Consider the following 69313-nt stretch of genomic DNA (forward strand, 5'->3'; position numbering starts at 1 on the left):
AGCACTGTGATTTTAGAAAGTGCCTGGCTAGATAGATGGGCTGGAATGGATAACATCTGACAATATATTCACTTGTTTATTGTTTTAAAAATATAGTGTCAGGTACTGTGTCAGGTACTGGGGATATACTGAGAAGCAAACCCAGACACAATCTGTGCCCACATGGAAGAATTTAACAAATTAATCAGATAAGTGTGCTAAGAAGTGTAGAGCCTGAACCACCAAGTGGTAAGTAAGTACAGGACTATAAAGTCACTTTGTAACCAGGATTTGACCTGCTTTAGGGACCAGTCAAGACTTCCCTGCTGAGAATTAGGTATCCATTTGTGAACTCTGTTTAAAAAAAAAAAAAAAAAAAGAAGACACCTACTAAGATAAGGGCTCCCGGAGGCTAACTGGACTCATTTTAAAAAGCAGAGCCTAGTAGCCATTTCTGCACAGGGGCCTCTTATGCAAACTGCACTTCAGAGAGAGGCCTGCACTGAACTGCCTGCCTGTACTGCATTTCTGCCATCCCAAGGTCATACAGTTAGAAAGCCAGCCCTCATAAACGTTTCCTAGAATCCTATTTCAACCAAAAGGATTGAGGGTTTCCCCATCCAACCAGAGCTGTGTGGCTCCCCTGAATCAGAGTAACTCTATTCTGATCAATTGGGACAGTGCCTTTTAGACCAATCAAACGTGAAAATTTGGAGCCCTCATTTGCATGAGGATGGACCAATCAGGAACCAGGGGCAGGGACTTCTGGCTATACAAGCCGGCTCCCCGCTGGCTCTAGGAGCTCAGTTTCTCCCCTCAGAAATGAAGGATGTGAATGTTCCCCTGGCTGAGCTACAATACCCACTAGACTGAGTAGATTGGGGTGACTGGAGTCAAGGAGCAGAACAGAGCCTTCTAGCCAGAGGAGGGCCAGCCCCAGGACTGTTCTACAGCTCTGCAGTTTTCACAGCCATGCTGTATTGCAGCTTAGCTGTTTTGCACTGAATAAAGTTTCCTTCTTCAATGCACCCTAAACTGGGATTCTTGTTGGTGTTGAATTGTTGTCAATGGTCATCTGTTGACACACTGACCCCAGTTCTAGGCCATACTCTGCCCCTAACTCACTGCCTCTTCGGACCTGTTTCCCCACTTACGAAAGAAGAGACTATTCATCTAATTTTCCTCTCCCATTTGGGGGGATTTTCCTTTCCACAAAGACCACACACCCCACTCCAATGCTACTAATTGACTCGTGGCGTCTGGACATTTGAGCGAAGTACTGCGGCCATTGCCTTTATCCTTTCCAAGTGGCCTCCGTTCCCTGTTGTCATGGTAACCTCCAAACCACACCTCAGGCGGAAACTTGGAGTGACACAGGAACTAGTTACTGTGATGTCTCCAGTTTGCCAGGTTAAAACATGGCCACCGCCGCAACACCTAACTTAAGCTTCTCACTAAATACCCGGGTCTGACTACCCTGGAGCCTACTCTACCGCAGGAAAGAGAGGAACAACGCCACAACAGCGAGCGAACAACGTTCCGGAACCGCCCCCATCCGACCTTTAACTCCTCCCGCCTCTCTGGGAGGCTTCCGACCACCGCCCAATGGCGTCACTTCCGTCGACCTCTGCGCCCAGGATGGACAGGCGCACCATCCAATCAAAAGTGTGGGTATGTCCCCAGGGAGCGGTTTGACACCGGAAGTCCGACCCCTCTCCGACTGGTTACGTCGGAATCGACATGGCAGGCTATCCCTACGGGCAGGTGAGTTTGTGAGGAGCGGACGAATCCAGGCAGGGGCCCCCAAACCCAGCTGTGCTTTCTCCCCTGTTTCTCCGTGCCCTTCCTATGCTGTGGTTGACTTTAGCGAGGTCTCGCGTGGATGAGAAGGGAAAAGCGATGGTCGGTTGCGCCGGTCTCACGTTACGCAGAACTGCACGTCGCGCTCGCGAGGCTTTGGGGACCTGGGCCCCCCCAACCCCCCCGCCCAGACTCAGGCTGGGCTTGGCCCGGGCCGCGCGCTTTCCCGGAGCTCCCGCTGGGTGCCGGGCGGGGTCGTGGACGCCAGCGCCGCGTTTAGAGCACTGGTCCGTCGGTATCATTTGGGGCGTGGATAAAAGCACACCCCGGACGTATTGCATCCGAATAATCAGGAGAATCTTTGGTTTTGGTTAACTCCACACGTGAGCTTGTTTGACTACTTGGTACTTGGTCCAACGCCTCCGTTTCAGACCCGGGAAAAATGAAACGCAGAGAAGACAACACACTTCCCCGAAGTCGCCAGGCAGTGGGGCAGCGGACCCTGGAGCTGCCAGCAAATGCTGCTTCTCCGCCTGCCAGCCCTTCTCGATCCAGCCACGAGCACCCGGCCAGGCGAGGCTGTGGCCGCCGCCCTTGGTGGGCTGGGAGAAGGGCTGACAGAGGGGGTACAGTTGGGAGGCAGGAAGGTTCCCCCGAGCGCGGTGTTGTGCCTGCCGGAGCCGAAGCTTCCTACTCGGTAAAAGAGGGCCAAGCAACAGGCTCTCCCCGACACTGGTAGAGCCATTCTGAAGAGGAACGAAAGGATGCTTGTAAGCCATTTGGCACCACCAAGCGTGTAACGGGTGTTACCTTTTCGTGCTTTGATTTTTACTGGGCTCCTCGAAGGCCAGTGCTGGGAGGGCCCTCAAAATAGTCCCTTCATTTTAAAAGGAGAAAACAGCCCGGAGAGGGCTCCTGAGTTACCCAAGATCACACTCATTTAGGAGATAAAACCCCTGCAGGAAAAAAATGGTTAAACTAGGCCATACGGGGTATTACAGAGTGCTCAGTGGGGTCCAGTTAACATGCCAAAAGATGGGACAAGAACCCGCCGAGGGAGTGCAGCCCGCAGCCCGTGCGGTTTTTGCACACGCTATTTGGATCTCCGTTCTCTCAGTCATGGCGACCTGGGAGGCATACTAGCAGGGAGTCTCATCCCCAGTTTATAGCCGAGGAACCAGCCCGGAATAGTTAAGCGGCTTGTCCAAGGTCATACATAGCAAGCAAGCGAGGGGATGAGGCCAGGGCTCGAACGTAAACTCCTTTCGTTGCATACGTAGCCGAGGTAGGAAAGAGAGGCCGGCATGGGCCGCAGTTAGGAGGAAGTACTATAACCTAGCAGTGTTTCCCAAGCTCCATTCTATTTTCTGAGTCTTGTGAAATGTTAATAGGTATTGCTAATGGAGGAAGATTCTGCGGTTAAATAAGTTCACAGAATACTCTGTTAAATAGAGCTGAACAGTTTCACCACAGGGCATCTCAGTATTTCTTAAGTTTACTTAACCATGGGGACCCCCCCCCCCCTTTTTTTAATGTGTAGTCTTTTTTTTTTTTTAATAGTATTCTGAAAAACCTGGTTTGGGTAAACATTGTCATGCTGCATTGTTTTTCAGTGGATGGTCTGCATCAGAATCACCTGGCAGCTTGTTAAAAAAAGCACACTTTGGGTTCCGCCATAGACCTGTTATGCAACTCGGAAGTGCCTTACGTTTTAATAAGCTTTTGGAGGTCATTTGTATGCGTCCTTGAGGAAGTGACATAGAATTTAAGAGCCTGAACTTCCAGGTTGGACAGAACGAGGCTAGAATTCTAATTCTACTACTTAATAGTTATATGCCCTTGGACAGATTTATCTAAGGGCTTGGAGCCTCCGTTTCCTACTTGTAAAAAGAGAGGACTAATACTTCATAGGACTGAAATGAGGATGAAGTATGATAAAACCTACAGAAGCTTGGCACATTGCTAACACGTAGTGTGTGCCCGCGCATGGTGGCACAGTTCTTGCTGCTGCGATTGTTGTTAATCATGTCATGCTGCCTGGGCCTATGCTCAGTGAAATATTGAAAAGGAGTACAGAGAAACATGCCTGGAATAGAAGAAGTGCTTTTGTTTCCCCATCATACCCTTGTCTACCTCTTCAGCTCCTGGTCCATGGTGCCCCAGGAAAGGAAATGGGTTGTTTTAAAGCATCCAAAAGCATAGCACCACTTCCCCTCCACCTCGTACATAACCCTGGAGGGTTCCAGCTTATTATTAGGAGTCAAAACTAATTTTCCACTTCCTCTAGCCCAGGGTCCTCAAGCATGACTATGTGTTCGAGTAGTAAAACTCAAGTACCCTTTGGACCTGTGGAGGAGCCAGCCTGATGGGTTTCAATGCTTAGAGCTTGGTCCCTGAGGCCAGAGAGATTTGGCTTCAAATCCTTGCTCTGCTTGTTGCTTGCAGAAAGTTCCTGGAAAAGTGTGAGGCTTGGTTCCCCTTCTTTAAAAGGGGGTTGTAATGAGCTAATCCATGTAAAGTGCCTGATACAGTGTTTTGGTATAGTAATTACTCCGCGTGGAAAGGGACACAGATAGATGAAGTGTACAGACAGTGTACTAAGTATTAAATGGGAGTAAGTGTAAGGTATAGGACAGCACAGCTGGGATACCTAAACTCCGTCTCCAGGGGAGGACGGTTTCCTAAAGGAGGTGGCATTTAAGCCCCACATTGAATCTCCGGCAGGAGTTAGCTGGATGAAGACATGCATGGTATTCCAGTAGAGGGAATATATGCTCCAAGGCCAGGAAGCAAGTGAGAGCCCAGTATTTTGGAGGAATTTAAGGAGATTAGTCCACGTGCTGTGACGAGGGAGAAAGGGGTAAGAAATGAAATGAGAAAGGTAAGCAAGGATCAGGTACCTTTTTGAGGCGCGTGGACTTGGTCCTAAGAGTCGTGGGGGAACTGCTGAAGCGTTTTCTCCCTTTTGTGCTTTGGAGCTATTACCATGGAGCACTGCGGGAATGGGTTGAAGCAGGAGGGCCTGGAGGCAGGGAGACCAGTTTCAAAGCTATCGAACTAATCTAGGTTAGAGAAAACAGTGAGCTGGTGAAAGTGGTTTGAGAAGCGTTTGGGAGGTAGAGCTGAAGAAACTTGGTGCCGGAGGGGAGGAAAGAGGAGGTGCCCAGGAAGGCACTAGGGTCTCCCACTCACTGAGATGGGAATACAGAGGAATAGATTTGGAGGGAAGGTCCAGGAGGTTGTTGGATACCTGCGTCTGCAGCTCAGGTGAAATGAAGCTGGAGGGAAAGGTGGAACATGTGGACTGTCAGCTCAGACATGGTAATTGAAATCTTGGGACACTTCCTGGCTCACTGTTTATTGGCTGCAGATTTCTGGGCCTTAAATATTTTAGGAGGCTCTGCTGGTGAATGTCTGAGCCACTCCTGTCTCACGATTGTTTAACCCAAGCATGTCAAACTCTCTGCCCGCGGGCCGCATGCGGCCCACAACAAATATTTTTGTGGCCCAGCCAATATAATGGTATGTAAGAAACATTTTAATAAAAGTTTTGTAACTTAATTTTTACAATATCCTGTTATACATAATTATTAATAATGAACTACAATGTTCGCTAATGACAGATTACTATAATCGTGTTGCATTCATTTCCCTTACGCACAGGCGCACCATTTCTCTCCACGGATACTAGCAGTGAATATTTTAGCAGAAGATTGACATCTCATTAATCTTGTACTGAGTTGTTTGGTGTGTGCAACAGGAAATATTTTGCTTTTGGAGAACAAGAAAAATAGGTTTATTTGCTTATTAATTTGTGCAGTTATTCAGTGTCTGGTAAGTTAATGTTCAAGAAAAAATATTAATTTTTACTAAAATATTCTATTATTTTATGTTAATGATTACTCACTTATTTCAGCCTTTTGTATTCAGCGTATCTCTATCGAAATAAACCTACATTTCTATGAAAATTGAAGCTTTTTTTTGTGGCCCACATAAACTTAAACCTTGTTTATTTGGCCCATGTTAGCCTTTGAGTTTGATATGCTTGGTTTAACCCCTTAGAATAGGCTCTAGCCTCCTCCAGCAGGCACTTGAGAGATAGCTCTGGAGAACAGACTTGCCTTGGCAATGCAGCCTACTCTCTTCCCCGTCAGGACTCAGCATGGATTAACCTTTGACCCTTCCAAGCTTCACAAGAATCTTGGATGTAGAAGCATGAGCCTTCAGAGCCAAAAGGAAATAGAGGACTTTCTGAGTGGATTATTTGGGGTGTGAGCTCCCACCACTTGCAGGAATACAGACAGATTCCAAGATTCCAAGATTGACTGAAAGGTTGGACTGTAGGGTCTTTGGGATTTCTTACAATACTGTGGCTCTCAAATTAGGTCTAGGAACTGGGGTGCAAAAAGAATAAGATTCTTCTGCATCTCCCTGATTCCTGCGCTTGAAACCTCTGAAAGAGCACTAATCCAACCCTTCCCCCTAAACCCCTTTCTACAGTAGAAACCCATCATATTTGACAGATGCATTTAGGACAGTCCCTGGCATCGGCACATGGTAGATGCCCACTCATTTATTGAAGAGAGTAGTGTAGTGGAGTCATGCAGATCCTGATGAGAATCCCAAATCACCTGTTTTAGCTGCATCATCACAGGCACAGTATTAAACTCTCTGCACCTTGATTTTCTCATCTGTAAAATGGAGATAATGCTGCTTTCTTAGGGAATAAAACTACTCTTACAGGACTGAGGGTCAGTGAGAGCCAATTGAACTGGAAGCATTTAGCAGAGCCTCAATAAAATGTTAATTGCCCCCCTCCCACCCATTTCTGTGATGCTTTGGAAACCATGGTTACTGAACTGTCTCCTGTCCGCCCCCCACCTTTCATGATCTTGTGTTTATCAGCATGAAATGCTCTTGGGAAAACTCTTAAAAAGGTTGACGGCATGGAGTAGTATAAAAGAACCTGGAGTCAGGGATTCTGGTTTTCATTTCTGATTCAGACCTTTACTGACAACTTGATGGCCCTGGGAACCTCTTTTCCAGCCTGGATTCTGCCTCATTGGTGGCGCCACTTCATATTTTTGTGCAGCTAGAAATCTGTGTCATTCCAAGCATTTTCCTTTCCTCTCTCCTCCCTCCAGCTCTTCCCTAAACTAATTAGTTACCAAGTCATGTCTAGTCTGTCTCTGAAATAGCTTCAGAATTCATCCTGTTCTCTCGGTCTCCAAGCCTGCTATCTGGCTCAAGCCCTGCCAGCCTGGGGCTTAGCCTACTGCCTCCCCCTCTCTTAGCTACTGCCTTCCCCGCTAGCTCATCCTCCACACCGCCGCTGGTTAATTCTCTAAACAAGGCTCTGATCTTGTTCCTTCCCACTGGAAACCCTTCTATGGTGCTCTGTTTCCTCCAGCATAAAGCCCAAACTCTTCAGAGTGGTAGTCATTTGTTTAGATTTTTATGGAGGCTTGCAGGTGCCAGGCACTGTGCTGGACCCTGAGGCACCGTGATGAATGAGTTCCACTGTCTGCCCCTGGGGAGCTCCCTGTTGCATGGAGGAGACAGAAACAGAAAATACTCTTAAGATACCAGTAACTCATCCGCTAACTGGAGTGCCGCAGGAGAGGTGTATAAAGAGCCCACCTCTCAGTTCTTGCCTCTGCCCCCTGCTTTTTAGCCTGTTCCTTGACCACTCCATGCTTGCTCATAGATCTGTACCTGTGCCTTTGTCTCTCTTCTCCCTTCTGTCTGGAATGTCCTTTTCTGCCTTCCTTTTGGAGAAGGCCTATGCATCCTTCACTGCCAGCTTCAATATTACACCTGCCTCCTCCAGGAAGACTTCCTTGAACCACTTCATGAATTTTTCATCTTATTGCCCATTTATCGTTTGACAAACAGAACAGAATTCCTCAGCTCATGCCTTGGTAGCGTTTAAGTAGATTTTTCTGGTGGTATTGATCAGACTATCATAGTTATCTGTGGGCTCCTTGAGGACAGACCCTATATAGTTTTGTGCCCCCAGGCCTAGCATAATGTCATCATTCTGTAAATGTTTGCTAAATGAAGTCTTTCAACAGTTGTGCACTTGAGTTTCTTCATCTAAAAATGAGTCTACTAGTTTCTTCCTTCTTTCTGTTAGAGGATTTGCCGAAGACCACCGCATAGCAGCATTGGCATGAAAGTGCAACAAGGAATTTGGAAGCCCATAAGCCTTGGGTGTCAGCAGGGCTGATGCCAGCACAGATTGCTCTTGCTGAGATTGTGGTGTCTGGAAGCATTTCCTGACCTGATAATCTTGGAGTAAATGTTTACTGGCCTCTACCGACCTTCGATACTATCTGCTTACTATGTGCTCTGCCTACATGCTTTACCAAAAGCAATTGTATGACCAAGCTGAATAAGAAGAGTCAAGACTAGGACTCATTGTTCCTCTCCCAAAAGAAGTTCCACCTGGCCCCCCTGGTTAAAACTTATTTCTTGAGTAGTATCTTCATTGTGCATTGGCCCTCCTGCAGTCCCTCCTAAACCCACTGTGCAGGTCATGGCAAGTGGCGCCTGAACAGGTACTTGAGAAGGTTCGCCTGAGGGGAACGAAGTGAAGTGGAAGCTCACTGAACGCACAAGCCTGTGCCAGCTGTGGAGTCACAACCGTAAGTGAACGGGGGCTTTTCTGAAATTAGCCAGGCCATTATGGGGCAGAATTCGAGTAAAGGGGAAAAACATTATTTTAGACTGTTGGCTTGCATGCTCAAGGAAAAGGGAATTAAGGTGTCAGAAGGTACTCTATTAGTTTTTGCATATCATCATAGAGCATAATCCCTGGTGTCCTGATGAGGGCACGGTAGATGTAGAGTGTTGCGAAAGAGTAGGACAGAACTTGGAGAGAGCTCATCAGCAGGGGAAAAACTTGCCCCCAAATTGTTTCTCCTTGTGGAGCATGGTATTGCACTTGCTGGAACCGTTTAGAGAGGCAAAGGAGGCTGGACCTCTCCCCTTACACCCTCCGCTCCTACAGAGGAGCAGAACGAAAAATTGGAGGAATGGCTTTCATGTCTTCCTCCACCTCTGTGTCCTGATCCTGAAATATTGATTCACCGCTAATAGAATCAGCTGTTCAAAAAGCTATCCGAGAGGGATTAAGCGACATGACGGTGGAGGAGAGACTTGCTTTTCTTGTTATAGAGGTAGCTAACCCACATAATTCAAATTAAATACTAAGACAGCATGACAAATTTGACTTTAAAATGATAAAGGCTTTGCGTGAAAGCATAGTACAAAATGGTCCTGCAGCTCCTTTTACTGGAGAAATCGTGACTAACGTTCCTGATGCATTCCTGCCTCCTTTCGATTGGTACGCTTTGGCTCATGCAGCCCAAGATGGAGGAGACTACTTGCTATGGAAGGGAGGATTTTTAGAGAGATGTCAAGAGCAGGCTCGTACCAATCGAGGGCAGAATGTCCAAATAACTTTTGAAATGTTAGCAGGACCAGGACAATACAGTGACTTGCAAAATCAGCGAGGGTATGTGCAGCAAGCTTAAGAGCAGATTAAACTTTGTGGAAGAAAGGCCTGGTGGGCTTTACCAGCTACAGGGGATCCTGAGGGAGCTTTTATTAAGTATATGCAGGGACCACAGAATCATTTTCTGATTTTGTGGCTCACCTTACTCTGAGTAGTGAGCCGGCAAATACAGCATGTAATAGGAGACATCTTGATTCGGCAATTAGCATATGAAAATGCCAATGCTGATTGTAAAAAATGTCTGACACCTCTAAGAAAAAGTGGTACCATTACAGAAATGATTCAAGCATGTCAGGATGTAGAATCAAGCACTTTTCATGCAAACTTACTAGCTGCTGCTGTAACAGTGAGGAGTAAAAAATGTTTTAATCATGGGAAGCCAGGACACTTCCAAAAGGAACGTAGGCAGCCAGAAAGGACGCAGGGTGGCGGACAACAGAGGAGAGGCGTGCGCATTCCACCTCCCGCTTGGAACAACGCAGCTGCACCCTCCTTGTGTCCTAACGTCAGAAAGAAAATCACTGGGCTAATCGATGTAGATCTAAATTCCATAGAAATGGGCAGCCCTTACATCAAGGCATAGGGCGTGGCCAGCAGGGAAATGGCCAAAGGGGCTTTCCCCAGCCCCGGCAACAACAGGTGGTTTTATGCCCTGCAAGGCCCACAGTGAATTCCTTCATCCAAGCCACTCGGGGGAATGCAGGCCTTAATCTCACCAACACAGTAGCAGTCACTCGGACCCCTGACATAGCTCGGCAAGCTGTTCCTATGGGAATTGGGGGCCTTTACCACCAGGAGCGTTAGGATTAGTCTTAGGAAGAAATGGAAACACTGAAAGGACTGTTTTGCCTGGAGTCATAAATTCAAATTATAAGGGAAAAATCAAGGTAATACTAGAATGCAAACAGATTATGCAAGTTACCCCAAGACAAAGAATTGCTCAGCTCCTACTCATACCTTATATTCAGCAAGCTAAGGCTATAAATAGAAAAAGAGGAACACAAAATTTGGAAGCTCAAATATCTATTAAATACATGAAATTAGTAAAACCCATCCTATAATTAATTTAAAAATAAAAGAAAAACTAAGAGTTTAGTAGACACTGGAGCTAATGTCAGTGTTATTAGTAAAGAATTCTGGCTTCCAAATTGGTCTATAGTAGAAACTATGGGGTCTATTACAGGGGTCATAATTCCTGATAATACTCAATGTAGTACTGCAGTGTTAAAATGGCAAAATAAAAAAGGATAAACAGAATGGTTTCAGCCCTATATAGTCTCTGGAATTTCAGTCAACTTACGGGGCCGGATGTTTTGGAGGGTTTATAAGTGTGTATTGTTACCGGCAAGGGATAGCAGTTAACTCAGATGGAATATCAAGCTGGTCAAGGTTTAGGAAAAAATAATCAGGGGATTAGAAAACCCATTCAAGCCAAAGGGAACCCAGGAAGACAAGAAGTAGAATATCAACCTTTTTAGGAATGGCCATTAATCAATCTCCTCACCCTCATGCTAATCCTATACAATGAAAAGATAATAAACCTATATGAATAGATCAATGGCCACTAACCAAGAAAAAATCAGGGCATATTCATGAATTAATACAGGAACAACTGAAGGTTGGCCACATAGAGCCTACCAATAGTCCTTGGAATACTCCTATATTGACAATACCTAAGACGGTGACGGGAAAGTGGCGGTTGTTCCATGTTCTTAAAGCAGTTAACACTACTATACACACCATACGAGCTTTACAGCCTGGACTCCCAGCGCCTTCACAAATACCTCTAAATTGGTCTCTTATATAGTAGTAAATCTCAAGAATTATTTTTTCACCATTCCTTTGGCACCTCAAGATAAACAAAAATACGCCTTTTCCGTACCATCATTAACAATGTAAAGCCTATGAAAAAATATCAATGGAAAGTTTTGCCTCAAGGCATGGCCAATAGCCCCACCTTGTGTCAAAAATACATTGCTCAAGCTATTCAGCCATTAAAAGGCAAATATCCCCAGCATTACATTATCCATTACATGGACGACTTGCTCTTGGCAAGCCCACAGGAAAAGCAGACTTTAGCAATGTTTACCCAATTTAAGCAGCAGTCACCAACCAGTCCTTTGTGAGGTCCGAAAGGTTGGCGACCACTGAAATAAAGAAAAAAACTCTCTAAATAGGGCTTAAAAATTGCTCCAGAAAAGGTACAAAGAGAAACGCCCTTCAAATACTTAGGAACCATAATTAAAAACCAATGTAATAAGCCTCAAAAGGTAGAAATACAAAAAAATTGCCTTAAAACCCTGAATGACTTTCAGAAATTATTAAAGGACATTAATTGGTTAAGACCTTATCTAAGAATCTCTACAGAAACAATGACAAATTTATTCAATATACCTAGGGTTAACTGTGATCTTTCCTCGCCCCAAATGTTGGCAGATAAAGCTAGGGAGTAGTTACTAAAAATTAAACAGGCAATATCCTCAGCCCAGGTAGCACGGGTACAGCCTAAGTTGCCTGTGTTAGGACAGATTAATCCTACTATAAACAGTCCCACTTGGGTCATCTTCCAAAATAAGGACTCTCCTGCTATTATTAAGTAAATTCACCTAGGGCAGTGGTCGGCAAACTGCGGCTTGGCAAACAGCAGCTCGCGAGCCACATGCGGCTCTTTGGCCCCTTCATTGTGGCTCTTCCACAAAATACCAACTTCTGCGCATGGGCCACGAAGTTTCAATCGCACTGTATGTGCACGCCCCCACGTGGTATTTTGTGGAAGAGCCACACTGAAGGGGCCAAAGAGCCGCAGCTGGCTCGTGAGCCACGGTTTGCCAACCACGGACCTAGGGCATCAAACCTCTAAAACTGTGGTTACATATATAGAACTCATGGCTCAATTAAGACCTCAACTCCAAAAGCACTGCAGGCAGCTTAAAGAAGAAAAGCCCCAGTACATTTATCCTCCCCTTACCTGGAAGCAGTTAGAAACCTTATTTCAGACTGATTTAAATTTGCAAATTGGAATAAATGAATATTCAGGGGAACTTAGTTGTCATCTACTAAAAGACAAATTACTACAATTTTTATATTACACCCCATTATTATACCAAAAAATACTAGACAGGAACCTATTCCTGAAGCATTAACTATTTTTACTAATGGTTCCTCTAATGGTAAGGCTGCTTATCATACAAAAAAGTCAGACCAAGTCATCCACACTAGTCACACTTCTGTACAAAGAATTGAATTAAAGACTATCAAGGCTGCATTGCAAAATTTCAGAAGCCTCTCAATATTTCTAATTCGGCCTATGCTACTGGCCTAGTAAGCAAAATTGAAAATGCTCGATTAAAGTCTATACTATTTAAACAGTACAGCAAATTGTACAGCAAAGACAATATCCCTTTTATATTACTCACTAGAGGCCTGGTGCATGAAAATTCGTGCACTTGGGCGGGGGGGGGTGGGGGGGGGCGCGCAGGCGCAGGTCCCTTAGCCCGGCCTGCGCCCTTTTGCTGTCCACAACCCTTCGGGGGATGTCCACCTGCTGGCTTAGGCCCGCTCCCTGGGGGGGGGGGGGGATCAGGCCTAAGCTGGCAGTCAGACATCCCTCTGGGAGCCCAGGAGCCCTTGGGGGATGCCTGACTAATGGCTTAAGGAGCGGGCCTAAGCCATTAGTTGGACATCCTTAGGGCTGTCGAGGAGGCAGGAGATGCTGCGCTGGCCAGCCATGAGCTGGCTTCTGCCTGAGAAGCGCTCCCCCTGTGGAAGCGTACTGACCACCAGGGGGCAGCTCCTGTGTTGAGCATCTGCCCCCTGGTGGTCAATGCACATCATAGTGACTGGTCGTTCTGCCATTAGGGTCAATTTGCATATTGCCCTTTTATTAAACAGAATATCAGGGCTCATATCACCCTGCCTGGTCAATTAACAAAAGAAAATGCATATGCCAATCAGTTAGTCATTTCATTACAGCAAGCCACAGAATCTCATCAGCTTTTACATCAGCCTACCAAAATATCCTATCTAATAATAGACAAACATTGGCTAATCAGCAGGATATGCAAATTAACTGCCAACAAAGATGGCGGCCGGCAGCCACGCAACTGAAGCGAACATGAGGCTTGCTTGCTCCAGTGATGGAGGAAGCCAAGGTTCCCCGCCTGCTGCGGCCCGGCTCTGAGCTCTGAATGCAACAATGTTTCAATTATAGAAGCTAAACAAACCCCAGATACCTGCTTTCAGCCGGCAGCGGGCTCAGAGCTTAGAGCGCCAGTGATGGCAACAGAGTTTCAATTATAGAAGCTAAACAAACCCAGATACCTGCTTTTAGCGAGCCATGGCCTCAGAGCTGGAGCCAGCTCTCAGCTCCAGTGACAGCTATAGAAGGTAAATAAATCCCAGAATTAAAAAAAAAAAAAGGCTGGGAGCTTCAGTAGCCCGCCAGCCTGAAAACGGCCCTCAGCCCCTCACCCAGACTGGCCAAGCACCCCAGTGGGGACCCCCACCCTGAAGGGGGTGTGACCAGCTGCAAACAGCCATCAGCCCCTCACCCAAGCTGGCCAGGCACCCCAGTGGGGACCCCCACCCTGAAGGGGGTGTGATCAGCTGAAAACAGCCATCAGCCCCTCACCCAGGCTGGCCAGGCACCCAAGCGGGACCTCCACCCTGATCTGGGACACCCTTCAGGGCAAACCAGCCAGCCCCCATGCATGCACCAGGCCTCTGTCCTATATAGTAAAAGGGTAATATGCAAACTGACCCTAACAGTAGAAAGACTGGGAATGACTGGTCACTATGAAACACACTGACCACCAGGGGGCAGATGCTCAATGCAGGAGCTGCCCTCTGGTGGTCAGTGCACTCTCACAGGGGGGAGCTCTGCTCAGCCACAAGCCAGGCTGATGGCTGCCAGTATAGCGGTGGTGGTGGGAGCCTCTCCTGCCTCTTCAGCAGCGCTAAGGATGTCTGACTGCAGCTTAGGCCTGCTCCCCGCTGGCAAATGGACATCCCCCAAGGGCTGCCGGGCTGCGAAAGGGTACAGGCTGGGCTGAGGGACCCCCTACCCCTGAGTGCACAAATTTTTGTGCACCAGGCCTCTAGTTATCTAAATAATTCTCAATCACTCAACAGCAGGATAAACAAATTATCAAGGAATGTCCCACTTGTATGTTACATCTGCCTCAAGGGCCTAATACAGAAATTAACCCTTGAGAATTGAAGAGGGAACATATCTGACACATGAATGTAATGCATTATATTCCTTTTGGATGTCTTGGGGCATTGCATGTCTCTGTAGAAACCTTTTTTAAAGGTCCTTTGGGCCACCACATCTACAGGGAAAATGGCAAAACAAATCATTAATCATTGCCTAACTTCTTTTGCTGTCATGGGAATTCCAAAAATTATTAAAACTGACAATGGACCTGCATACACAAGCTGTCATTTCCAGCAATTTTATACAAAATGAAAAATTCAACACATTACAGAAATACCATACAACTCCCAAGAACAGGCAATTATAGAACGCCAACATCAGTGGCTAAAATCCCAACTTGAAAAAACAAAAAGGGGAAATACTAGAGAAATCTCCTGTAGGTAGACTACACCAAACCTTAATTACCTTAAATTTTTTCACTTGTAATGTTCATGGTAAGACCCCAATGAAGCTACACTGGTGTTGTGATGAGCCAAAGGAAAAAGGCTTTGTCAGGTGGAAGGATCCTGAGTCTAATTTATGGAAGGGTCCTGACCCTTTGTTAACATTTGGTCGAGAATATGCTTGTGTATTTCCAGGAAACTCCTCCAAGCCTGTGTGGATTCCTGCAAGGAACATCAAACTTCAGCATGGATCCACGGGAGGAACTGACCAAACTATTGAAGACCTTGCACCCAGAACCTCAACCTATACCTCCTCAACCTGTACCTCCTCAACCTGTACCTCCTCAACCTGTACCAACTCAACCTGTACCTGTGGCTGCAGACAATCAAACACCCTGCCCCCAAGTAGCACTAACCCCAAACCTCGTGCAGAAGATAAGGAGTGCAAGGCGAACGAAGCAGACAAGAGACAGTTTGGAAATGACATGGGGGATGGTGAAGAAGACAATTCATAAAGCTGAGCAAGTTTGTGAGGATACAAGAATCCCAAGAACACCTGAGAATGTTTTCCTTGCCACACTAGCAGTCATCAGTTGTGCGGTAAAACTAGTAGGGGTACATGGGGAATTGTATTAGACTTATGTTCCTGACCCTCCATGGATGAGACCCCTTACTTGGGCTGATCTCCCGCCTAGTATAGTCACCAATAATATCAAGCACCTTGTTCATCCCAGGGGACCACAGATAGGACAACGAAGTATCTGGGCAAACTATAACTATACGGGTGTCACCACACAGCTTCCCTTTTGTATGACAAAGAAACTACTGCACCTTTGTGTGTAGAATTAAAGAGAGGTCTTTGGTTTGCATGGACACCAAAGGAAGTGAGGGCGGGGGGGCGGGGGGGGGGGCGAAAGCCCACATACATCTACTATCCCTGGTTGCCCCAGAAGAGGTACAGAAAATGTAACATTATTAAGATATCCCCCCATTACGTAAAAATTTTTATAACTGGTACCCCGCAGGGGAAGAAATTAATTGGCAAGACTGTTATAGTGCCTACCCCACCAACAGCAATCTTAATAGTTTTTCCTTTGTGAATTGGTGTCCCCATGGGTCTGCATATAGTAGCAATCACACCTTAAAATGGAAAGGGACTGTGTCCTACCTATATGTTGAATCTAATCACTCCACCTCATGGCATGGAGGAGGATTTGTTGGATCTCAATTACAACATGATCATTGGCCCCTACAAAACACATACTGGAAATTAGCTGCTGCACTTGCACCTATAGAATGGTACAGTTATCACTCTAGCTTAAACACTCTACTCATACTTACATCTTATGGGGAACTCCCAATAAGACAGTATTTGCCACCACCTGTGTATCTCATCTTTTTGTACTCCTCTCGGGCCCCATCCAGGTGTGCCTTAATGCAAGTTAATTGTATAAGGCTGTGGTCAGCAAACCGCAGCTCGCAAGCCACATGCGGCTCTTTGGCCCCTTCAGTGTGGCTCTTCCACAAAATACCATGTGCGGGCGCACATACAGTGCAATTGAAACTTCCTGGCCCATGCGCAGAAGTTGGTATTTTGTGGAAGAGCCACACTGAAGGGGCCAAAGAACTGCATGTGGCTCGCGAGCTGCGGTTTGTCGAGCTGCAGTTTGCCGACCACTGGTATAAGGTATCATGCACAGGCTGCACACTATCCCATTGTGTTAATTCCACCTATCGAAAGGATTCCCTCATGATATTAAGACAACCCGCTTTCGCTTGGGTTCCTACTAACCTAACCGAGCCTTGGGAATCTCATCAAACCTACCAACTGTTACATGACCTAGTAAAAATCTTAAAATGACAAAAAAAAAAATTCCTTGGCATGTTAATTGCAGGACTCTTTGCTCTAGTATTGTTACTTACTTCTGTGGGAGTTGCTGCTGCATCCATGGTACAAACTGTTCAAACTTTTCAGTTCGTACAACAAGTTAAGAAAAATGTAACTAAAGACCTTGTCCAAAAAAAAGAATTGACAGTCAATTTGAAATAGAATTATCGGCACTAAAATCTACAGTTCTATGAATGAGTGATAAAATCCACAGCTAAGAGCAAAGAATGTCCCTACATAATTTTTCCCAGATTTGTGTGACCCCCTTTCCCTATAACAGCACCTTACACCCTTGGGAATCAGTGAAAAATCACCTTCTTGGTACTTAGGGTAAAGGTAACACAACCCTTGATATTTTAGAATTACAGCAACATATTGCACAATTATCCCAGGCAAACTTACAAACTAGTTCCTTAGATGCCTGGCAACAATTTAAAATGGACATGGAAAAATTCAATCCTTTTCATTGGATCTCCCTACATTTACCTTTTAGCGTAACCACTATTGTCTTCCTTTTTTTTTTTTTTTAAGAAATATAACATGAATCATATATGTACTTTTATTTAAAAAAAAATATTTTATTGATTTTTTTACAGAGAGGAAGGGAGAGGGATAGAGAGTTAGAAACATTGATGAGAGAGAAACATTGATCAGCTGCCTCCTGCACACCTCCCACTGGGGATGTGCCTGCAACCCAGGTACATGCCGTTGACCGGAATCGAACTTGGGACCCTTCAGTCCACAGGCTGATGCTCTATCCACTGAGCCAAACCGGTCAGGGCACTATTGTCTTTCTTATTCTTGGGTTTGTGTGTTTATTTTTAGGCTGCAAATGTGAATGAAAAGTCTCAAAAAGACTCAAGCCCTAAAGACGGCATACACTTTTCAAGATTTATTAAGAAAACAAAAGGGAGATGCCAGAGACCACCTCATAGCAGCATTGGCATGAAAGTGCAACAAGGAATTTGGAAGCCCATAAACCTTGGGCATCAGCAGGGCTGATGGCAGCACAGATTGCTCTTGCTGAGATTGCGGTGTCTGGAAGCATTCCCTGACCTGATAATCTTTGAGTAAATGTTTAATGACTTCTACCGACCTTCGATACTATCTGCTTACTATGTGCTTTGCCTACATGCTTTACTAAAAGCAATTGTATGACCAAGCTGAATAAAAAAGGCAAGACTAAGATTCGTGGTTCCTCTCCCAAAAGAAGTTCCACCTGGCCCCATGTTTAAAACTTATTTCTTGAATAGTGACTTCATTGTGCATTGGCCCTCCTGCAGTCCCTCCTGAACCCGCCGTGCAGGTCGTGGCAAGGATTGTTGACAGGATTCTGCCAGGAGCATTTGTGTGTATGTGAAAGTGCTTTGTAAACTGTACCCATGAGGGCTTTAATGCAGGGCGGAAAGGAAAGGGTTCAGTTGCTGCCAGGCTGCACTGGGCCCCTAGAATGTGATAGGGAAAGCCAGAAGAACTGTCTGGCAGCCCCTGCTTTGTTGGCCTCAGGGCATTTCTGAGGGTGCCCTATGCCAGATGCAGTTTATGGCTTTGTTCATAGGGCTTATTGTGGAGCAGCTACTTCCTGGCTTGGTGTCCAGCCTGAACTTTGGGTGTGCCCAGACTTTGCACAGTCCCCACCCCCTTTTCTATCCTACCCTGGAATCTTGTTCCCTATTGCTTAAGGAAAGAATGCTGTAGCAGGAGCAGTGGGAGTCTTTGGGTTTGGGTGTGGGTGGGGAGTGATCTAGCTCCGCCTCTACCTTCAACTCATCCTATATAATAAAAGCCTAATATGCAAATCGACCGAATGGTGGAACTACCGGTTGCTATGATACATGCTGACCACCAGGGGGCAGACGCTCAACAAAGGAGCTGCCCCAGCCTGCAGGCCCCAGGCCAGCTAAGGTGGGTGCCAGTGGGGGCCCTCCCCCACATCACCCCGCTGGTCATCCTGCAGAGGGAGGCGACCTGTGGCAGCGGTGGGGGGTGGAGCTGGTGAGCAGGCAACACCAGACTGGCCAAGGTCAGTGCCAACGGGCCTCCCTCCCCCCCATCGCCCTGCTGGTTGTCCTACAGGTTGGCCCTGATCACTGGCCAGGCCTAGGGAACCCTACCCGTGCATGATTTCGTGCACCGGGCCTCTAGTAGTGTGATATGAACAAGTCCCTTCCCCAGTTTTGGCTGAAGAGGTTACTAGTAAATTGGGTGACCATGCCTCTCCAACTCTCTTGGGAATCATTTTCATTTTTAAGTCTCAGTTCAAATGCTGCTTTCTTAGGGAAACCCTCCTTGATTTCACCATCTCATTTGTGTTCCGTGGCACATGACTTATGCGTCCATTTTAAACACCTATTTCCTTATGCGGGTTCATTAGGTGTTAGGTGTTACGGAGAGGATTTCCATGCCTCTCCTGCTAACTGTGAGCTTCAGAACTTGTCACTCTCCTTTATATCTCCACCTGAGTTTACTGCACAGGGCTTTTCTGATGATGATGATAATAATAAGTTAATAATGATTTATTGATCATTTTCTTTATGCCCAACACTGTTGTTTGAACTTTTTTTTCTTATGTTAGTGGTTTTCAGACTGGTACCTTGCTCTTCTTACAGGCCTCCTCAGCAGCTGGAGAACAAGCGCCTGGAGCCCTTCCGAGTAGCTGCTACCCTGGTGGAGGGCAATATGGCAGCGGGGTACCCCCTGGTGGTGGTTATGGAGGAGGTCCTGCCCCTGGAGGGCCTTATGGATACCCCAACCCTGGGGGCCTTCCCTCTGGAGCTCCAGGAGGACCCTATGGTGGTGCAGCCTCAGGGACCCCCTATGGTCAACCACCTCCAAATTCCTACGGTGCCCCGCCTCCTGCGCCTTATGGACAGGGACCTCCTCCAGGTAAGTAGGGATTTGGGGCTCCAGATGCCTCTGACCTTGTTTTCAGTTACCCAGGGCCCATTCTTGTCCTTCCTGTGGATGTGAAGGCAGCCCAGCATCTTGCTTCTAGCTTCAGCATGCATCAGCAGAATAGAAGTGTTTTAGTCAGCTTTGCTGTGGAACAACAACTCTCTGGCTACAGCAGCAAACATTGCTTTCTGTTGCTTGCTCACTCTCATTTACTCTTGCTTACATGTCAGCAGCTGTAGGCTTGGCTGCTGAGAGTCTGCCCCACGTGTCTTTTCTTTCCAGGCTCCAGGCTGGAGGAACAGCTGTTACTGGAGATTTATTCTTGTTGCAGATAAAAAAGAGCAGGAGAGTCAGCAGGAATGTGTGATACCTCTTAAAGTCTCTGCTTTCAAGTACTTTATATCTCCCACTCCGTTCTCTTGGCCAAACCACACCCCCTGGTCCAGCCTCTTACCAATAAGATGGGAGTGGATACTCCTCATGGAGGGGCTCTGCAAGCCACCAGGCAGTGGAGAGGATGGACAATGCTCTTACAGGGGAGGCGGTGGGGGCAGGGCATAGGTGAGCAAATAATTGGAGATAATACAGCCTGTCATGGGGAGAAGCCCCATTTCTGTGGGAGACTGACTACCATATGTAGAAAGGCAAGGTAGTGTAGCTGTTGAACGCTTGGGTTTTGAGATCAGACAACCTACTGACCTGACCAGATTACTTTATCTCTTTAAGCCTTAGTGTTGACATCTGTAAAATGGGCGAGTGTCCCTCAGAACATTGTTAATAAGGATAAAATAAGAATGTGCAGGTAAACATGAGCACAGTGTCTGGCATATGGGAAGGGCTTAATAAGCAATATTCTCTGAGAGGACTTGTACTGAGACATTCTTAGCAAAGAGGTGTCAGCATTTAGTGTGATAGTAGATATGGCAAGGGCCATACCACTGACAGATGCTGAGGCAGGCAGATGGTGGGATGAGTTAGGGGAGGGATAAAGAGCAGAGATACTAAAGGTGAGGTACTGGACAACATGGGGAGGGAAAGGGGCCTTGGCTATTCAGTGGAGGCAGAGAATCTTGGGTGAGGGTTTCGGGCTCAGTGAAGATTTCTGAGTGGTCTCAGGGGCCAGGAGAGGTGAATTCCCAGTCCCCGGTTTCCTCCCACACTCATAGCCTCTTCACCATATGCTCTTCCCAGGAGACCAAGGCAGCCTGGAACCCGTCTGGTGCACCTGAAGGGCCTCCTGGGAATGGCATTGCTGGGAAGCTGCAGCATCGTAACAGATGTACCCAGGCAGGAGCCTCTGAGGGGATGGTCAGACCATGGGGTTCTAAACACTGAGCTGTGGCGTTTATCTGGGCAGAGCCCAGAGCTTCTGGCCATTTGCTTTCAGCTCAGCAGCTTCATGGTGGATTTCCTCCTCCTTTCAAAATCCTGTCTCTGAGCCTACATGAGGTCATTGTAGGGAAACCTTATATTGGAGGCTTATCCCTCCAGGGCCTGAGGCCAGAGATAATCTCTGGGGCTGCAGAAGAAAGGAAAGATGTGCCTTAGGCTCTTAGCTGCTCTCTCTGCAACTCTTCACCCAGCCGGCCACCCACCATTGCCTCCTCCGCAGTGCGGTAGTGGCTCCCGGAGCAGTGCTCTAAAGTGTGATCCATATGTCACCTGCAAAAAGAATGGGACTCCACCGGAAGCCCCGCCTCAGCCCCACTGAGTCCGGGATCTCAGGTTGGAGCACCACTGCTCTGTAAGACAGGGTTGACCAGTAAAGGTGCCCCACCGCCCACTGGAAATACCCGGATGGCACTCCAAACCCAAAGGGCCTTTCCAGCCTCCTCACCTGAATTGCTTCTCCCTCCCATCAACCCAGGACCCCTGGGAGTACTCCGAACGTACTCTGTGCCTCTGTGTCTTTTCTTCTCCCTGTAACAGCTCTGTCATCCTTTCAGATCCAGTTTACTGGGTATTCCTTCCTCGTGGAAATGGGACTGCACACATTCCAGGCCTTTTGCTAAAACTTTCTGTTGCTGTTATCTGGTTTTATCATCACAACCACCTCGGGAAGTAGGTCTGAAAAAAGGAAACAGTTAGTCTGAAGTCGCACAAACTAGTAAGGGTCAGAGCTCTTTGCTTTCAGAGCCCGGGCTCTTCTATGCAAACTGCAGGAACCACCTGTTACAGAGACTGTCCCTCTGGGGGCTGTGGCCCTCACTCCCCATGGCAAAGCTGCTGTTTTAGGAAGGATGGTGGGGCTGCCTAGTTTCCCATTCAAGGAAGCTAGATAGTCCCTCCATCAGGCAAACCTGGCCTCATCTTTGGGACTGGGTGGTGGTTTCTGTGCTCCAGAAGGGCCCGTGGCTGTCTCGGATACCGCCTGTGCGAAGGGGCCCTTTTTGTGGCCAGTTAAGTCATTAGGTTTAGCAGTACTGTGTCACTCTGGCCTTTCCTAAGATAGTCTGTGCTTCTCCACTTTCATCTATCATCCTTTCCCCTACTCTCCAGCTCACTCCACATGCCTCTTCAAGTGAGTGATCCTTTCCTCCATCTACTGACAGACACACAGAGCTCCTTAGGGTGCATACTCCCAGCAGACACACACAGCACTAATAAGCTGCAGTCACATAGTGCTTAGCTTGTAGCAGGCGCTGATATAAGGGTTTTCATATAATTATATCTTCATAATTTATGAAGTAAATGCTATTGTGGCCTCATTTTACAGATAAGAAAACTGCTACACAGAGAATTTAAATAACCAGGGCCTATAAAATGGGGGCTGGGGCCTGAGACTCTGAGGGTCTTGGGTTGACGGAAGGAAGAAGCAATTCAGGTGAGGAGGTTGGAAAGGCCTTTGGGTCTGGAGTGCTGTTACATTGAGGCCTACTCGGCATGAATTGAGCACTTTACCTTTCTGTGCCTGCCTCTGTGCTAGCCCCTGGGGATTCGGATGAGTTAGGCTCCTGCCCAGAGGTTGCTCCAAGTCTCACCAGGAAGGTGGTTTAAAAACATGTACACAGTGGAGTGAGCAGGGCCATAAAAGAGAAGGAGTAGGTCCCCTTAGGTCTTTGTGGATAAGAGAACCCCTAGACAGGAAGGCACTTAGACTGGCTCTTACCAGCATTTCTGCGATTGGCCTCGAGACCTTCGTTTGACTCCCTGATTTGCACCCCTTCCTGCAGGTGGCGCCCCTCCCAATGTGGATCCTGAGGCGTACTCCTGGTTCCAGTCCGTGGACTCCGATCACAGTGGCTACATCTCTGTCAAGGAGCTGAAGCAGGCCCTGGTCAACTCCAACTGGTCCACATTCAATGATGAGACATGCCTCATGATGATAAGTGAGTACCAGCCCTTCCCTGTGGGCGCAGGCTCGGGGCAGAGCCACCCGATGTCTGACAGTAGGTGGGTGGGTGACCATTCTCGGAAAAATCGTTTAGCCCGGGGGGATTTCAGACAGAAAACTGGGTTCAAGGAGTGATCTCCTAGACTGAGAGCTCTTCCCCTGAGATCTTTTCTCGAGTCCAAGGCCCTGCTGAGTCACAGGCTCACTCCATTTCCCATTCTTCAGAATGGGATCCATGCCCTGGTAGGAGATGGCAGGGAGGGGTCATCTGCCTGCAGAGAGAATGCAGTTCTGGAAGGGCGGCCAGGGCGGGGGCTGCTGTGGCACCTGATGAAGGTAAGTCGTGGGTAGAGGCATCTGGGCCTTGGGCCTGTGGTTCTGTGGAGTCTCCTACTCCATCCAGCCTGAGGAGAAGGGCTGCCTGAGGACCCCTGGCCCTCAGCCCTGAAGCCTTCCTTCCCTTTTTCCCCATCTCCCTAAGACATGTTCGATAAGACCAAGGCAGGCCGCATTGACGTCCACGGCTTCTCAGCCCTGTGGAAGTTCATCCAACACTGGAAGAACCTCTTCCAGCAGTACGACCGAGACCGCTCGGGCTCCATCAGCTACACAGAGCTGCAGCAAGGTGAGTGCCGTGTTCTCTTCCCTCCCTCAGCAGAGCAGGGCCTTTTCTCTAGCCTCTGACTGCCAATGTCCTCTGCCCTGCTAAATGTAGCCCTCAGCACAGACTTACTCCTCCCCTTCTGTGGCCTGCTGCAACTTTGAGCCCAGACCCAGGGCAAGGGAACAGCTGGGTCCAGGGTCAGGGCTGGACTCCTGATGATGGTACTCCTGGCAGTGCCAGGTGAGACAGGCCCAGCCTATAGGGGATGGGAATGTACTAGCCCAGGGTCCTGTGAAACCAGGATGTGGTGTGTGTGGCTCTTTCCGCTCTCATCTCTAGCGTGCGGAATGGGAAGAGCCCTGTATAGGGGCTCAGAAAGGTGGCTTCTGTTGCTGGCTCTGCCAGGAGGCAGTTACCTTCCCCACTCGGGCCCAGACCACTCAATGCTGCAGTTGGGTAAGATGACCAGCGGCCACAGTTCCAGGTCTGGTTCCAGTTCTGACTCTAGAGCAGCGGTCGCCAGCTGGTGGTCCGTGAGGTCTGAAAGGTTGGCGACCACTGCAGTAGAGGAAGGGTGTTAGTGGTCTGATGAGAACCTGACAGGCAGCTTTGCCACCTGAGAGGGGGAAAGGGATCCCCAGAGAACCCAACCCCTTGCCCTGGCTGTGGAGTTCAGTCCTATTAAGGAGTTCTGTGGCGGGGAGGGGCGGAGCTCACCATATCTGCACCCTGGCAGAAGGTTACTTAACTAGTTACTTAACTAGCAAGGTTAAGTAACTTGCCGAGGGGCTGTTTTGACTCCCGAGCAGGTCCTTGGCACCCTGTGCTGTGCTGCCTCTGCTGGTCGCACCGGCCAAGTGGTCCTAGGGGCTCAGACTTCCTTCTGTAACGCGGACGAGTCAGAGCTGAGCATGGCTGGCCTGGTGTCATTCTGGGGCCCCAGGAGCCCCTGACTGACAGATCGTAATGGAGATTCAGAGAAAGGGACGAGGCCTTCCAGCGAAGGGAGCGTCCAGGCAGAGCCCCTGCTGTGCTGCTGCCGTCCTGGACAGACCCTTGGGACTTCTGTCCTCTCCTCCTTCGGTGCTTGATCCCTCAAAGTCCCCTGAAGTGCTGTGCTCTGTGGAGCTGGCCGATGGCAGTGCTCACGATGGGTTTTTGTGTCTGCTCTGTGTGCCCCTCCTCTCCAGCTCTGTCCCAAATGGGCTACAACTTGAGCCCCCAGTTCAGCCAGCTCCTGGTCTCCCGCTACTGCCCGCGCTCCGCCAGCCCCGCCATGCAGCTAGACCGCTTCATCCAGGTGTGCACCCAGCTGCAGGTGCTGACCGAGGCCTTCCGGGAGAAGGACACAGCTATGCAGGGCAACGTTCGGCTCAGCTTCGAGGACTTCGTCACCATGACCGCTTCTCGGATGCTCTGACCCAGCCCATCTGTAGAGAGTGGCGTGCGCTGGGGCACCTCTCCTGGCTCTTTGGAGTGGGAGAAGCATGTGGGCCGCTCTCCTTTTCCTGCTCCTCCTGATACAGCGCTGTTCGCCAAGAGGGCCGGGACCCCTGTGTCATAGCCACCAAAGAGTGGGGTCCTGGGCTTGACGTAGGAGAGGACTGGAAGTTACATATCCTTTCAGCCCTGAGCATGTAAGTGGCACAGCCTTGCAGCAGGAGCAGGAGATGCCAGTCATTGTGATCGGCTGAGCTCCAGCCTCTATCTTTCCCTTCTGTGTTCATCAGCGTTTTACTATGAGCACCTGTGTCCCCGAACCCGCTCAGTCCTATCAAATGAAGCCAGTTTCTCCAAAGTGGATTCTGACCAAGCGTGAAAAAGATGTGCCCAAGGGACCAGGGGCTTGCATCCCACCCATCCCCCCAACCCTCCCCCATGCCCACAGTCGTGTGTGTCAACTCCTAGCCACCTGGGGCTGTCCCGGCTCGGGGAGTTTGGGCAGTCTGCTCTCTGGGCATGTTGGGCCAGGCTGCTGCACTCCTCAGCTTGGACCCCTCCCTTGCCCACCACTCTGCCTGGCTTCAGTCCCCAGGGGACAGTTGCCACCTCCCTCTGCCAATGCCCTTTTCATTCAGAGCCAAAAGTTCAGTGAAACTGTAAGCTTCAATAAAAGGATGAACTCTGTTCCACATTTTCCACCATGCCTTCCCAGCTACAGGTTTATGTGCTCATCTGTTCAGTCACTCATTAATCCTTTCATTCAACAAAGATTTAAGTATCTACTGTGTACCACGACACGCAGAAAGCAGCAGCAGAGGGGGCATCGTCTGCATGAGGCTGCTGTCACTTACCAGGGTGAAGTTGAAGGATAGGGGGCTGGGCTCAGCTCAAGAGGCTGATTATGTGTTTTATAACTGTTTTAGGGCTGGCATTCTGGGCTGGATGCAGCCACTCCAAACTTTACAGCCTGGCCTTTTTATTATCTCAAGCCCTGGTTTTATCCTCCAGACAAACTGCATTTATTAAGTCATAACTTTCCCCCCGTGTTTATTAAGCACAGACAGCTGTATGGTCTGCTGGCTTTTCCTATCAGCACGATAACCAGTCTACACTGAATGTCCATAGTGAGCTGACAGAATTTCAGTCCAAAGCCCAAACACCAGACACCTGGTTTGCCTGGGAGACCTTATCATGGGTGATGGTGTGAGAGTCCTTTTGCTTTGGGGTGAAGGTAAGAACTCCCCAGCCCTCGGCGGGGCTCTCCTCTCTGCAGTGGACGGCTGGGGAAAGAAGCTACGGCTGTTTGGCAGCTCAGTGAGGCCCAGCGGGTGTGTTGGCCTGGGCAGTTCAGTCCCATTCTCTGTAGGTTAGAGTCGTAGAATTAGATGCATTCCCAGAGGCCAGCCACCATCCAGAGCTCGAGCCCCTCATGGCCCCATGTGAGTCCAGCCTCTGCTTGCCAACCTCCAGTGACAGTTCAGTGCATGCCAGCCCTCTAGATGCCTGGAATCTGCCACACATTACCCCCCAGTCCTGGGCTCTTCAGCTTCTCACTGAGCATCTCTCCCCTTGTCATCCTGGTCACGTCCCTGAATTTTCTCCAGTTCATCACAAGGCTCACATGGCACTGGGTTCAACCAGCAGAGAGTAGGGGAAGCTTCTGTTGTTTCTTTGTTCCCACTGAGCCAAGTGTCTACTGAGACCCACCTTTAGAACGATGCCAGTCATATCGGCCTTGTGCTCAGCTGGGGCTGAGGAGCCCAGGACCCAGCTGGGTCCTTGTGGGCACAGTTGGTTCTGAGCGTGGGGTCAGCCCTCGCGCCTCATTCTGCACACTGCACTTCCAAGCCTGGCTACAAGCTTGACCGACAGCTCTGGATCCTAAGGCCAAAAGGAGTGTAAAATGGGCAGGACAGCCCAGCCCAGCTGACCACAACTGCACATCTGGGGACATGCCCACGATGTGCAGGGCTGGTGAGACATCTAGAGAGCAGGTGACGGCCCACACCTTCCACGTGTCCTGGTGATGCCTGCGAGGAGGGGTGCTTACCATTCCTGGGCTGGGCCCCTGGCAAGACCATGGTTTTGCCCCACTTCCTGATGGGTGAGGTCGGAGGGGGGCTGTGGCTTTAATCAGGTTAAGCAGACCCAGCAGTGCACATGGCCCGGCCCGCCTCTGCCAGGTGCCTCCCACTCCTCAGAGCAGCGCTTCCGTCTGTGCTCCACCTCCTGCCCTGACAACAAGGCGCAGGGCCCCTGGCAGCCCTCTAATCATCTCAGTGGCAGGCGGAGCACGTCCAGCCCAGTCTGGCTTTCCCTTTATCCTGTGAGTCCTAGTGAATAAACAAAGCCCCGGTATCCAAGAAGGCGATGATAATAGGAAGTCAGTCTGTTCGCTCTGCTGTCTGCCCACCCTCCCTCCCTTAGCTCCCATCGCCCACTGGGCCCATGAGCAGACAGATACTTCAAGGGTTGAGGTCCTGGGCCTCAGAATGGGCACTGCCTGAGGAAGCAGCACCACGTGTGCTCTGAGGCCTGGCCAGGAGCCACAGGGATCCGGTGTGGGGGGACGGAGGTGGGAGCAGTCAGCAGACAGCATTCCATGCCGCCTTATCCTCTCTCCCCACCCCACCCCCGACTTCCCCACCTTCCTCGCTTTTAACTTAAGAGGCACAGATTTTGTGCAATGACAAGGAAAGGGAACATTCAGTGCCAGGCTTTTAATTACAATTGCTTTGGGCTGCTGGCCTCCACGCCAAATGGTCACATGGAGAGCGTTTTATCACACCACAAAGCCGAAGGATCCAGTCTGTGGTGTGTGCACGCGGCACCTGGTGAGGGTGGGGCTGTGTTCCCACAGGGAAGGGCTGGGCCCGGGTTCGTTCAGGCGGGCAGCGGAGCAGGGCTGGCTGAGTGCAGCCTGGGCTTAGGGAGTCACTGGGCTGGATGGAAAGGTTGCGGGGCCCTCCCAGCAGGCTCCAGGGAAGGCCTGTAGTCAGGGAGGAGGGGGGTTTGGGGAAGAAGGCCAAGCTCTGGAAGGATGATGAGGATCGATGGTACTGTGAGGGGCAGCCGAGTGAGGAATACAATGAGAATCTTGTCCATGATACTACAATTTACAGAGAGCTTTCCACTTCCTTGAGCATGCTTAATCCTCACATCAATCCCATTTAGGGGACACAGCTCAGAGAAGGGGTGTTACTTGCTCAGAGTCAAACAGGTAGAAAACCAAGACCGGAGCCCTGGCCTCGCACTGCGTCCATAGCGGCCAGGGCTGGTCCCCCAGGAGCCAGAGGAGCAGTCCAGGCACCCCCTGGAGCCACAGGGCAGCCTCGCTCAGGGCAGCACCGTGGTGACGCTGGTGACCACCACGTGCTCTGAGACTTTGGAGACGGAACAGCGGCTCTGCAAGGACAAGGACTTGTGCCTGGCAGAGGAGCGGGGGCTGGGGGTCCTCAGAGAGCCGCAGGGACCCAGGCGGGGCAGGCAGCAGGAGAAGGCGGCTTTGAACTGCTCCCGGAATTTGCCTTGGTTGGGAGACAGAAGACACAGCCATCAGGAGAGGGATGCAGCAGGAAGCTGCCTGTGAGGGGGTGGGAGGGAAGGGTGGAGTGGGATGGAGAGAGCCCCAGGGCCACCTCATCACTGCCAGGGAGAGGACAGAGGCCGGGAGCAGCTTCCCAACGAGAAATGCAGTTTTTATCTGATTCCTTGACTGCACTCTGGCTCTGAGCCCGGCTCTGACCGTGTAAACCTGGTGTCTGGCTCAGGGGCCTCAGATCATCTCTGCCCTCCTGGGCGTGCAGGTGGAGGGGCTCAGGGCTCACGGAGGCTTTCCCATCTCTGTCCCCTGGTAATGAAGATGACAGCAGCAGCAGCCCTCGCACCAGGCACTGTGCTGGTGCCTCAGCACCCTGGGGGCCTGGGGGCCTTTATCCTCACTTCATAGATGAGACACAGAGGTGCAGGCTTGCCCAAGGTCACCAGCTAGCCATTGGCCCTGGTTCTGACGCGAAAGCCTTTTGTCTAAATGGGAAGAGTGAGTGGAGAAGGAGGGACTACCACAGCCACCTTGTTCAGCCAGGGCACCAGGGAGACAGATTTTATCCGGAACTGAAACCTCTTTGATCATGTTTCAGCATCCCGCCAGCCTCTCCAGTGCCCAGCAGAGGGCCTACCTAGCACACAGTAGGCGCTCAGTCAGTGTAACCGCAAAGGAAGGCACTGTGCCTGCTGCAGCGTGCATCTCTCTGTTCTCTCTGAGCTGGAGACCACCTGGCCAGCCTTGGGTTGAGTAATTCTTGAGTCTCATGAGGGTTACTGACCCCAGGTCCCTTTCAACCTTTTCTGGAAGATTATTTGTGTCCAGGCCTAAACAGTCATCTGGACCAGTTCTTTAGGCCGTAAGTCAGAGGTCAGGTGAGTCACCCTTTTGCTGGGCTAGGGGACTGTATGGAAACGGAGGTGGAGGGCATGGGAAGTGCGGGACAGGAGAGAGGAGGCCCAGGTTGGGGTTGGGGACCGGGAGGCCTGGATTTCCAGAGTGGGGAGCAGGAGGACTGGTGCTGGAGGAGGGTGGATCCAGGGATAGGGCCCCACCCGCCAAACTCTGGCCCCTCTGTCAGTGTGTGTCTAGCTGGGCATGGGGAAGCCCTCTCCCTGCCCTGGGCTGCCTCTGCTGGTGATGCCTGGAGCCCCAACGATGCCTTGATTACGCAGCCACCCCTCAGGCCCTCTTCCCACAGGCCTGCTTCCTCTGGAGCCTGTTGACCAGGCTGACTGAGGGCCTGCTGTGCACACACCTGGTGGGGGTGGAGACGAGCTGTCCTACTACTGCCCTCCCGACCACTCACTGGTCTGCATAATCTGCTGCCGGGAGCCGGCCCATGCTTGCTGTTTCAAGGGACCTGGCATATATGGCATACTGTTCTTAACATGTTTGCTCACCTTCTTGGCACTGTGTTTTAACCAAGGTCACCTCTCTGAGAAAGGTTGTTTCCCCAGGTAGGGATTTTCCCCTGAAGTTAGGGAGGGAATAAAACCCCTTAACTAAGTGCCAGGCGGGTAATTAATCACTTTAACTACGAACAATCATGCTTAAGCTACATAATCTTTACTCCCTGGAATGGAGATAAGAAATGCCCTAACCTTTGGAATAGAGATTGGTAGGATTGGAATCAACTGGTATAAATACAGATGTAACAAGACAACAGCTCTACAGAACCTAGACAGAACCTAGACACGGAACCTAGACACAGAACCTACACAGAACCTAGAGACAGAAGAACTTCGCTGGAGAGAACATGGCAAAAGATCCTGGACAGAAACTGGAGACAGAACCTAGAGACAGAACCTAGCGAGAGAACGTGGCAAAAGATCCTGGACAGAAACTGGAGACAGAACCTAGAGACAGAACCTGGCTACAGAACTTGGCTGGAGAACCTAGACAGAACCTGGCAACAGAACCTGGCTGAAGAACCTGGCTACAGAATCTGGCGACCGAACCTGGCTGGAGAACCTGGCTGGAGAACCTAGTGAGAGAACCGAACCAGAACTTGGCTAGAGATCCTGGCTAGGCTGCTGATCAACTGAACACTGTCTCTGTGTCATTCCTTCTTTGCCGACTCCGTCCACACCTTTGGGGACCCCTGGACCTGCTGGGGTTGGACCCCGGCATCTGGCGCCCGAACAGGGACCCCTAGGTAAGCCCCACTCTCGGGACGGATAGGACTCCACCGTAGGAAGAGGGTGGATAGTCTTTGCCGACTCCGTCCACACCTTTGGGGACCCCTGGAACAGGATTCCCCTAGGTAAGCCCCCCCCCCCCATTGAGAACCCCACACTCGGGATGGATAGGACTCCACCAGGGTACTGCAGACCCCCCTATAGAGGATAAGTAGGGTAAGAAGGTGGATAGTACAGAACTTAGATTGAGAAGATGTGCCATACTGAGTCCAAAGAAAGAAGACTCTTGATCTTTAGATTAAGATGTGCCATACTGAGTCTAAAGAAATAAGACTCTGTATTGATCTTTTAACACATATGCTTGCTAGCAGAGGAATTAAGGTTACTCCCAGTCAGACAGAACGTTTTATACAAGAAGTATGTCCATGCTTTTCTGAGGAAGGAAAGGTAAATGTAAAGGCATGGGAGGAGGTAGGCCCAAGGAGCCTTATCCTTAACCCCACTGCAGCCTTTCCACCCCGGGAAAGTGCAGGATTGGCAAGCTCTCCCTGGGGTGATAGATCAGGACTCAGGTAATAGCGGAAAGCGCCAATCCTACTCTTAAAATGGATACAAGAGAGCATTTGGGGTTTTTCTTTTTAATGCCTGCTTTTAAAAAATAAAGGGGGAATTTGCCGGGAGCCGGTCCATGCTTGCTGTTTCAAGGGACCTGGCATATATGGCATACTGTTCTTAATATGTTTGCTCACCTTCTTGGCACTATGTGTTTTAACCAAGGTCACCTCTCTGAGAAAGGTTGTTTCCCCAGGTAGGGATTTTCCCCTGAAGTTAGGGAGGGAATAAAACCCCTTAACTAAGTGCCAGGTGGGTAATTAATCACTTTAACCACGAACAATCATGCTTAAGCTACATAATCTTTACTCCCTGGAATGGAGATAAGAAACGCCCTAACCTTTGGAATAGAGATTGATAGGATTGGAATCAACTGGTATAAATACAGATGTAACAAGACAACAGAACACAGAACCTAGACACAGAACCTAGACACAGAACCTAGAGAAGAACCTAGAGACAGAACATGGCGAAAGATCCTGGACAGAAACTGGCAACAGAACCTAGAGATAGAACCTAGCGAGAGAACCTGGCTGAAGAACCTAGAGACAGAACCTGGCTACAGAACCTGGATAGAACATGGCAAGAGAACCTGACTAGAACCTGGTGACCGAACCTGGCTGGAGAACCTGGACAGAACCTAGCGAGGGAACATGGCTACAGAACCTGGCTGGAGAACCTAGTGAGGGAACATGGCTACAGAACCTGGCTGGAGAACCTGGAGAACCTGGCTGGAGAACCTAGCAAGAGAACATGGACACAGAACCTGGCTGGAGATCCTAACCAGAACTTCGCTGGAGATCCTAAACAGAACTTGGCTGGAGATCCAGACCAGAAGAGGAAGGAAAAGCATTCCTTCTTCGCCAACTCCGTCCACACCTTTGGGGACCCCTGGACCTGCTGGGGTTGGACCCCAGCAATCTGCAAACCTGGACCCTGGGGGCTGGTCAGCTTCCTTTGGTCACAGTTGGGACTGTGGCCGGTCTCCCACTCAGACCAGGACTCCTGGGGTTAAGTCCTCCCCCTGAGTGGGAGTGACCAGAGCAGGGTCATGATTCCCAGGAAGGAGTAGGTATGGACCTCCCTCCCCGCCATCCTTTATTTGGTCTGGATTGAGGATGGGGAGACTATTGCCCTGGGGACTGTTGCTGCCTTCGGCTACTCTGCCTCTCCAGCCCACTCACCACTGAGGAAGTTGTAGATGATGGGGTTGGCCGCGCTGTTGGCGTACACCAGCCAGTGGGAGAAGGTGAAGCAGGCATAGACGGCTTCTCGGTCGCTGGCTTGGTGGAACATCCCGAACACCCTAGGACCGCGGGGAAGAGTCAGAAATGGGGCAGACGTGTGTATGTGTTTATGCTCATAAGCTATAGGGTGATAAAGTACAGGAGTTCCCACTGCCCCTTCCATCCACCCCTTCCCTGGGCCTCTGGGTCTGTGGTCTTGACCACAGTTTTGGGTTCTTGAGCACAGAGTATGACTGGAGTGGACCTAGGGGCAGGCACCAGGGCACATATGCTCAGTCACTGGCTATCTGACCCCCTGGGTCTCCCCATCCATGTTCTCACCCATCCTCACAGCAACCTGATGAGTCGTAGACACGCCATTTTTCAAACAGGCTCAGGGAAGTCAAGGGACTGGCCCAAGATCACTCAGCCAGGAAGTGGCCAAGCACTAACTCACTGAGATGTCTCATGTCAAATAGTCTGTGTTCTTTCCCTGCACCCCGCGGCCTCTCGCTCGCCATGCCCTGTGCTCCCTCCGCTCAGCGTGTCATCCCTCCCTTCAGGTCTCTGCCAAGTGTCACTTCCTCCCAGAGGTCTTCTTTTAAAAACATATGCTATTTTTTTTAAAAAGATTAAAAAATAAAACCACCAGCCCCTGTCACCACCACTCTCCATATTTTTTTCTTCGTAGCAATTGTCACTGCCTGGCATTATATATAATGCATATTTATTTCTCTCTCCCATTGGATGTGGCCTCCGCGAAGGCAGGGATTCTGTACTGTGCACTGTTCACTGTGTTCTCAGCCCTACCATTTGACGAGTGAGGGAGTGAGTGAGTGGATGAAAGAATTTCCACAGTAGCCCTAGGAGGCCAGGACTGTTACTATCACGTTACAGATGAGGAGACTGAGGTTCCAAGAAATGACCTGCCCCAAGGTAATATCATAGCTTTGGGGTTAAGCCAAGTCTTTTTCCAAAGCAAAGACAGCGCCTTCCTCTGACCCCATAACCATCTCCTCACCCCTCACCTCTCCCCAAGTGCTCTCACCTCTTAAGGACATTGAGGACACTGATGGGCAGGTAGCAGAGGGCAAAGACCAGCAGCACCACCATCAGCATCTTGGCTGTCTTCCTCCGAGCGCGCATCTGCTTCACCTCGGCCAGGAATGCCCGGGCCCGCGGCGGGGGCTCTGTGCCCAGGCCCTGCCCCTGATCCTCCGGCTGGTCTGAGGGCCGCTTCCAGTTCCTCACCAGGGCCGATGTGGTGCCCGGGATCTGTCCAGCACACACAGAGACAGCGGTGGTGGGAGGAGCTCCTCGGAGGTCCGGCCCTTTGCTGGGCTCTGCTTCGGGCTGGACCCTGGGGCAGGTGGAGGTGGGCAAAGGGAACAAACCCTTGCAATAGGAAGGAACCTAACATTCATAACAGAGACCAACACTCTGGACTGAGTGTGAACACCTGCTTTCATTTCCCATCGGCTCATGGGGAGGCCGCCCCAATTAGGCCTTTGGGGAAGGTATTATCGGCCCTTGGTTACAGATGAGGCAGGGGACCCTAGGCAACATCCTCCCGTCCATCCTCATGGGGTCACCTCCATCTGTGGGGGTGGGGTGCAGGTGAGTCTTGCCTCTTCCTGGCCCTGCCTGCCTGTGGGGAAGCCTCGGCAAGGCTGAGCCAGGGAACAGCATGGACTGGCCTGGCCTCAGAGCCTAGGTCGGCACCCATAAGCCTATCGTGGTCCAGGCTCCTGGAGCAGCCACAGATGCCCTCGAAGCCCCTCCCACCGCTAGACACCTGAAGCTCCCCCCAGAAGGCATGCGGCCAGAGTGCAGGAAATGGGGCCAAGGGCCGCTCAGCCATTCCTGAGCTATGCGACCTTGCTCAGCACACTGTCCTTTCCCGAGCTTTGGCTTTCCTGTCTGTGAGATGAGAGAGCGACTGCTGCCCGCTTGACTGGCGGCTGTGAGGAGCAGGTGGCATGTGTTGGTGGACCGAAGGCTGGTCAGGCTCTGGCCTGCATGCTCTCACTGCCCAGACACTGGCCCAGGACTCACTCCTGCTGGTGCCAGGGGGCCTCTGAGCACCCCCAGCCCCCACAAAACCCCCTCCCCAGCCCCCCTAAAACCTGCGGTGGGTCAGTGTGTAATAGAGGAAAGAAGGCAGGCCCTGGGCCCAGAAAGTCCCTGCCACTCATTGGCTGTGACAAGCTGGCTGCCACTACTCAGCGTCTGTAAAGTGGTAATATTGCTGCTCTGGTTAGACGGTCGTGAAGACATTGTGAGCAAAGTGCGTGATTTGGCGAGTGACACGGAGGTGCTGCTGTTGTGGCGTTGACCTGAGCACTGGACCCCAGCGATCGCGGACCGAATGCCTGGCCTCCCCGCCCTGGCTGAGGGGTTTGGGGAAGCTGCTTTGCCTCTGAGTCTGCTTTCTCCTATGAAGTTGGGGGTAGTATTCGGTGGTTAAGAGGATCCGAGACTGGCTGGAAGTGCATGGGACCGTCAATGGCAGCTCCTGATACTGGAAGGTGTTCATTACTGTTCAGCTCCAGGGTCGGCTCTGCCACTTCAGCCTTGCGTTTGAAAGTCCCTGGGCCTTTCCTCTCTCTGGTTGCAGCCAGGATGGCATGTTCTGAAGGCAGAGGACTGTCTATTCCCTTAGACCAGTGCCCTATCCCCTCCCAGCCCAGGCAGTGACACCAGAGTGGGCCTCACCTGGCGACCCCAGAGCTTGCGGAAGATCTGGAAATACGCCATGGCCATGAGGCCCAGCGGGGCCAGGTAGGTGACAATGAAGAAGCAACTGTGGTAGATCTTGGCATAGAGGTCATCTGCAGGGGCCAAGAGATGCAAAGATTGGGCCCCAGCCTGCCCTGCGTAGCAATGCCACCTGACCGCGGCGACGGCCAAAGCAGGCAGCTGGGCCCCATGAGGGCACCTTGGCAGAGAGACCCTGGAGTTGCCCAACCTGAGGGTGTCCATCCTGAGGGACCCCTAGCAGATGTCTTTACCAGAGTAGGTACCCACCCTGAAGGTATCCTCTAAAGTGTCCTCTCAGAGACACCCGCCTGGGTGCCCTGGCAGCTGCCTGCCCAAGGAGATGTGCCCCAGAGGTGCCCCCTTCAGAAGTGCCTGCCCAAGGCTACCCCCGTTACCTGCCCAGCGTTCATCGCAGACAGAGAAGAGCCGGGTGCGGTTGGCGAGCTCGGGCAGCACGCTGCTGCATTCCATGACGGCAGCCTGGGGCACCATGACAGCCAGCGACACAGCCCAGATGCCCAGGATGGAGCCACGGGCACGCCGGGCTGTGCTCTTGAACAACAGCGGGTGGCAGATGGCATACCAGCGGTCCAGGGCGATGAAGCTGAGGGTTAGCACTGCCACTGACACAGACACGGCCTGCCCCGTGGAGACACCCTGTCAGTCCTCTCGGGGGCCCCCCAGAGATGGGGAGTGGGTGAGGGGCTCACAGCCCAGGTGCAGGGCACCTCCTGGCTCCACCACTCACTGGCTTGTGAGATTTGGGCAAATCACGCACCCTCTCTGAGCCTCACCTGCGAAGTGGGAATATACCAGTCGCCTGGCAGGATTCTCATGGAAAGAAACTCAATCACGGATAGAAAATGTCTAGCTCGAGACTTGGCACAGAGTAGGTGGTCCCTGCATGTGTCTGCACATGGCTGTCTGTGTCTGTGCCTGTGTGGGGGGTGTGGGGGTCTCTGTAGGAGTATGTGGGGCTGGGGCTGTGTCCTCCGGTGTCGGGCTGATAGCCTGCTCTTGCTGACAGTAGAGAATGACACCACCCATGTGCTGAGCGACCGTGTCCCGTCTGAAAGGCAAGTCTGAGGGTCCCTGAGACTTCAGGAAGGCCATGGTTTCTGTACCTGGTGTGACGGGGTGATGGGGGTCACCAGGCAGAGCTCACCTGTAGGTAAGGGATGACCTTGCAGAGGGCATGGCCGAAGAGCCAGGACTCGGTGATGTCCACCAGCAGGCTGGCTGGCAGGCAGATGGCTGTCACCAGCACGTCCGCCAGGGACAGGTTGACAATGAAGTAGTTGGTGACCGTCCTCATGTGGTGGTTGCGCCACACGGCCAGGCAGACTGCGGGGTGGGCGGGATGAGGGAAGCGGGAGACAGAGCCATGCCCATCCCAGCTCGCAGCCCATCAGCGAGCCGCCCCCCCCCCCAAACACACACACACACTACCCCCCCAAACACACACACACACTACCCCCCCCCCCCAAACACACACACACACTACCCCGCACCGAGGCAGAGGCTGGGTGAAGAGGAGAGGAGCCGGGCCCAGGACTCCTGCCAGTCCCCAGGGGAATCCCGCAGCACCACAGGGACGCATGGACCTACCCAGCGTGTTGCCCACCAGGGCCACGAGGAACACGGCCACGTAGGCGGCAATGAGCACCCACTCGTACTGCTTCGGGAACAGGTAATCGCGCCACAAATAGCTGAGAAACTCATCTTCATAGTCAGGAGGCACCGGGGACGGTTCCCTGCTGCCAGTGGGGCCCCCCAACTGGGCCCCCGGGGTGGCCGAGGGCTCCATGAGCTCAGAAGCCGCTGCGGCCGAGGTCCGTCATGGTCTCCGCAGGCCTCAGGGAACCCGGAGCCCTGCACCCAGGTCTTTTGGGGTCCCAGCCCCAGATCTCCTGAAGGAAGGGAGGGAGCGAGGAAGAAAGGAAACATTAGGGAACATGCCAGGCAATTTGCATATAAACTCCCTCTTCATCCCCTAAGCTCTGTGCTGTGGGGATAGCGGAGAGGGACAGACCTGGCTCCGTCCAGCCTCGGTTTCCCCACCTATTCAGTGGAGTAATGACCACACCTACCTCACGGGACCGCAGTGGGAGCAGTGAGCTCTAAAGCATGCCCAGTGCTTTACCCAGAAGCAGGTGCGGAGCGGCTTCCCCATTATTAGAGAGCCCTGCTTTGATGGGAGGAGGTAGAAGCTCAGAGAGGTTGAGCCCCTCGCTCAAGGTCACAAAGCTACTATGCCAGGTCTGTCTGAATCCACCAAACCACAGATTTGAGAGACGAAGCCATCCGGTTGCAAGTATTCTCCCCTGAACAGTTCACAGGCCTGAATTTTTGGTTGGAAAAATAAAAGGTCAAGGGAGGCTTTAGAGACCCAGGCCCCGCCCACTACACCTGCCAGACCCCCCCCCCCGGGTGGAGACACACACACACACACACACACACACACACACACACACACACACACGGTGGAGCAGAGGTGCAGGGGGAGCTGGAGACCTCTCTGGAAGTGGGGAGAGAGCCCCTCTTGAATCCCCGAGGCCGCTATGCGCCCCGGCGGCCGCCAGGGGTCGCTGGGGGCCGGCGCGCAGGACGCTCCCTCCATTCATAAATCCGGCCTCGCTCCCGCCCCTCCTCTCCGGCTCAGACCCTCCTTCTCCGAGGCCGAGCAGGGAGGACCCCGGATTGTGAGGGGGGTTGCAGGGGCCTGGAGACCCCTGGGAGAGGGGGAGCGAGCTCCTTCATATCCCCACCGAACATCGGCGGACCCACTCCCTGAGCAGGACCTCCCTGCACCCCGGGAGCTGTGAGGGGCTGCAGGGCGGGGCGAAGGGGGGCAGCGCTTCAGGGGTTTGGCAGGAGGAAGCCTGCTGGGGTCTCAGCCTCCCAGCCCCAGGCTATTCCCCGCCCCCAGACTCTGGCTCCTGCCGACAGTTGTTTGGAACCCCCGCCCTGGGTCTGGGGGTCTCCCACGCCCCGCACCTGTTGGCTCGGGGACCCGGGCGTCCTCGGTTGCTGATCCCCGGACCTTGCAGCGGGGACTTCGCCTCCCTGCGCCGAAGGCCGGGTTCCTGGGGGTGCTGTGCTCCACAGCGGGCTGTGGCTGGCGCGGGCTCCGCTGGGCTGCACGCCGCCGGGAGAGGTGGCCGGGGCGGGAGGGGCAGGGCGGGGAGGGGAGCCCCCACCGGGCTCCTCTTCTTGTCTCCCAGCCTCGAGACCCGGAGGGCGGAGGGAGATGCTCGGGCCTCCTCACCTCCCACTTCACGCTGCCGTCCGCCCCCATTCATGCGCCCATCCTTTCATTCATACCTTTCGCCTTCATTCAACATTTCTGCCTCCGGCCATTCCCCACGCACGCATTCGGAGCGCACCTACTGTGTGCCGGCGGCCCTGCCTGGGCAGCTTGGGAGAGTCACAGTGCAGAAGGAATCCCAGCTCCACCCCTCCTGGCTGCCTCCCCTAGCTGAGGAGGAGGATGGCACCGGTGGGTCACAGGGTGGACAGGCCGCCTGCACCGCCCCCAGCCAAGCCCTGGCTGCGGTGGGAGCTGCTAGCTCCCAGCGATGTGAGAGGCCCGGTGTCCATCTCCCAGCCCCGCTTCTATCTGACCCCCAATCCTTTCTGTTCACACCTACGTCCCTCCTCCCAAGACAGAGATGGGAGGTGGAGGCAGAAAGTGGGGAGTCAGAGGGGCTGGTTGCGTCAACAAACATTTGCTAAGCAGCGTGCCAGGCAATGGGCGTCAATAATTCAGCTGCCATTTATCTAGCCCTGGCCACGCATGATCTCATGTGATCAATCCAGTGAGGCGGTTGTCACTGCCCCATTTCACAGGTGAGAACACGGCACTGACACGGCTCAGCCCAGGCCACACAGCAGAGGCGCAGCTCAGAGTGCCGGGCTGGCTGGAGGCAGGCGGACTCAGCCTGGCGAGTCCCCTGTGGTGTGAAGAGACCGGTGAGGAGGCCCACGGGGGCTGCGGCACAGAGGACAGATGGACCCAGCCAGGGCATCAGGGCCGGCGTCCTAGAGCAGGAACCTGTGCCCACAGACCTGAGGAATGAGAAGGTGGCCCTGAAGGGGATTGTGGTAGCAGCAGAGAGAATTCGAGTTCGAGGAAACCGCAGGTGCAAAGGCGTCAGGTCAGGCCTCCCAGGAAACACAGGTAGTCACCTTGGCCACCCCCCCCCCCCCCGCGCCATGCTCCCCCCCCCCGACCCCCGCCCCCCGCCTTAGGAAATGACCTTCCCAACACAGTAGCCCCACCCTCCTCTCTCACCTTGGAGACACCCTTCCCTCCTGGGAGGCGATGCCTGAGATGTAGCCTCCATCTTCTCTGTTGCAGCCAAAGCCCCCCTTCAAAGGATCTGGAGCCCTGAGTGTGTGAGGAGAGCTGGGGCAGCACCGGGGGCCGGTCCAGCGCCCTTCGCCTCCCCAGAGCAGCAGGGAGGGGTGAAGGCGACCCTGAGGCAGACTCTGTCCTGGGCAGGCACGGGCGCACAGTGGGTGATGGGTCATAGCCCTCTGGTTGCAAAGCTCTGCCCTGCCGCCTGAGGTGCTGGCAGAGGTAAGGGAATGGGTGAGGGACACAAGAGAGGAATAGCGTGCGTGCGTGTGCGTGTGTGCACATGTGTGTGTGTGCATGTGTGTGTCCATGTCCCAGCTCTTGCGCCTGCCCCTACATGTGTGTGTTTGAATGTCTGTATTTAAGTAAGGGCTGTGAGTGTGTGTCAGGGGAATCCCACGCGTGTGTTTGTGTCTCTGAGTGTGCATGTGGGTAGGGGACAGGCTCTGGGTTGATGACCGGGGTGTCGCCCTGGGTGGGATGTGTCTGGGTGGGTCTCTGTGTATTGGTGCTTTGGTGTTTGTGTCTATGAGGGACGTGTGTGTGTGTGTGTGTGTGTGTGTATGTGCAGGTGTCTGTCTCTGTGTGTCTGGATGTGCAATTGTGGCTTTGACTCGCATTGGCCTCCCAGTGTTCTCCCTGGAGTGGGGATGTGAGTGTGGGCATGCCTTTGTGTCCATGGCTCTGTGAGCCTGCGTATGTGGAACTTAATATGTCTGCCCCCACAGGGATGACTCATCTCATCCCCCCACATCACCCTCCCCAGATCTCGAGCTGGACTGTTTGCGATGTAGGGGTTGGGGAGGGGCTGCCGTGCATGGGGGAGGGGAGGCAGAGCGTGCAGGGCACTGCGGGGAAACGACCAGCTGCGATGCGGAAGGTGCAGAGCCGCGTGTCTGCGTGGGCGGAGGGCGCCAGCCGAGCCCAGCACAGCCCAGGCCTAGAACCAGCCCTTGTTCAGAACGCCACAATTCAGGCTCCCTGGGCTGGAGTGAGCAAGGGGCTCCCCAAGTCCCCAAAATCATTATACATAGGGGTGCAGGTGTCTGTGTGGGGAAGGAGTCATGGCTGAGAATCCACCCTCTCACCCACAGAACAGCCCCATCTCGCTTTAAGAGGGATCCCCATTGCCAACCCCCTTCTGCACCCCTTGGTACCCGGAGGTGGCTGTTCCCCAGGACAAGGGATCCTGAGTGATTCTTCCTGCCCGGAGGCAGCAGATCTCTCTTCCTCCCCTATCAGGCCCTGGCCAGGCAGGAGGCTCTGGGTCCCCAGGTCCCTCTTGCCCTGACTCTGGCTCCCTCAGCCTCGGCCTGAGGGTGAGATGGGCCAGACATTCGGCCCAGAGGGGCAGGAGAGAGAGACCCGGGTGTGTGCTCAGCGAAGACCCGGGGCCTGTGTGGAGGCCAGTGATGCGACGGGAGACCCACGAGGAGCGGGATGTTTTGGTCCTTGGGCCCAATAGCACCGGCCTCTGGGAGCTCCTGGCAAAATGTCGTGTCCATGGGAGAGAGCCAGAGACCTCCTGTCCTCCACCTGCAGGCTGGGCACTCAGCCCTGACACTTCCTCCACCCCGGACGGTGGCCTGAAGCCGTTGCTGTGCCCGAGCTGTCTGTCACCCGGTGACCACATGACCTCTTGTTGATCTAATCCCGAGCCTCTGAGCCACAGATCCCTGTCACATCCATCTCTGAGTGTCAGCCCCGGCCCTGGCCCCAGGTGCTATACCCTGTCCCTTCCAATTCCAGCGTGACTTACAGTCACCTCTGTCTGGCTAGGACTAGAGTAATTGAAATGTAATTGGGTTTTCAACTTGCCATGCTGCCACGGGCCTGGGATGTACCTGGGAGCTCTGCGGGCAGGGCAGAGGTGCTTTTCAGAAGAACAGAGTTCAGAAAACAAGCAGACGTGTGGGGTGGGGTGGGGTCGGGTGAGGGAGGGCCAGCAGTGACCGGGCTGTGGGCTGGGAATGGGGATTCTGAGGGCTGAGTCTAGGAGGCCACTGAGGCAGCGGGGGCGTTTTGGTCCTTGGTCCCCCCACCCCCACCCCCCGAGCTCCTGGCAAAGGGCGGTGTCCATGGGAGGGACCCAGGACCTCATGTCCTCCATCTGCAGACCTGGTGCTCAACCTTTGTGCCTCTTCTCCTTGGGGAGGCCTGGCCCTCTTTCGGGGTTTGGGTGGCTTGAAGGGGACCAGCATCTACTGAGAGAACTGGGGGCTCGGGGCCCAGAGCCAGGCATCCTGGTGACTTCACAAGCTTGAGAGCATCTGTAAGCCCTGGGCAGGAGCAAGAGGGAAGGGGCTGAGACAGCTGTCTTCTACCTGTGCACTCACTCAGATAGTCATTCAGCAAACACTGGCAGCTGGGCTGCAAAGTTGGGGCCTGCTCGTTGGGGGGTAGACCCTATGTATGCAAACGGCCGGGGTGGGTATGAAATGCATCAGGATAAGAGCCTGTGAAGTCAGGGCAGGGGCGGGGAGGGGCCGGTTGGGACTGGGGCCAACAATAATAGTGCATGTGAACCCAAAGGAAAATCCATTCAGCCTCCCTGGTGTTAGCTCTAGTGTTAGACGGAGGCTGGGAGCTCAGGCTTTGGGGCCAAAGAGGCCTGGATTAGACTCCTGGCTCTGCCACGTCCTCCCGTGTGATCATACTCTCGTCACTTCACCTCTGTGACAGGCTGGGCAGTGGCCGCCAAAGATAACCGTATCCTAAACCCCGGAACCTGTGAATATGATACATGACCTCGCAGATGTGACCAAGTTAAAAATCTTGAGATGGGGAGATTGTCCTGGGTTATCCAGATGGGTCCACTGTATCACAAGGGTCCTTACAGGAGGAAGGTGGGAGAGACAGGAAGAGAAGACGTGATGGAGAAGCAGAGGTTGGAGTGATGCCAGCGCTGGAAGGGGACATGCGCCAAGGGGTGAACAGGCTCTGCCCGCAGCCTCCAGAAGGAATGCAGCTCTGCAATGTCTTGATTTTAGCCTCACAAGACTCATTTGGACTTTGGAACTCCAGAAATGTAAGAGAAGAAAATGTATGTTGTTTTAAGCCACTAAGTTTGTGACAATCTGTTACAGCAGCCGTAGGACTCTTATACAGCCTCTCTGTGCCTCATTTCCCTGGATATAAGACCCACAGGAGCCTTTGCCACATCGCGTTGTGTGAGGGTCCGTGCAAACAGCAGGTGCTGGGCAGCAGCGACACAGAGATTCACACCTCCATACATGTGCTATTTTTAAAATCATTTAATATTTTTTAAAAAATTAGAGTGGTCATCATGGGAAGAATCAGGGCTGGGTCAGACATCCTTCTGCTTATCTTGCCATTTGATATTATCTTTAACTTGAGTCCATATATGGTGTTAAGAGGCTGCTAAAGATCTAAGTCATAAAATAATAAGTAATATTAATAATAAACAATGATGTGGTGTGGTTATTTTGAAATAGGAAGGAAAAGAAAGAGAGGCCTGGTTTTCCTGGGAGGAGTGGTGTGTGTGTGTGTGTATGTGTGTGGTCTGTATGGTGTGTGTGTAGGTGTGTGTGTATGGTGTGTGTGTGTGTGTGTGTGTGTGTGGTCTGTATGGGGTGTGTGTAGGTGTGTGTGTATGGTGTGTGTGTGTGTGTGTGTGTGTGTGGTCTGTATGGGGTGTGTGTAGGTGTGTGTGTATGGGGTGTGTGTTAAGTGTGTGTGTGTGGTGTGTGTGTATGGTGTGTGTGTAGGTGTGTGTGTATGGGGTGTGTGTGTAGGTGTGTGTATGGTGTGTGTGTGTGTCTGTGTGTGTGTGTGTGTGTGTGTGTGTTAGACTGGTGGGTTTCTAACTATGACCTGGATCACCAGACGTTTGAGGAAAACCTTCAATAGGACAAAGATCTCGCTTGGAGACCTGAGTGAGGGACAGGCCCTGGCAGCCGGTTCCCTGCAGGCCAGCCTGGCGCTCCGACCCTTTAAGTTCCAACCCAAGAACAAAGTGTGTGACTTGTCAATGGGCAGCGTGACGTCGGTAGAGCCTGCTCTAGCCGCAGAGTCCAGCCTGGCCTTGGAGCCTCGGAGAGCCGAGCCTAGCCCTGGAGAGCCGAGAGTGGCCAGAGCCCTAGCTCTTCTCAATAGACCATTTTGTTTGCATTCTGTGCTCTAGCCATAATTAAAATATCCCGATTTTGTGTGTTGTCTATCTCTGAGTTTCAAAACTTGAAAATCAATAAAGTGCTCTTTTTTTAAAATTATGATGCATACATGCATCACCCACGGACACAGACAATAGTGTGGTGAAGGCCTGGGCGGGGCGGGTGCAGCGTGAAAGTGGTCAATGGGGAAAAAGGGGGGCATCTGTAATACTTTCAACAATAAAGATAAATGTTTATAAAATATTATGATTATGGTCCTGGCCAGTGTTGTTCAGTGGGTTGGGTGTCGTCCAGTCCCGCGCTTGGAAAGGTTGCCAGTTTGATTCCCAGTCAGGGCACATGCCTGGCTTGTGGGCTCCATCTCCAGTAGGGGGCGTGCAGGAGACAGCTAATTGATCTCTCCTCCCTCCCTCCTCTCTCTAAAAAAAAATAATAATTAATTAATTAATTAATTTTTTTAAATGCTATGATTATATAAACATTATTCTCTGCAGAGCTAACTGGCATCCTGAGCCCCATGGAGAAGAAGCTGTATCTTATGGGTTAAATGCTGCTTAAAGGGAAATGCTCCAGGCTTCAAGTTCAAATGTACTTCCCTACAGTCCCTCAGACACTCAGAGTCATGTTAAATTTTAATTTGCTTCATATTTGGAGCATGACTTTTTTATACAACTTTTTGTTCCCTGGGAGTTTCTAACTGCTTTTCTCTTTTCTTCTTGAGAAAAGAAACATATGCCTTTTAAATCAGGTCATTAAAATCCTCCGGCTTCTTAATTACATTATTTGTTGAATGAAGCCCATTTTCTCCTTCAGGCGGTTCTTCTCCAAACCCTCTGACTTCCTGTTCTAATTTTGACTGATGGTTTTATGAACCTCTGGCATTTCTATTCATTGCACTCCTGGGTTCATTCCAGTGTTTCGTGAATCTGTTCTCTCTCTCTTGGGTTTTGCTGGAGTATATTTTCAAATAACATTGCAGAAGGGAGTGCAGGGAAGGGAAGCTTTCTGGATCTTTGCATGCCTGACAGTGTCTTTAATATGTCGCTAAGCTTATCGAGTGGGGAGAGCAACCAGCAGGCTTTGCTGTAGGCAAGAGAAAGGGGTGCAAACAGGCAAGCAGGTGCCCCGGGTCCCACCCTGGGCCAAGATAGGGAGGGATTTACTCTGGACACCAGCACCCTGAAGAGAAACCTGGTCCTTTTGAGAAAATCACTCAATTTCTTTAGAATGTATTCCTCTCTCATTTTTTAATCTCTCCACGTCCCTGTGTCTTCTCGGTCTGTGAGTTTGCAGGGGAGAGTTGGTGGCAGACGCTGATTTGTTATTCACTAAACAGGCCTTTGTTTGAATATTTTCCAAACTGTGGTTATTCTCATGCCTCTGTCTCATTGTTGTTGTTGTTGTTTTTTTATCATATCTTCTTATTACCTGTATTAATATTTACTTACGGTATTATTTTTCTTTAAATTGACCATCCTAGCCTTACACTATACCTGTAAAGTTGCAACTTTGATATTGTATTTATATCTCTTGTTTGCAATTATATAGTTCTATTTTCTAATCTATATTAAAATAAACACATAACTCTTAAGATAACAACGGGTTTTTGATTTACCACTAAATATCACCCACGGCAGTGGTGCATATACCCTGCTTTGGGGAATGTCTTTAATTAATTACTGTGTTAATTACCCTCTAATCGATTTCCTGAGCTTTCTCTGTGTACCTGCCAGCCTGGACCCCCAAGGAGGTCTCCTGTAAATAGCCCTTCTCCTCCTCGGTCTGATCCTGACATGCTCAGAAGTCAAGTAAAAGAGTAATCAGGGAAGACAAAGCACCCCTTTTGCTGCTGATGTTGCAAAGTGGGAGGCCTTAGCTTCGGGGAAGAACGAAGGATCAGTAACGGGACCTCCATCCCAGCATCGCCGACTGCTGCGGAGGGTCCGACCACTTCACAGGCAGGGGGCTCACGGGCCCCGTGTGCCATCCACTGGTGGCAGCGTGTGGCGATGACAGGCAAGTATCCAGGGCTCAGTACATCATCAGCGAGCAGACAGTTCATGTCGTGTACAAATTGTTCCAAAATATAGAAAAAGAGGGGAAACTACCCCTTGCATTTTCATATATATATATATATTTTTTTTTTTTATTGATTTTTTTACAGAGAGGAAGGGAAAGGGATAGAGAGTTAGGAACATCGATGAGAGGGAAACATCGATCAGCTGCCTCCTGCACACCCCCTACTGGGAATGTGCCTGCAACCAAGGTACATGCCCTTGACCAGAATCGAACCCGGGACCCTTCAGTCCGCAGGCCGACGCTCTATCCACTGAGCCAAACCGGTTAGGGCAGCAATATATTTTTAAAAATACATCATGACCGAGTTGGATTTACTCCAGGAATGCAAGGGTATTTCCACATTAGAAAATTGTCATGTTAAGTCTCAACAGTAACCGATTAAAAGACACAAAAATGCTGTGATCATATAAAACAGATGGGAAAAAAGCACTTGATAAGATTAAGCAGTTTATAAAAATTCTAGGCAAATGAGGGACAGGAGGGAACTTCCTTAAGGTGATATATGACAAAGGGTTTCTTTCTCAAACCTACAGTAAACATCCCTCTTAATGGTAAAAACTAAAAGCATTCCTTTGAAAGTCAGAGAAGCCTGAAGAGATGTTCACTATCTCCGGTTCCGTTCGAAGACGTTCTGGATGTCCTAGCCTGTGCGAGAAGAAAAAGGAAGAAACGGCTTACGCCATTGAAAAGGAAGAAACACAATGGCCATCCTGTATTTGCAGACCATGTGACTGTCTACCTACAATTGAAGAGATTCTACAGAAGAACTAGTGAACTATCACGTGAAGAGACACATTTCTCGGGCCTGCTGCATTTGTGGACTCTAACTGCCCTTTTGAATTGGACTTTTTCTTTTCCTTTCTCCCCCCCACCCCACCCCCACAGTCCCTTCAAGGATGTTTGTATGTCAGCTATCTTCAGAACATACAGTGTCTGCCTCCGGAGCGGAAGGCAGATTTGCTCACTGTCCAGTGTTCCCTGCTGCCTCCTAGGTCGGGCGTACATGGAGGTCCCTGGCTGTGTGGGATGGAGCCAGAAAGGGAAGGGATTGGAGGTGGGCCCTGCGCCTCCAGATCACGCCTGCCCTGGGCCTCATAAACACCAGGGCAGGCGGTGGGCACTTCAGCCCATTTGTCCGGACTCTGCCTACTTACCCATCAGCCACCAGCAGGCACCCCGGTCCTCTCCTTGGTGTGGGAGATTCCATGAGCAGCTTTTGACCACATCCCGATCCATCCTTTGGGGCTGGTGCTTTTATGTTACAAGAACTAAACTGGGGCTTGGGGAAGTCCGCTCCTCCGGGGCCAGCAGAGTTCTGCCTACGGCCTGGAAAAAACACCAGGATTCCGCGGCAAAGGGCGAAAGGCTTGGGGCGTGCTGTCGGTCAGGCAGTGGACAGTGTCCGCCATACCGAGGGTATCCCTTTTCAGATCTGTACTTTCAGGATTTCCATATTTTTGTTTTATGGGTGTCTTCTCACGAGCAGCATGCAGCTGGATTGTGTGTTTTCGTGCATGCTGGTAATCTGTGAACTGGTGAAAGCAGCCCATTGACTTCTTTGGTGATGGCTAGCATTTAAAATGTTATTTCTAAATCTTATTTTGTGTGTTTTTGTTTTGTTTTAATTTTTAAAACCTGACCATGACCTCCTGGTTCATAGGTTGTTGCTCAACCACTGAGCAACCCTGGCTGAGTTGGTGATTTTTTTTTTTAAGTTTGGTTGCATCTCTAGTCATATCTTTATTGTTTTGTTCCCAATATTGTGCATTATGTGCCAGTGATTTCTCTATTTTATTAAGGCTTTTAAAAGCATTTGTTCAGCTTTTTGTTGCTTTCGGTGTCATTGCTTTCTGCTTTGTCTTTATTACTTGCTTTCTTCTACTCTCTGAGTTTGCTGACGGTCTCCCCCTCAAGTCTTGAGTTGGAGGCTGGATTCATTTGTTGCCAATCTTTCCTGTTTCCGATAAATGCTCTTCAGGCTACAATTTTCCCTCTCAGTTCCACTTCAGCTTATTGTTACTCAGTTTTACATATCTTACCATTTTCATGATCATGTTTTAGAAATGAGGTTGTTAAGTTCACAGACATATTGAATTCCCTTGGCCAACCTTTTATTGTTGGTCTCTAATTTTACTATGTTGGGATTAGAGAATGTGACTGAACGATATTGATTCTGTGAAAAAGGTAGACTTCCTCAATGGCCACGCGTGGTAATTTTTGAAATGTTCTACTTTTCACATTGAACTTGAAAACAATGGGTAACTTCATTGATTGATTTGCTACCTGGTCTTAAGAACGTTTAATTAAAACTTCTCATTTTGTTTATAGATTTGTGACTTTCTCCTTACAACTCTGCCAGATTTGCTTTATATGTTTCACCAAAATAAACAAATAGAAGTTCATGCTTATCCCAGTTTCTTGGCTGATGTTTCCTTTTGAGTGTATTGGTAAGGGTTACATTGCTGTTACACCAGACCCGCAAAAACAGATTCAAACGTCTACAGCCACAGTCCATGTGGGGTTCGGTCAATGGGGAGCCGGGCAGGAGATGAGAGTGAGGGAAGAGAGTGAGCTTGGAGCATTTAGTCCCTGTTCCTTCACCGTGAGGCCTCTGCTGCTCTCCAGGACTCTCCCCAGCTCAGTCCCCTCTCCCCCTCTCCGCCTGCAGCAAGGAGAATGAAAGCCAGGCTGCTGCTGGCCCAGAGCACTGCGCTCTCTGGTGACTCCCTGCACCCAGCTTTGTCATTCATCCTTTTGCAAGTAAACTCTGCCCCAATTCTCATTAGAGCATGCCATCTGTTTCCTGTTGGGATCCTGAGTGATGCAGGCTGGCATCGTGTGTTTAAAAGCCATGGATGCTGAATGCCTTTAGGCAAATGTGCGCTCGCCCATGCATGCTGGGCACAGGCCACCACTTCCTGCTCACACTCTGCTGCTCACTCCTCTGTCTGCCTTATCTCAGCGACAACGGAAGCAGATGGCAGAGACCTGTGCTCAGGGCGCCAGGCCAAGGCAGCCAATTCCTCTAGAGCGCCAGCCAGCTGCTGGGCACCCCCTTGTCCATCTCAGCACAGGCTCAGCCACTGGTCCGAAGGCCAGAGCTGACTCTCTCTGGACAAACGCGGCAGCCTGGGGTCCTGGGGACTCACCTTTGTCCGAGGATGCTTACCACTTCAGATGGGTCAATACTTTCACCTGGTGCCCCTTGCCTTCTGCAGGACCCAGAGTGAGCCTGGCCCTTTAAGGTGGCGCTGCGCATCTCTGCTCTGATTCATTAGGTACCGACTCTTCTCTGTCTAACTTCCCCTGTGCCTGGCTCGTTTCCCTGATTTCCTCATTCTTGGGGAAATCCTCAGACTAGAGCTTGCAGAGGTAACAGGTCACTCCTCGTTTTGCAGACTTCAAGGTGGGAAGGGGGCTTCGGGGCGTCCAGTGGGGCTGGGATTTGAGCCTGGCTCTGTCTGGCTCTGGGATGAAGGCTTTCCAAGGGAGGTGTGTGTATGGGGCGGGTGGGAGGGAGCTGGGGCAGGGGGCGGGGAAGACATGGAGCCTGAAAGGAGGCATGAGCGAAGGACAGTGTGAAGGACGGTGCCACAGGTGCGGGAAACCTTCATGCCAGACTGGGGCCCTCTCCTGGCCAGGCTGGGGCACAGCATCGGGGTGAGGAGTGCGAGGTGGGGGCCACGGCCATGAGCCGGCCTTTGGATCCCACAGACTGAGAGCTCCCACCAGTTCTGCCCCGTCCTGCTTTGTCCCCTGGGCCAGTGTCGGGGCGCACGGAGCCGTTCTGAGGACTCACCAGGAATATGTGTAAGACACAGTCTGGAGTAGCTGCTGGGCTCTGGGACGGCACAGGCCCCTTCTCTCCACGGCTTCTCTGGCTGAGGCAGGTGAGGCCTCAGCCACCAGGGGGCCCTGCTGCCACGGTGGACAGCTCCGCTAGGCCCCGCCCGTGGGCACCCATTCATTCTCCTTCCTCCCGTCTCCCAGCGAACAGCTCCTGTGTCTCTGCCGGCGCTGCTTTTCGTGGGGAAGACTGCCTTGGGTGTCAGTGTCAGAGCCACAGATTTCTCGCTGCATGGATGGAATTCTAGAGAAATTACCGCCTAGAGCTCAGAAGTGAGTCCCCAGGGAGACGCTGAGGAGGAACCCCTCACTCTTTGGCCTGTAAAGGGTATCTCTCTGGTTTAATCCACAAATTCAGTGGAAGGCAATGTGGTCTGTGTTACCCCCCCCCCCCTCCCCTCCAGAGTCACAGCATTCCTGAGCCTTGATCTCCTTGCCTGTCCCATGGTGGTCATCCCTGGCTGCTGTGGGCCTATTTCTGTCATCTGTTCACTATTCCTTCTTCCCCCTGGAATAGCGGCCCTCTCCTTCTTTGGGGACCCCCCTGCCCCCAAACACCAATTCAAAGGGCTGTCATGGCTTCCATGACAGGCGCACACCTAATTAGGGACAGGCCAATCAGGACCCCTCCGGTTCTGTTCAGTTTTGTTTTGAATCAGAACTGAGAACATGGCTGTGGGCTGAGTGGCTCAGGAGGCCACGTGTCCTTCCTCAGGGCAGGGCTAGTCTGTAGAGCAGCGGTTCTCAACCTGTGGGTCGCGACCCCTTTGGCAGTCAAATGACCCTTTTACAGGGGTCGCCTAAGACCATCCTGCATATCAGATATTTACATTACGACTCATAACAGTAGCAACATTACAGCTATGAAGTAGCAACGAAAATAATTTTATGGTTAAGTCACAACATAAGGAGCTGTATTTAAAGGGCCAGAAGGTTGAGAACCACTGCTGTAGAGAGAAAGGCAGGAGAGAGAGTCGGCGGTCCTGGGATAATTTGTGTCTCTGATTCCAGCTGTGTCCGGGTCCAGGAGCCCTGCTCACCACCTGGATTCTGACAGTCACTTTGCTGGTTGGCACTGGTGTCTATCGATACTTTCTCACAGGGATGTGTATAGGATCAAATGAGCTAAAGTGCATGAAGAGCCAGCCCAGGGCCTGGCCCACTGCAGGCTCAGTAGGCATGAATTCCTTTCCCTTAATGGGCACCAGGCAAGGATGGGGGCTGGCAAGATACCAGGAAGATGTGAGGCATCAGCACTCTTGAAGTGATGTAACTTAGCAGCTCCTGGGAAACTAGAGTCAGGTGCCCTGGGACCCTGCAGAGCCCCACAGGAGACCAGAGTGAATGCCCAAGCAAAACATTTGGTGAGTAGAAAGGATGAGGCCAAGGAAATAATTCCTGCCCCATTCCTTTGGGGGTGGGGGGAAAAGTTGTCAGCAGATACTCCCTCTGTGCCCGGGATACATGCTGAGGTTTCGGGAGATCCAGAGGATTGTCGCCAGAAAAGGCTTTCCAGAAAAGGGACATTTGAGCTGGGTTTTGTAGGATAAATAAGAGTTTTCCAAGCACAGAAAGGACTTGGAAAAGACACTGAGCTATCACTACCAATCAACCACTGTTCGTGCAGAGATGATTTGTATGAGGATGGAGAGGGTCTGGGTTTGAATCCGCCTCAAATAAACTTCAGGCTCGTCTAGGCTTCTGTTCCTTGTCTGCAAAATAAGGAAATGGGTTGTTTCTAGTGTTGAAGGAGATACTCTGTGTAAAGCAGCCAGGGCAATGTGGTGGCATTGTGGCTAAACACTCAATAAATGTTTAGCCTTTATGTTATCAAACCAGTCCCATCCCCTTAGAATGACGAGAGCTGCTACCAGTCACCGAGCCCCTGCGTTCCAAGCGCAGAGCTAAATGCTTGGTGTGCTTTGTCTCATGCAATCCTCCCAACAGCTCCGGGAGGTGAGTCCAGTCACGCGCCACATCCCGATGCCCCAGTCACCAACGGCCGCATACGTGACGGTGGCCCCATAAATGACAGTGGAGCTGAACCGCTCCTATCACCGAGGGCGTCACAGCCGTCCTGGCGTCATCGCTGTCATCATGTGTTTGTGGTGATGCCGGTGTGCATAAACCGACGGCACTGTCACTCCTGTGAAGGTGTAGCATATAGAACTGCATACAGCACGTGATACTGCTGAGGCTAAGGAAGGGCTGTGCTGCTGCTTCATGTATTTGCTACTCTGTGCTTCCCGTCCTGACTGTAAAACGTACTCTTTCTACGTGTAGAAGTGTTTGCTGTCAAACAGTAGCTGTGGTAAAGGAGCCTCGTCTCATTTCCCGGGTCTCTCGATTGCACCATTTTCTTTTGGGCTTGATCCCATCTCGGGTTGTTTTGCGCAGCAGCACGCTGTACAGGTCTGTGGCCTAGAGCAATGGGCTGCGCCCTATCGCCCAGGTGTGCGCCAGGCCAGGCCACGCCGGCTTCTGTAAGGGGCTCTGTGGTCGCACAGTCACGGAATTACCTAGTGAATTTCTCAGGACGTAGCCCCCTTCCTCTATTTTTATTTATTTTCTTATTTTTTGTTGTTTTTCATCCTCACCCGAGGATATTTTTCCCATTCATTTTTTTTTTTTTTTTTTTAGAGAGAGAGAGAGAGAGTGGAAGAGAGGAGGTAGGGGGAGACATAGATGTGAGAGAGACGCATTGGTTGGTTGCCTCCCACACAGGCCCCTGACTGGGGCTTTGACTGGGAATCAAACCCTTGACCCTTTGGTGTACGGGCCACCAGTCAGGGTGTGGCCCCCCTAGTCAGTGTCCAGGACTGTACTGGTATCCCCACTAAGACAGGCTCTGAGAGGCAGCATTACCTCGCCAGTGTGGAGCGAACAGAGCAGGGTTCAAACCCAGGCGTGTCTAATGGCCCAGGCCCTAGGCCAGTGATGGCGAACCTATGACACGCGTGTCAGAGGTGACACGCGAACTCATTTTTTTGGTTGATTTTTCTTTGTTAAATGGCATTTAAATATATAAAATAAATATCAGAAATATGTCTTTGTTTTACTATGGTTGCAAATATCAAAAAATTTCTATATGTGACACAGCACCAGAGTTAAGTTAGGGTTTTTCAAAATGCTGACACGCCGAGCTCAAAAGGTTCGCCATCACTGGCCTAGGACCTGAGGGAGGAAGGGGCTAACTAGCTCAGGACACAGCCCAGCAGGGACGAGGTGCTGGGGTTTCTTATGGACGGGCTCAAGGGCAGTGATTTGGTTGGGCGGGTGCGGTTTGATGTTAGCCAGGTTCTTTCTAACAACACGTCCGTCTGTTATTAACATCAGAGAACCAAGGGTGACAGGCAAGGTCGCTCAGGCAGGCTAAGCCCTCCAGTCCCACCCGAACCCTCTCCCACTCCAGGGCTGGGCGGGCTGGGGTTCCCTCGCCCGGGGAAGGACTAAGGAAGGGCGGGGCTGACTGCCCCAGGGTCCGCAGGGCCGGCCCCCAGCCTCCAACCTGGCTGCACCCTTACTACCCTCTCCTCCCCAAGGGCCTGCAGCTTCCGCCAAAGGTCCTTGTAGAAAATTCCAGCCTCGCCGCTGGCCAAGCCGCCCCTGGACAGGGTTTTCCCCTCCCCGCCTCCGGTGGGAGCAGCAGTGCGTCCTGGCGGCTGCAGCCCAAGGCGATGGTGAGCGGCAGCCCCCCGCATTCCTGGTGGGTGTCCCCGCCCCTCCCGGTCCCCAGGGCCACTGACTGGCCTTGACTCCTTGGGGATGGGCTGGCCGCCAGGGCAGCCAAGTTCGGGACGTCCTGGCAAACAGGAAATGAGACAAAGGCGGCCCCTTATCGGGCCACACATTCCTTTCAGGTGATGCCCAAAAGGCCAGGGGACTCCGGTCCCTCCCGAGGGTCTGCCCACCAGGGGCAGGGACCTCGCCTCCCCTCGGTGACTGGCCTGGGGGTGGGGGAGGAAAATCCCTGCTGTGCAAGCCTCCACCCAGGCCCAGCCTCCCTGGGCTCCCCACTGACATCTGTGCTTAGAGGGATGGGCTGGGGTCCAGGCCTCGAGGCAAGTGGAGGAGAAAGAATGAGTCATGTCCACTCAACCGCTTCACTAACGAGAATGCCACTGTACGCCAGGGTCTCCGTGTGGGTACCAGGACCCACTCATGAACCAGACCCAACCCCTGCCCTCAGGGGACTAGCAGCCCAGCCGAGGAGGTAAGTAGACGCCCAGAGGAGTGAAATCCAGGGTGAAAGGGCAGGGTGCAGGTGAGTCCAGGGAGGGGTGTGTCAGCCACGCTAGGTGGGGTTAGGGTAGTTTGGGGACACATCTGTTGTCCTCCACAGGTATTGTCCGAATGAAGGAAACCTGGAGCTGGCTTTGAAATGGGAGTGGGGCAGGGACAAGGGGTGGTAGAATGGAAGGTCTCTGGACCAGGGGAATAGCATGTGCAAATGCCCAGTGGTCTGCATTGTACTGGACATCTGAGGAGCGGCGAGGACTCCGGAGCTGCCTGGGCACAGGGTGAAGATGCTGGTGAGGATGCTGGCCAGGCGGGTCCTCATGGCCTTGAAAGCCAGGCTGAGCCTGGGAGCCTGGGAAGGTGGGGTGGAGAGAGGGCTTGGAGAGGCAGGCTCAGCTCAGCCCAGCGACGGAAAGGGGGCCTCGCCTGGGGGGCTCGGAGAGGCTGATCTGCGGAGACAGAGGCTCAGCTTCTGTGGGGCTGTGCCCCCCTTGCCTGCTGGGCACTGGCGCCCATTCTGCTGGTTGGAGACTGAGATGTCTAGTCCACACACCACTGCCAACCAGCGCGACCTCAGGCCGTCCTTTCTGCTTCCTAACCGTGTGCCACCCCACTCTGGCCTGAAGCTCCAAGTTATTAAAGTTACCAATAGTTTGTCTTTATTTTAAAACAGTGAAAAAAATAAATATCTTTGGAGAATAAGAGTACAGGGGTGGGATGGGCTGGTGGGGCTGGACATTTGGTAGTGTCCTGGCTTCAGTGGTCTTGCGTGGGAGTGCAGGGCCTGGAGTCTGCAGGCTGGTTCTCCCGGCCAGGCTCTGTCCCATACCCGCTGGGCAGTCTGGGGGCTCCACCAGCCTCGCCTGCCCTCGGCTCCCAGCGGGCGCTGTGTCAGCAGAACCCGCGAGGATTAGGCCCCTGACGTTGGCCTGTGTCCGGAGCACGATCTACCAGGCAGGCGGGTGGGGCAGGGGCACCACCCCACAGGGGGCTCTTCTGCCGGCTGGCCTGGCATGGTGGCCACGGCCTCAGTGGTGACCCATGTCCTCCATGCCCACACGGCCCCAGACACCCAGCACGAAGCTCTCGATGTCACACTCGTTGGCTCCACGCACGATGCGGAAGTGGCCCTTCTCGCCCCAGGCTGGGCCCCACGAGTTGGCTGCGGTCTGGGAAGGAGGAGGCGCATGAGCAGGGCGTGGAGAAGCGGAGGCAGGGGGGAGGGGACAGCGGCTGCGGGGCCCGCAGCGCGGGGACTCACCCAGTATTTGAGCGTCCTTCCATCAGGCAGTGACTCCTCTCCCCACCTGCGGGCCAGACCGGGCAGGAGCAAGGGCGCTGATTCCACCTGCGTTCCGAGGCTGCGCCCCCAGGCAATCCCTAGCCAGGCCCTGCTGCCTTGGGTCGCTTGGGTGCCCCCTTAGGACTTGGGCAGGTCTCTGTCCTGTCTGCACCTCCCTTGGTCTCCCTCTAAGTTGTGTGCCTGTGCCCAGTGTGGGTGACGGCACAAGAGGGATAGCTGAGGGGCGTGCAGAAAAGGGGGACTGTGGGCCGCCGTCCTCCAGGGACCCCCCGTTCTGTGGTCCATTTCTCTGGAACCTCACACTTCCGCCTGCCCTCCCTCCTCACTTGGGGAGCCAAGGAGGAGTGGGTGCCAGGGACCAGAAGGAAGAGACGCGGGGAATGTGGGTGCCCTAGAGGCCCCAAACTCCACGGCCAAGAACTGTCATTGGTTGGACAACTGACCTGTCACTCTGACGCCTCCTGTTATCTCAGGTGGGGACACTGAAGGCTGGGGAGCGAGACCCTGTCGGGCAGAGCTGAGCAGGAGCTGAGATGGGGAGAGACTAGCCACTCCCGAATCCTTGTCTATTGCACTGGACTTACTCTATCTCCGCCCATAAGGAAGGAGCAGTCCCTTGATACCTTGAAAGGCACCAACTCTTGGTGTGACTAGGCTAAGTCCCTCCTCGTTTGGAGTCTCGGCTTCCTCCTCTTTGAAACGGGGCTTTGCAGAGAGATGGTCTGGATTCTGGACAGGCTCAGAGCCCCCGGTGTAAGCTCGGCGGCCCCCAACCCCTCTGTCCCCCAGAGCCCCTCACCCTGTGATCTTGACCGAATGGGTTCCGTGCCGGCGGTATCGCTCTGGCCTCCCGAGGCTCACCGGGGTGTGGCTGTAGATGCCGCCCTGGTACAGGAAGAAGTCCTCGTGCACCTCCATGAGGGCTGTGGGCAGAGGGCAAGGTGGGGCCAGCTCAGCCGTCAGCCCCGCAGCCTCTCCTACCAGGTGCTGCCCATGGGGAGGGGACATGGTCCCCCCACGTCCGGCCCCAGTGGACCTGCTGCTCAGTGCTGTACAGAACACGTGTGCTGCTCGCCCTGTGGGATCAGGGGGCAGGACGAAGGACACTCACCTTGGACAGGCCCGTTCTCCATCAGCTCCTTCATGATCTCCGTCTCCTGCAGGGTGGGAGGCGGGGAGGAGAGTATCCGTTAGGGACGAGGCCCCGGCCTTCCTGCTCTCTTCCCCTGCCCCTCACCCAAGTGCAGACTTACACTGGAGCCGAGGCGGTAGGCAGGCGTGACCTGGTAGATGTCATTGGCGTGGACGTGGTGATTGGGGCAGCGGGCAGTGGCCTGGCGCTTGCCCCGACCCGTGGCCCGGGTGTGCATCATGCAGCGGGGCGCGGGGCCTGCCTCCGTCTTCTCCCGGCCCGAGAACGGGTAGCAGTGGTCAGACACAACCCTGGAGGGGCAGCAGGAGGGAACAGGGGCGGAGTGAGCTGGCCTCCCCCAAGGGAGGCCACACCCCTGCCCACACCCCCCGCTGCTCACCCTCGCCGTCGCAGGAACCACCAGGCGCCATCCAGATGCCCACCGCGGCAGCCCTGCTGGTTGTGCTTGTCACAGGACAGCAGGTTCTGGGGCGACAGGACGGGTGTCATGTGCCCCAGAGAATGGATTGAGACGCGATCGGATGCCACGGCTGGTGAAGGAGCAGAAGGGGCGTCAGAGGGCTCAGGCCTCAGCTCCCTTCCCCCCGAGCCAGCCCTGCCCTCGCACGTACCTGCTGTGGAGAAGGCCCAGGAGCCGGCACAGTTGCCCTGGTCAAGAGGCTCGTGGATGAGGTTGGGCCACTTCTCAGAGGCCTCAAAGGCTGTGGGCAGCACCTCCCCCGGGACCAGCACTGTCTGCAAGACAAAGCCACTCGGCCTGCCTCCTGCCCCTGCCCGCCTGCCCCTCGGAGGCCTGCTGGCATCGGGGGGCCACCAGGAGTCCAGGGCCTTCTGCGGTTTGACCTTGAGCCTCCTGCTGAGGAAGGATTCCCGCGACCTCCACGCTGACTCAGTGTGACCCAAGCACCCCGAGTGCCGCCCTGGTGTCAGGGGGAGGCCGCCGGTCCTGTGGCCGGGAACAGGGCAGTGGCCCGGCCAGAGCCATCCCGCCTTTCTCCTCGGCCCCTGCCTCGCTACTCCTCTGCACCTTTCAATCTGTCACATCCTCCTTCCCACCAGGACCTTGGGCTTCAGGCCACTCAGGGCAGGGGCGGGAAGGAGCAGTCAGGTCACGTGACTGAGCAGGCTGCCAAGGCAAACAGCGGGAGGCAAATAGCAGAGGCTGGGGCGCGGCAGGGTCTGCTCACCCAGCCTTGAGCTGAAGTCCCTCTCCAGACAGGGACGCTCAGGCCAGCCCCCACCTCCCCCCACCCCCCTACCTCCTCCCTGCCCACCACTGCGAGGCAGAGCCTCCAGCCCGTGCCCAGCCCTGTCCTGCTAACGTGCCCCTTCCTCATGCTGACTGTCCCGGTCTGGTTCCCGTTTCTGCCTGGAGAGGGTCCCACTAGTGGGAAGGGGGAAGCCCCCTCCTCCCTTGGGGTTCCGCTGGGTTGTTTCCAAGAATTGCTGCTCTCCGGCCCGAGCTGGAGGAGTGGCTGTTTTCCCTTCCCAAAATACCAAGGTGACCTCCTGGCCACTTGGGCCCTGGCCCTGCCGTACTGGGACCAAGTGCATTTTTCCCAGGCTGGGGAGGCCAAGAAGGGGCTCAGCTGGAAGCACAACACCCAGACTCTGCACATCAGTTCTTCTGGTGCAGCCATCTTGTTATAGGCCAGAACTGAAGGCCCAGGGAAGGACAGTGACTTGTCCAGCATCACACAGCCTGTTGGAGAGGGACAGGCCCTGGCCTCGGACGAATAGGACACAGGGTGCCAGGATCCCTGGCATCTCAGGCCATGAGGTGGCAGGATTGTGGACAAGGATGGACTTACGTGAATCTCATTCATGCTGGTGACGGAGGGAGACGGGCGGATGGTGCCCAGGCGATAGCGAATGCCCTCATCCAGGGTCATGCCCCAGAAGGCACTGTGGTTCCCAGCCCGCCACCTGAAAGAGAAGGGATGGAAGTGACAGACTAAGGCTGGGGGTCTTGGGGTACATGCCTGTTTGTGGGAGAGATAAATATGGGCTCGTAAGCATATTCTGCCACAGAACTAAGATCTGAGTGTGGGCGTGCCCGGGGGACATGCCTCTCGGGCAGAATGTGCGTGTGCACGTGCGTGGGTGCCCACCGGGGCATTGCGGGGCCTCTTACCCGTAGTTGCCCTGGTTGATGGCGTTGATCATGTCTTGGTCCACCAGGCATGGCTCCTGATCACACTCCCACTGCCCCTTCTCCTGGCAGGTGCTGGGAGAACAGGGAGAAGGAAGGAGTGAGGGGGGTGCTGGGCGGCCGCTGAAGGGAAGAGGCCCCGGAGGTCAACATGGGCCTGGGATTCTGTACCAGCGTCTACGACAAGACCCTTAGAGGATCCCATCCAGCCTGGTGGTTTAAAATGTCAGCTTCAAGTTCACGATCCTCAAGTTTATATCCCCGGGTCTCTCCCTAAACTCCCTCAGCCCTGTGTCTACCAACAGGTCAAACGTAAAACATCCCAAGCTGAACTCCTGGTCTCCCCTTCTCCCATGCCTGTCCCCAGACGCAGCCACTCCATCCTTCCCAGGGCTCAGGCCAAAAGCCTGACTGTCTCTTATCTACTGATCTAACTCCTTGGCAAATCCTGTTGGCTCCACCTTAAAAACGCACCCGGAATCCAAACCACGTCTCATTCTTCCCTGTGGTCCAATCACCTTTCACCTGGATTATGCTGCAGTCTCCTCGCTCTTCTCCCCACTTCTGCCCTGCACCCCCTTCAGTGTATTTTTAACACAGCTGCCGGTGTTCCTGTTAAACCCAGGCCGGATCGTGTCATTCCTCTGCCCCAAACCCTCTACTGGCTTCACATCACAGAATAAGAGCCACAGTCCTGGCGGTGCCAGCAGGCCCCGCACAATCTGTCTTTTTGTCCACTCTCCGACCCCTTGCCCCGCCAGGCTGGCCCTCTGACTCCACACTAGCCGTGCTCCTGCCCCAGGGCCTTTCCACTGTTGTTCTTCCTCCAACGTCCCATGGCTCGCTCACTTGGTCCAAGTGTTCATTCATATGTCACCTGCTCAGGGAGGCCTGCCCTGGCCACCCTCGCTTACAATTCCCCATTCTCAGCTCCTCCTATCTCTCTTCCCTGTTTTATTTTTACCCTTCGCATGCCATCCCTATCTGGCATCCTACACAGTCAGTTATTTATATTGCTCATACCTGTTTCCTCACACACTCTAAGGGCCTCAAGGGCAGGTATTATTTGGTACTGAAGAGTGCCTACAAAACAAAACCTAGCACATACTAGGCACCCAGTAAATGTTTATTGAATGAATGAATGAGGCACTATAGCAAAGTGACTAAGCATAGATTCTGAAATTCAAATCCTGGGTTCCAGTCCTAGCAGCTAAGTTAAACTATTGTCTGTAAATTGAGGACAATAATAGCTCCACCTTTCAGGGATGCAGTGGCAGCGTGCAGAGCATGCAGTGTGGCGGGGCCCGTCTTAGGTCCTCCAGGATTGTCACCCACCATTCTTGTTCTCATTACAGGGACCCAGCCCCGCCCCTCTGGAATTTCAGACTCAGATCCAGCTGGCCCCTCTGGGTGTATAAAAGTCATCTCAAACTTCAAATGATCAAGCTGCCTTCCCACACCCGCTCCTGCCCTAACATTCTCAGCTCCAGGCACGCACCTTATCCACAGGTGCTTAAGCCAGAACTCAGCCCCACCCCCAGGCCTCCTCCATCAGCAGGTCCAGGAAGTCACATCACAAAAGGCTCTGAGTCCACCTGCCTGACCCCCCTCCGCTGCCACCTCTCACCTAACCAGGCTCCCTGCCTTTTCGTGATCCCTACACACACCCCTTCTGAAGCCAGAGAGATCTCTGAGGAAGATCAGCTGGCCAGTAAATCAGATTATGTGCTCTAAGTGGCTTCCCACAACACGTAGAACAAAATACAAAATCCTCGCCACCGCTTATGAGACTCGCAGGAAGCGGCCTGCACCTGCCGGGGCCTCTCTCCCCGTTTCACAGCTCTGCCTGCAGTGAGCTGGGTCCCACCCCGGCCTTCCCACACGCTGTTCCTCCCATGTTCCCTCCTGGGCCTCTTGTCTCTCTGATATCAGCACAAATGTCCTTTCCTGGGTGGCCCTCCCTCAACCCCACCACACTCTAAACTGGGGTCCCCCTTGCTCTCTCTCTTCCCCTCATGCGAATGCGAGGTTGCAATGATGCGTGTTTGTGGGTCTGGTTCTGCACCACTAGCCTCGAAGCTCCAAAGACAAAACCTGTGGCGCATTCTGGCTGCACTTAGTAGGTCTTTAAAAAGTAGGTGTCGACTGAATAGTTGAATTCTATGAATTCTTCCGTACTTTTACAAGCTCTTAACTCTGCTATTACAAGATGCTAAATCGCCTCCTTCCAAGCCCGCCCAAGGCTCCCCGCCTCCAATGTTGCCTTTTAAGGAGCCTCAAGGGGAACCAAGAAAGACCCAGTATGGCTGGGCTCTCCAGTCCCAGGAGGGGGCGGGCACTTTCAGGGAGGCCAGAGGGGACTGTGGGACAGGAGGCTTTCCCCCCCCCCCCCCCAACTCTCTCTCAGCATTCCTCATCCCTCAAGGGCTCACACAGCCCCACACCCTCCCTCAGGTGTCCCAAGCACAGGGAGCCCAGCTGCTCAGAGCTGGCCTGGGTGGGCAGAGGGCTGGTCAGTCCTTGCTTGCACCTCCCCTTTGCCCCTAGGGCTGTCCAAGCAGGTCTAGACTGGACTGGAGACAACAGATCCCAGCATTCCAGAGAGGGTCTGGGGTGGCCAGGCCCAGGGGCAGGCTTGGAGAAAGTGTTAACCCCTCAGTGTCCAGAGGTATCCTATCAGGACTGGCAGAATCATGCAGGTGCACTCCATCTTCTGAACACATACAAGCATATCTCTCTCTCTCTCTCTCTCTCTCTCTCTCTCTCTCTCTCTCTCTCTCTCTCTCTCTCTCTCTCCCCCTCTGCCCCAGACACACTCTCACCCAGCACCCCTCATACCAGTGAGGCAATGGAAACAGCTTATGCGTAATGCATTCCAAAAAGTTTCCTTCTCTCTGGGGCCTCCCAGGCAAAGAGGGCAGGGGGTGGAGAGGGTGCAGGGCCCCCTCCTTTTAAGTCACAGGGTCCCCATTCTTTCCGTTAAGGCTTCCTGCCCACCCCAGCTCCACTTTCCATCTCAGGCTCCAGGTTCAATCGAGGAGCACCCCTGACTCCTTCCTCCTCCTGCCGGAACGGAATGGTGGAGGTGAAGAGGGAGAGGGGCCACATTCCGGGGAAGGCCCTGCTACAGGCTGGCTGACCTCCAGCGCAGCCACCCCTGACCCTCATCCGGTCCAGGGCAGCGGATGCTGCAGTCAGAGGTTTCCTTCCTGGCGCCCCCTTCTCGGACTCCCCCGTGACATGGAGAAAGGCCGGGGTTGGGGTGGGGTGGGGGGTGGCAGTAGCCCAGCCCAAGCGAGGAGGGGCCAGGAATGACTCCCAGCTCAGGGCCCCACCTGGAGTCAGGTACCCATGGTTGGTCACCCCTGGGGAATGTTGTCAGAATGTTGTTTATAGAAGTTGACACGGTCAGTGTGAAAACTCCCATGTTTCAGATGAGGAAACTGAGGCTCAGAGAAGGGGAAGGACTTGCCCCCAGCAAGTGAGTGACAGGGATAGGGTTTGAACCAAGTCTGTCAGCCACAAAGCCCACAAGGGTGCTTCTCCAAGCCCCAAACACTCACCAACGGTTACAGTTGTCCTGGTAGGTTCCTAAGATTGGGTAGATGCGACCCCCATGCATGCATCCTGGTGGGAGGGAAGAGAAGAGCAAAGCAGAACTGAGACCAGAGATGATGGGTGGCAAAGGCCAAGTTCTTAAAGGTCAGGTGTCCAGAAACGTGGACACCCCCGTCCTCCCTCTCCCCACCGCACACACACATCCCAGCCTTCACTGAAACTAAAGTCAAACTATAACTTAAGACCCTCCTGCAGGGTCACCCAGCAACTGCTCCTGGTAAGTTCATCAAGGACTCCAACTTAGATCCTTCTTGCTTCACTTTCTGCCAGCCACAGCATTCCGGGGATGCTTCGCATGTAAGTGAGTTGGGATTTGGGGACCGGGAATTGGGGGGGGGGGGTGCGTAATCCATGGGGAATCTGAGGCCCAGAGAAGGCAAGTGACTCCACTAAAATAATATAGCACTTGGGGATGACAACCCACATATGCAGTCTCACATCCACAGTCCCATGAAACTGGGAAGGAATTCATGCATTCTATCCAAGAGGGCAAGTGAGTGGGCAAGGAAGGTGGCGAGGGCTGAGCAGGAGCAGATCTAACCCTGCTCCCAGGCGTGACCAGCCACCTGGGGGTAGAGAACCCTGGGGAAGGCAGAGGAAGGGCTAAGATGACCCTGACCAGCCCTTGTGCTTTATCAACCTGGGCGTGAGTCAGCGGGTGGGGCCCGCACCTTCCGTGTCTGCGTCCGGAATATGGAAACGGGACTGGGAGAAAGGGCAGGAAACTCCCCTTCTCCGGGCCAGCGGAGAATCCCACCGACCAAGGACCCTCTCTCGTTCAGTCTCGCTGGAGAGATTCCAGTGAGACCAGAGCGGGGGCTTCCCAGAGGCAGAGAGTGAGGTGGGGTCTCTTCCCAGATGCTGCAAAGCCTCCCCTGGAAATGGCAGTGTGTCAGCCTTGCTCCTGAGCCTGGCTGAGTTTGAGACTGAAAAAGCGACCCACCCCGGCTGTCAGTGCCCGCCCCCGGCTGTCAGTGTCCCCCCCGGCTGTCAGTGCCCCCCTGGCTGTCAGTGCCCCCCCCAGCTGTCAGTGGCCCCCCTGGCTGTCAGTGCCCCCCTGGCTGTCAGTGGCCCCCCTGGCTGTCAGTGCCCCCCATGCCTGTCGGTGCCCCCCTGGCTGTCAGTGGCCCCCCTGGCTGTCAGTGCCCCCCATGCCTGTCGGTGCCCCCCCTGGCTGTCAGTGCTCCCCATGGCTGTCGGTGCCCCCCTGGCTGTCAGTGTCCCCCCACCCCCCGGCTGTCAGTGCCCGCCCCTGGCTGTCAGTGTCCCCCCCGGCTGTCAGTGCCCCCCTGGCTGTCAGTGCCCCCCTGGCTGTCAGTGCCCCCCTGGCTGTCAGTGGCCCCCCTGGCTGTCAGTGCCCCCCTGGCTGTCAGTGCCCCCCTGGCTGTCAGTGGCCCCCCTGGCTGTCAGTGTCCCCCCCTGGCTGTCAGTGTCCCCCCCCTGGCTGTCAGTGCCCCCCATGCCTGTCGGTGCCCCCCTGGCTGTCAGTGCTCCCCATGGCTGTCGGTGCCCCCCTGGCTGTCAGTGTCCCCCCCCCCCCGGCTGTCAGTGTCCCCCCCCTGGCTGTCAGTGCCCCCCGGCTGTCAGTGTCCCCCTGGCTGTCAGTGTCCCCCTGGCTGTCAGTGTCCCTTCCTGGCTGTCAGTGTCCCCCTGGCTGTCAGTGCCCCACCCCGGCTGTCAGTGCCACCCTTGGCTGTCAGGGTCCCCCCGGCTGTCAGTGTCCCCCCTGGCTGTCGGTGGCCCCTGCCTGTCGGTGCCCCCCCCAGCTGTCGATGTCCCCCTGCCTGTCAGTGCCCCCCGGCTGTCGGTGTCCCCCTGGCTGTCGGTGTCCCCCTGGTTGTCGGTGCCCCCCTGCCTGTCAGTGCCCCCCTGGCTGTCGGTGCCCCCCTGCCTGTCAGTGCCCCCCTGGCTGTCGGTGCCCCCCTGCCTGTCAGTGCCCCCCGGCTGTCGGTGTCCCCCTGGCTGTCGGTGTCCCCCTGGTTGTCGGTGCCCCCCTGCCTGTCAGTGCCCCCCTGGCTGTCGGTGCCCCCCTGGCTGTCAGTGTACCCCTGGCTGTCGATGCCCACCTTGGCTGGGAGGGAAAGGGGGTGGCACGCCGAGGCAGAAGTCCCAGAAGTCCGGGCAGCAGTCGGAGATGGTTCGGTTGCAGAAGAGGTCGCAGTAGCAGGTGGCGCCCAGGTAGGGCAGGGCGCAGTGGTCATCGCGGCCTCGGCAGCACAGGTCCCGCTCCTGGCAGTACCGGCCGCCGGCGTCCCGGATGCCCCGCAGGTGCAGCGCTGGTGCGAGCTCCCGGCGCCCACGGCCCCGCCGGGCACCCAGGGCCCACTCGGCAGCCAGCAGCAGCAACAGCAGCAGCCGCTGTGGGCATCTCCACATGGTGCTCCTGGTCCCAGGGAGGGCAGAGGTCAGGGGTGCGGGAGGCGGGCAGCAGAGACGCCCTGGCCCCCAGGGATGGTTCCCAGCTCCTGGGGCTGAGCCCAAGGGGTTTAGCGGGACCAGAGACCCTGATTCCTGTGTCCCCAGCCGGGACGCGCCGAGGAGCCACGTTTACGTTCCTCGACTCCTTGGGAGAAGGGGCCGGGCAGGAGGGGCGGCCCCTCCCTGACCCGCCTGGGGACCTTCGCGGACAGCAGGTGGGGTGTGGCATTCCTGGTGTCCCCCACTCAACACCCCCGGTTTGGACCAGAGGGCTCTCCTGTCCCAGTCCCCCTGCCACCGCCTCCGCCTCCATCCCCATGGGGTCCTCCTCCCTCTGGCCCTCCGCGCTCCCTCTCCGCCTGCTCCCTCCTCCTCCCCGTCCCTGTCCGCACCCTCTCCCGGGAGCGGGGCGCGTCCCTACCTGATGAGGGTGTGGGCTGGCCCGGGCTGCCCCACGCACCGCCTCCGGACTCTGGCGACCGGACTCCTGTGACCGCTGGACACTCAAAGTCAAGTGAGGAGCGCGGGGCGGGACCGCTTTTTGTACCGCCCCCCCCCCCCCCCACGCACACACACCCGCCGCCGGAGGGAGGGGCCGCGCCTGCACCTGGGCCGCCCCGCAGCTCAGTGGCGGGGCTGGTGCGGGCGCCGGGAGCCTGGGGCCGTGCTCGCCTGGTCTGGGGAAGCTGCTCCCTTAGGGGCGGAACTCCAGCCGAAAGGGAAAGGACTGTGGCCTGACACTGGTGAGGACTTGCCAGCCTGGGTCTCGGGCTCCCGCGGAGCAGGGGAGCTCCGAGTTCCGGACCTCAGTTTGGGGAAAAATGGGGAGGGTGCCCGCGGCAAACCTCTCAGGCCCCCTCCGGCAGCCTCCGCAGTAAAAGCAGCCACGCACACCCCTGCACGGTGCCCCCTCGCCTGGGACCGCTCCACGCCATCTCCCTCCTTGGAATGATTGGAATCCGGACAAGGACGGCAGCAGATTCCTGAGGGGTGAGGCGGGTGTGCGGTAGGGGCTGCCGCCCTGCCCTACAACCCCTCCTAGGGTCTGCCCCCTCTACCAACCCTGAGGGCATCCTGCTTGGCACCTGTTCTCCTCCAGGGCCCAGTGGCACGAGTCCTGACAGCTGGTGCCCTCCCCCTGCCCAGAACCCTCCTTCCTGCCCGGGGGCATAAACCCTTCCTTTGCCCAGGCTGGCCTGGGCCCCAGACAATGGGGCTTCTGTCCCGCCAGGCCCGCTGTCACCTTTTACCTCCCATTGCACAACCCCCTGTCTTCCAGGCGGCTGGGTGCGGGCCAGAGGCCTCTAACTGCAGGGAGGAGGGGAGAGACTACACCTGGACAGATCCCCCTCCCCAGGCCCGGGCCTCAAAGCTGCCCCTGGGGAAAGGCAGGGGTGGTGGGACTGAGCACCAAGCTTGGGGATTCCTTTGCCCTCTCGCTGACCTCCCCACATCCCTCCCCCAGCCTAGGGCATCCTCAGCTGGCCAGCAGGGGGCGGGTGGGGGGGAGACAAGGACAAACAGGCATCTGTGACTGGGTTACCCCCTGCCAGGGGACAGGGGACTGGGCAGTGAGTCACCAAGGGGATCCTGCCCAAGGGGGGGGGGGGGACGGGGTGGAGAATGGGGGAATATTGTCCTGCAGCCCCAGCATTGGCCCTGACACACCCAGGAACCGGCCCATCTGCTCCCTGCGGGGGCCTGGGACTAAGGCTCGGTGGGAAACTGAGGCTCAGAAGTCAGCTGTATCCCCCTGCCTGCCACTGCTCGGCTCCTTTCCCTCCAGTCACCTTTAGTCACCCGACACAGGCCTCAACACCTTCCTGGTTGAAAAGTCCCTTTCCCTGATCTCACCTCCAGCCACCTTTCTGCACGCGGCCTCTCCGTCCTGGTAAAGGTCACATCGGCAGGGGAAGCGTGTCCACCTCCATAGACCATTTCAGTGCGTTTCTGGACCGAGGGCTGGCCCAGGGGGACATTTGGCCTGTCCTTTGCCTGAAATCACACTCTGAAGGCCACCCCTCTAAGTCTGTGTTGTGTGTGTGTGTGTGTGCGTGTGTGTGTGTGCGTGTGTGCGCCTGAGTCTGTTTGTCTGCTCTGTGCTGTGCCTCTGCCTGGAGGCTGCCCCTGTGCTGGTCACGGGTCTGCCTGTCTGTGCCAGTGCACTGGTGCCTGTATGTGTGTGCTTGTTGGCAGGTGTGTCTGTGTGCACAGCTGTGTGACTGTCCCTGTCTGTCTGCCTATTCACTGGGTGTCTGTGTGTCTGTGGAGGTGTCTGTGTCTGTCTGGGGGTCTGGGCTGCCCGCCTGTCCTTGCCTGTCTGTCCATCTCTGCATAGGAGGCAGGGACACAGAGCAAGAGATCACACAGCAAAGAGCGTGGCTTGTCTGTGTGTGTGTGTGTGTGTGTGTGTGTGTGTCTGTGTGTGGGCATGTCTGTGTGTGTCTCTGTGTGTGCGTGTGTGTGTGTCTGTGTGCGTGTGTGTGTGTGTGTGTGTGTAAGGGGGGGGCAGTCCCTTCTCAGCACGGAGCTTGGCGCTGAACCCACTGGAACCTCGTGACTCACTGGGCTGCCTGGCCAGAGGAGAGGAAAAGGGCAGGGCTCCGGGAGGGGGGCTGGAACCCCACTTTCCTTTTCCATGGCCTCCTCCTTCCTGGTGACTCATTCATTCTCTGGTCCAACAGCGTGAGGCAGAGAGAGCAACAGGTGAGGAGCCGCAGCAGGACTCACTCACGGTGAGGCTTGCTCCTGGGGGGCAGGCGGTGGCTCGGCGGTGACTGTGCTGCCTCACAGTGACTGGCAGACCCTGCCCCTCTCTGCGCCTTGCTTCCCCATCTGTACCCTGATGCTCCCTTGGGGTCCTCTCATGCTCTTTTCTTCTGCAAAGGTGGGGTGGGAAGGGGCCGTGACATGCCTAAGGTCACAGCACAGGCCAAGCTTCCTCTCTCTCCCCAGAGGTCCAGGGCTCCCCCTCCCCCTGACAGCTGCTCTGGGTGCTCAGAACCCGCCATTCTCCCCTGGAAGCTGAGCAGAGCCTCCTGGGAAGACAAAGACCCATTGTCCTCGGCTCAACCCAGGTCTGTGACCGAGGACCCACTACTCCAGGCCTGGAGGCTCAGCTATTTCGGTCCCAAATGGCACTCCAGTTCAGGCTTGGGAGTCTCTTGCGTCCCACTGGCCAGCACTGGGAGCAGTGGCCCCTGGGACTGAGGGTGAGATCCGGGCCAGGCCTACCGTGTGGGTGTTGGGCCCTGTCATGACACGTCGGGCTCCTGGGGCTGTCGGGTGGTTGCCTTATAAAAGTGCTGCCCGCAGGGCTGCGTGACAGGCAGGCTGTTGCTCTGCGGGAGCATGCTGGGGCTTGCGGCAGGTAAGATTAGGGGCCACGTGGAAGTGCGTCGTACAGAGCGGTGGCATGCCTTACTCACTGATGTTCTCATTCATTCTGCGCATATCTGCCCAGCATTCGCTGTGTGCCGGGCTCTGTGCTGGGGGCTGAATGTTCAGGGTTGAGCCACACAGACATGGGCTCCGCTGTCGTAAAGTCTGCAAATGAATGGGGAGACCAACAAATGAATGAGCAGAGATACCAAGGAGTCACTCCACAGTGCGCAGTGCTGTGAAGACGTGCACATGGCCTGGGAGCCTGGAGCATGGAGGTGGCCCGGGAGGTCTCAGAGAGGAGATGACATCTGAGCAGAGACCTGCAGGCCGAGGAGGCAGCCACTCCTGGAGCCCAGGCCGGGCACAAGTTGGCCTGTTTGAGAAACAGAAGAAAACCCAGAGTGGCTGCACCACAGTGAACAAGGGGGCGGAGGAGCAAGAGGGGCTGGGAGGTGGGCTGGGGCCCATCAGGCAGGGCCCCGAGGCCAGCAGCAAGCAGCTGGAATGACTGCGGAGAGATTTCACAAGCGCAACAGCCCACTCGGCTGCTCTGCAGATTACAAGGCCAACGTGGAGTCAGAGAGGCCAGGGAGGAGCCCATTGTAAGACTAGAGACGCTGAGGCTTGAAGGAGGCTGGTGGCCATGGAAATCAAGAGAAGCGGGCCTATTCAAGACCTGTTCTGAAGGTGGGACTCAGTGCTTGCTGAAGGATCAGCTGTGGAGTGTGAGAGAGCGGAGAAGTGCAGGAGGACTTCTGGGTGTCTAGGCTGCTGGGTGCAGATTCTCTGCTCCTCCCACAAGAGGCGGACACTGTTTCCCTCCTTGGAACCTCAGCAGGCTGGGGGTGCGCTTGGACCATGGAGTACTGAGTACCCAGTACCATGTGCCCCATCCTGATTTCCAGCTCAGACGTGTCCAGAGGGAGGGGGACTGAGCCTGCGGAGGCTCCTGTACTGGAAGTTGGGCAGAGAGGAGGAATGATACATAGACCGAGCTCTGTAATGTCTGGGTACTTTGGGTATCATGGGTACTTTGGGGCCAGTTGAGCAGGAGGAAGGAGGAAGGCAGGCGAGAGAGCTGTCAGGAGCCAGGAGAAGAGAGAGGTGTTTCAAGGAAAGAGTGTTGGCTTGTGTGAAATATTGCCCAATGGTTGGACAGAGAAGTGTCCAGTAGATTTGGCAACAAGGAGACTGGGGCCACCTTGATGAGAGCCTTGTGAGTGGCAGAGTGAACGCGGAAGCTGGATTGGAATGGCTGGACAAGCACACGGGAGCTAATGAATGG

At 53.8% G+C, this 69313-nt stretch overlaps 3 protein-coding genes across 7 annotated transcripts; 1 reads left to right on the forward strand and 2 right to left on the reverse strand.

Annotated features, from left to right (window-relative positions):
- Positions 1–1696: 1696 nt before the first annotated feature.
- Positions 1697–25751, forward strand: PEF1 (penta-EF-hand domain containing 1). 4 transcript variants are annotated; one of them, XM_081087096.1, is made up of 7 exons: positions 1697–1743; positions 8292–8426; positions 15092–15496; positions 19394–19670; positions 22853–23008; positions 23495–23638; positions 24808–25751. In XM_081087096.1, the coding sequence occupies exons 3-7, from the start codon at positions 15143–15145 to the stop codon at positions 25035–25037; spliced, it is 1161 nt and encodes a 386-aa protein (XP_080943222.1). In that variant the 5' UTR covers positions 1697–1743; positions 8292–8426; positions 15092–15142; the 3' UTR covers positions 25038–25751. The 4 variants fall into 4 exon arrangements, with proteins under 4 accessions (XP_080943222.1, XP_080943223.1, XP_080943224.1 ...); XM_081087097.1 differs by having other exon boundaries at positions 1698–1743; positions 8315–8426; XM_081087095.1 differs by lacking the exon at positions 8292–8426 and having other exon boundaries at positions 1717–1743.
- Positions 25752–28396: 2645 nt separating this feature from the next.
- HCRTR1 (hypocretin receptor 1) lies at positions 28397–37150 on the reverse strand (the record flags this gene model as incomplete). Its single annotated transcript, XM_081088171.1, has 7 exons — positions 28397–28587; positions 32542–32663; positions 33632–33858; positions 35299–35414; positions 35739–35982; positions 36509–36687; positions 36952–37150. 7 exons carry the CDS (start codon positions 37148–37150, stop codon positions 28397–28399), a joined length of 1278 nt encoding a protein of 425 aa, XP_080944297.1.
- A 17487-nt stretch (positions 37151–54637) lies between these two features.
- TINAGL1 (tubulointerstitial nephritis antigen like 1) lies at positions 54638–65627 on the reverse strand. Of its 2 annotated transcripts, none has more exons than XM_081085709.1 (12): positions 65066–65627; positions 64293–64609; positions 62172–62235; positions 58591–58683; positions 58268–58382; positions 57068–57191; positions 56836–56986; positions 56557–56746; positions 56415–56460; positions 56103–56226; positions 55262–55307; positions 54638–55169 (listed from the first exon to the last, which is right to left on the reverse strand). In XM_081085709.1, the coding sequence occupies exons 2-12, from the start codon at positions 64600–64602 to the stop codon at positions 55029–55031; spliced, it is 1404 nt and encodes a 467-aa protein (XP_080941835.1). In that variant the 5' UTR covers positions 64603–64609; positions 65066–65627; the 3' UTR covers positions 54638–55028. The 2 variants fall into 2 exon arrangements, with proteins under 2 accessions (XP_080941835.1, XP_080941836.1); XM_081085710.1 differs by having other exon boundaries at positions 56165–56226; positions 65066–65160.
- Positions 65628–69313: the final 3686 nt, after the last annotated feature.

This window comes from Myotis nattereri (assembly GCF_964212035.1).
Source record: "Myotis nattereri genome assembly, chromosome: 3".
NCBI classification, from domain to species: domain Eukaryota; kingdom Metazoa; phylum Chordata; class Mammalia; order Chiroptera; family Vespertilionidae; genus Myotis; species Myotis nattereri.

Coding starts and splice junctions, on each gene's coding strand:
- TINAGL1 (XM_081085709.1), bottom strand. CDS start 64,602: ATGTGGAGATGCCCACAGCGGCTGCTGCTGTTGCTGCTGCTGGCTGCC. Junction 58,383..58,590: donor ATCAACCAGGGCAACTACGG/GTAAGAGGCCCC, acceptor CTTCTCTTTCAG/GTGGCGGGCTGGGAACCACA. Junction 56,227..56,414: donor GGAGAACGGGCCTGTCCAAG/GTGAGTGTCCTT, acceptor CTCTGCCCACAG/CCCTCATGGAGGTGCACGAG.
- PEF1 (XM_081087095.1), top strand. CDS start 1,720: ATGGCAGGCTATCCCTACGGGCAG. Junction 23,009..23,494: donor GACATGCCTCATGATGATAA/GTGAGTACCAGC, acceptor CATCTCCCTAAG/ACATGTTCGATAAGACCAAG. Junction 23,639..24,807: donor CTACACAGAGCTGCAGCAAG/GTGAGTGCCGTG, acceptor CCTCCTCTCCAG/CTCTGTCCCAAATGGGCTAC.